At 40.1% G+C, this 71625-nt stretch overlaps 3 protein-coding genes across 6 annotated transcripts in view; 2 read left to right on the forward strand and 1 right to left on the reverse strand.

The window, feature by feature from the left end:
• The window catches only part of LOC111141982 (interleukin 1 receptor associated kinase 3), a 54015-nt gene extending 50358 nt beyond the window's left edge, over positions 1 to 3657 (reverse strand). For both annotated transcript variants that reach the window (XM_022494885.1, XM_022494884.1), the window contains exon 1: positions 3498 to 3657. In XM_022494885.1, coding sequence (XP_022350593.1) covers positions 3498 to 3651 — 154 coding nt within the window. In that variant the 5' untranslated portion in view covers positions 3652 to 3657. The remainder of the gene's footprint in view (positions 1 to 3497) is intronic.
• Positions 3658 to 13975: 10318 nt separating this feature from the next.
• On the forward strand, positions 13976 to 42343 carry LOC111141984 (transmembrane BAX inhibitor motif containing 4). Its single transcript, XM_022494886.1, has 7 exons — positions 13976 to 15165; positions 27889 to 27997; positions 29321 to 29426; positions 32289 to 32322; positions 34207 to 34324; positions 41481 to 41526; positions 42074 to 42343. The coding sequence occupies exons 1-7, from the start codon at positions 15069 to 15071 to the stop codon at positions 42278 to 42280; spliced, it is 717 nt and encodes a 238-aa protein (XP_022350594.1). The 5' UTR covers positions 13976 to 15068; the 3' UTR covers positions 42281 to 42343.
• A 5100-nt stretch (positions 42344 to 47443) lies between these two features.
• On the forward strand, positions 47444 to 53435 carry LOC111142098 (LLP homolog, long-term synaptic facilitation). 3 transcript variants are annotated; one of them, XM_022495050.1, is made up of 3 exons: positions 47444 to 47680; positions 49834 to 50053; positions 52813 to 53435. In XM_022495050.1, the coding sequence occupies exons 2-3, from the start codon at positions 49849 to 49851 to the stop codon at positions 52989 to 52991; spliced, it is 384 nt and encodes a 127-aa protein (XP_022350758.1). In that variant the 5' UTR covers positions 47444 to 47680; positions 49834 to 49848; the 3' UTR covers positions 52992 to 53435. The 3 variants fall into 3 exon arrangements, with proteins under 3 accessions (XP_022350758.1, XP_022350757.1, XP_022350759.1); XM_022495049.1 differs by having other exon boundaries at positions 47445 to 47692; XM_022495051.1 differs by lacking the exon at positions 47444 to 47680 and adding an exon at positions 47808 to 47919.
• The last annotated feature ends 18190 nt before the right edge of the window (positions 53436 to 71625 follow it).

Here is a 71625-nt window from a genome sequence, read left to right on the forward strand (position 1 = left end):
ACTAGAGTAGAGAATTTGGCCAGAGCAATGGCTCCCAAGCCAGGCTGTGCATCAGACTCACCTCTGCAAAAAACAGAAAGGTGCTGGATCCTTAAAGCAAAGGTTGAATCAACAGCTCTGGGGGTGGGGCCTAGGCATTTCTATCTTATTTATTTATTTATTTGAGAGAGAGAGATAGAGAGGGAGCAAGAGAGCGCGCACGATCTGGAGTGGTGGGTGGTGGGAATGAGAAGCAGAGGGAGTGGGAGAGGCAGGCTCCATGCTGAGCAGAGAGCCCGACACAGGGCTCGATCCCAGGACTCTGAGATCATGACCTGAGCTGCAGGCAGATGCTTACCCCACTGAGCCACCCAGGCACTCTGGTATTTGTATCTTTAAAAGATTGCACAGATGATTCCGGTTTGTGAACAATTAGGCTGCCATATGATCTATGGCAGAGCTGCCTTTGTAAATGTCATATACCTTTGTCATATATCTTTGTCAGAGCTGCCTTTGTAAATGTCATCTGATATTTACCATCATCAAGCATCATGATCAGATCAGTCTGAGACAGTCTTAACTATTACATTGCATTATTTTCTACATGGAATTTTGGATACTCTGTATCTTCAGGCTCTCTGCTGTCCTGAGCATAAAAGGGACTGTGTCCCTGATTCAGTCCTCCAGCACCCTCACCCTCACCCTCTAAGGTCAAGTTTTCCCTCCCTCTACCTCTTCCCGTCTTTCTCCTTTCCCCATGCCAATAGGGAAACTCAGCATCTATTTAACATGGGCAGTGCCCTCAACCACCCTGAGCTGAGTCAGGCTTCCCTTCTGGCTGAGCCAATAATTCATGAAGCAGCTGCTCTATACTAGGTCTCCTTTCAGAGCTACATAGTCTAGCTATGTGCACAGTATATTATAGCTAGAGAATCAAGGAATAGGCATTTTAGATTCTTCCCCTATGAAAGAATATACAAAGGAACAATGGCCAGACTCTATACAAAAATAGAATGGTGACTCACAACATGCGTTAACCAGTCCAGAATGCCAATCTACTATACACAGTAACTAGTCTGAGAAGTCATGTTAGCATCTGTAGCAGCTAGTCCAAGAAGCCAAACGATAATCTCTGTAGCAATCAGTCCCAAATAGTTACGACTCAATTAACAACTGTCAGCTTCCCTGATTTTCGCCCCTGCTTCCAATTCAGGACCATCTTGAAAGAGCCAAATATACACCCTAAACAATTCTGCTAGTTAACCTGTCCATAGCTTCTCCATGCCAACTCCTCCAATAGTGGAAGACCTGAACCCTTCTCTTTTTTCTACCATAAAGCTTTTCCACTCCTTGCTTGCCTTTGGGTCTCTGTCAAATGCAAGTTATGGTGGCTAACTCCCTTGTTTTGAATAAATAGCCTTCGCTTGTTCTCATTTGGGTGGTCTTCACTCATTTCCACAACTAGAAAAATGGGGCTGCATGTTTGAAATGGCTCACTGAATTGTTCTTTCACGGCTGAAATGAGTGTACTTTAGAAAGGCTATTTTAGAGAATGTACTTTAGAGCGGAAAGAGCAGAGCAGTCAGTACTTGTGAACTTGAGGAAGTCATGGTCTGGAAGAGTAGTGTGGCTGTGGGTAAGGGCACAGGCAGTGGATCCAAACTGCCATGGTTCAAATCCTGGCTCTGCTACTCCTTAGCTGTGTCAGTTTGGGCAAGTGTCATTTAATGAATGTGTACCACGGTTTCCTCATCTGTTAACACACTGGTGATGATAATAGCACCTGCCTCAAAGGGCGACTGTTAAGCGCTTTATGAGGCAACTCATGTAAAATGTGAATGTCTGGATTTGAATGCAGAGAGAGAGAGAGAGAGAGAGATAGCGTGAATGCAGCAATACTTGGCTGGACTTTCTGAAAAGCATCACTGACGTGGGACTGAGAACTAACCACCCCTCCTAGATGGGACATACACTCTTCCATGTTCAGTCTTCATCCTGCTTTACTCATTTATGATAGCTACCTGGCCCCACTGACTACCTGTGGACTGCAACAAAAACATTCTTCTCTCATGAATGTAGTCATTCTAGGAAACCAGTGGGTCCTAAAACTGTCCATGTCATCCATTTCCAAAAGATCTGGTGTGGGAAGGATCTTATCCCCCAAATGCATACTCTACGTTTTCCAGAAGTCAAAGAGTCAAGTATTATCTTTTCTGATATTTTTACATAAGGGTCATACTTTAAAATTACAGAGCTTATAATATACAAATGGTTTTAGTTTTTTTTTCACTTTTTAATTTAAATTCAATTAATTAAGATAGAATGTATTGTTGGCATCTGAGGTAGAGGTCAGTGATTCATCAGTTTTATATAATACCCAGTGCTCATCACATCACGTTCCCTCCTTAATGTGTTATCACCCAGTTGCCCCATCCCCCCACCTCCCTCATCCCCACAGCAACCCCGTTTATTTCCTATGATTAAGAGCCTCTTATGGTTTGTCTCCCTCCCTGATTCCGTCTTATTTTTTTTCCTTTCCCTATGATCCTGTTTTGCTTCTTAAATATACCTAGAAGCCCACAGCCACATTCCATAAAGTGTGACCATATTGTTCATAAACAACAAAACTTTTTTTCTCATAGGTCTTTTGCTAGTCTTGCTTTTTTTAAAAAAAGAAGGTGTTTCAGAGAATAAAGGCTAAGTTGTTTTGACATGATTGTGCTTATTTTCAACTAACATTAAATGTGTCACCATGGAAGATCAAATCTAACAAAAGTGCCTGTACTTAACAAAACAAAGATTATTTTTTCCTGAATTATTACCAGTGATCACACTCAAGACTTCCCAAAGGCAGTTGCTCAACTTCCCAATGATTGCATAGAATGGTTTTAAAGCCAACTTTCCAGATGGATATAAAAAGACATCGTCTAGCATAAACCTTCATGCCACAGACTAGATAAATAAGCAAGAAATATTAAAAAAACTGGGAGCCACATTGATGACAAATAGTATTTTACGTTACCGTTTCACCTGGAATTTAATTAAGATGGGCACTTGCAAGTGCCCTGAAAACACCAAAGAATAAATTTAAAGGGATAAATATGTTTTAGTATGAAAATTATATTCTAGGGTAATTTTGCCATAAGAAGACATCCCATGGGCGATTTAACTTAAAATATTCTGAACCAAGCAAGGCGGGAACAGTTGATAAACATTGGATGGTTTCAGGAGGGTAGCTGCCGCTTAATCCCGCCAAGGGACCCAAAGCGTCTTTGAAAGAGAAGGGGAAGCTCGTCTTCGGGTCTCAGGGAGTATTGTGTAGTTCCCTGGGCGAGGAACGCGCACTTTGCCCGTGGGAAGCCCTCGCAGACCCGCGGTCTACGCGGTGCGGGACCGGCGGGGTTGGCCGGCCGCAAGCGCGGCAGGTCGGACTGAGCATGCGCGCCGCGACCCAGCGCACCGCCCCCCCCACCCGCCCCCGCCTGCCTTCAGCCGCTGCCTCCGAGGGCCGCCCTCACCGAGGCCGCGCCAGCCAAGCGCGCCGTCGCAGCTGTCCAGCACCGCGCAGAGCTCGCCCAGCAGCGTTGGCGGCAGGTCGAACAGGAGCGTGTGCGCCGTGAGCGCGCCGCGAGCCCCGCAGCTCCTCGCCGCCGCCGCCGCCCTCCAGGCCATGGCTCGGCCGCCGGACACCAGGGGCCGGTCGGAGGACGGATGCGGAGCCCAGGCCTCTCCGCGCCGGGGAGGTGCGATTACACAACCGCGGAAATCCTGCTTCCACGGAGGCGGCCAAGGCGGCAGAACTTGCCGAGCCCCGCAAGGGGCGGGCCCCACATGACGCACAGCGCTGCCCGGCAGCGATGCCCCGAGGGCGGCCGCGGGGTCTCCCTGTCTCGGCGTGGCCCTTGTCACAGGCTGTAAGTTTTGGCCAGCCCTTTCGTTGCTCTGGGTTTGGGGCGCGACGGGAGAGAGAGAGCCGAGAGCGAGAGCTGGGGAAAGATCCGGAGGGCAGAACTCCCGGGGGGGGGGGGGGGCGTCTATTACCCCCTCTGCCGGCCCTGGCATGGGCCGGCTCCTGGCGGGATGGACAGAGACCTGACACGACTTCTTTGAAAAATGCATTTTGATTTACCCTGCCAGGAAGCAACACATGTTTATTGAGGAACAGTTGGAAAACCCAGAAAAACTGAAAGAAGAAAACACTTAGCTGAAGACAACCATTCAAAAGGTTTGGCACATTCTTCCTCCCAACTTTTACTGAAGTTGAACAGATAAATGTGCATATATGAAGTGATTGTTGGGAAAGACAAAACAACAACAGGAAAAAAAAGAGAACAAAGCAGAAGAAAATTGTGTTCATTTTCTTCATGAGGCTGCCCATTGCTGCTTGGTTTTACTACATCCTTTTCTCCCTGGCCTTTCTTTCTTTTTTTCCTTTTTAAGATTTTATTTATTTATTTGACAGAGAGAGAGAGAACACAAGCAGGGGGAGTAGGGGAGGGAGAAGCAGGCACCCTGCTGAGTAGGCAGCCCCAGGACCCCTGGGATCATGATCTGAGCTGAAAGCAGAGGGTTAACGACTGAGCCACCCAGGCGCCCCCTCCCTGGCCTTTCTTGATAAAACATTGTTCCACTACTTTTTCCTTCAAAGTGTTTGACCGAGTCGTTTGCTTCCAACATGGAGTTTAAGTAAAATTGACTATTGTTTTTAAAATATTCTATCGTGTGTGCTGTAATAGCCCATCACAGGCATGATACAAATGTTACTGATGAAAAGAGGAGATGCTTTGAAAGTGGTGAGAAAAAAATCCCAACCTTAATGACTGTAGAGTGGACAATTGTTATCAACTGAGAAATAGCAACCCTATTTGAAAGCTTTCAGATTTGTACTTTTTGGCAATGGTGCCCCCTAGAGACCAACGTTGATGCTACTTTATCATTTCGTACCCCTACCCCTCTCTGAATTCCCAGGTCGTTCTCAGCTACAGTATACCACAAAATACACTTGAAAATTGATAAATACGATACTTTTGGGGCAAAATTTCCTATATCCCTTTGTTTAAATAGCTAAACTTTTATTGTCGATCTGAACACGCTTAAGAAGCCCTATACCTCTCGGGCGCCTGGGTAGCTCAGTGGGTTAAGCTGCTGCCTTTGGCTCAGGTCATGATCTCAGGGTTCTGGGATCGAGTCTCGCATCGGGCTCTCTGCTCAGCAGGGAGCCTGCTTCTCTTCCTCTCTCTCTGCTTGCCTCTCTGCCTACGTCCCTCTGTCAAATAAGTAAATAAAATCTTAAAAAAAAAAAAAAAAAGAAGCCCTATACCTCTCAAAGGGACTACCTGAGTAAACTGAGCAAGAGAGGCGGGTCCAAGTATTTGACAGCTCTTGAGTTGGTGAACTGGTAGAACAGGGGACCCAAACTTAACCTCTCCCACGTAGAGGAACCAGGAATCACGGTCGCTGAGTGAAGCAGTCAACATGGCCTGCTTTTCCAGAACTTCTGACTTAAAGAGAAGCAAGAATTTTAAATCATCAGGTTGTATCACTCACAGCTTCGCTGTTGCTGTCATCCACTGCTCTCCTCCACCTTAGTTCTGCCCTCTCCGTTTTAGGCTATATAGCTCCTGCTCCCTGCAGTCCTCTCCAACACTAATCCTATCTTAATCTTTGGTGATTTGAAATATTTGTTGGGCAAATGATGATCTTTCCAGTACCCCGTCCTCCCAGTTCTTTGACTCTCCTCTCCTCCAGTAATCCTATCTTCCACCCTATTTCAGCCAGTCATTCCCATGATAATTCCCTAGATCTTGTCGTTATCAATGACCACCCCTTCTGTAATTTCTATTTCATGAATCCACTCTCTGACCACACCTCCTGTCCTTCTAGTGCATTCGTTCTAGTACTCTGACCCCAACAATCCTTCCCCCTTACCAGGATACCAAATCCAAAATCTTGCTACCTCTTCTCTGGCTCTACCCTCTTGATGCCCTTGCTTTTCTCTTTACCCATAAAGTCCACACTCGATTTTTATAATCCCTCTCTTGCATATGCTTTCCATTCTCTTGCTCCTCTCTGGCTTTGTTGAGCTCTCTTAAATCTACCATCCTGATTAGATACAAGTTTCTAATTTTGGGCTGCACACCTGTGTACCAGAATGTAGCTGGGAGTGGGGTGGGGAATAAAAACCTGCTGATTGGACTTAATTTAAAATCAAAACCATGACTTTCAAATGGGTCCTTTATGTTGCCGGGCTGTCACACTATGTGCCTTTAGTACATTTACTCTGCTGATCCCCTTGACAACTGTTTTATGCCTTCTCTTTTCTCAATGCCCATTACCCTCTCCTCCATCCTTGTGCTCAGCTGATGATCTTGAGAATATTTATTAAGAGTACTGATGTATCAGGGAAAAAAAAAACCTTCCACAGAATCTCAGCATCACATCTCTCTAGCTACCAGTATCTGAACAGACATACATGCCTTCCTCCTTTTCTATAGGTAGATTATGTAGGTTCCTATGTGAATCTAATCCCTTCACCCGTGCACTAGATCTCCTTCCTGCCTCCTCCTCAAAGACATCAAGGGCAGTGTTTTTCAGTTTCAACTACATCATCAATTTCTCACTCTTTACCGTATCAATTCTATTGGCATACAAATACGATGTTATTTTTTCCACCTTAAACCAAAAAACTATTTTATGCCATTTCCCCTACTTCGATGCCATAATTATTACCCCCCCCATTTCTTTGCTCCTTTCCATAGTAAAGGGTTGAATATTCTCACGGTCTCCCAACTTTTCTTCTGTTATCTTCTCTTAAGCCAACTCTAGAGCCACCCCTCCTACTTTATTCCACTGAAACTGCTCTCCGGGTCATCTATGTCCACATCATTGCTGAATATAACAGTTTTTAGGTCTCATCTTATTTGACCTCTCAGTAGTTTTTGACACAGGTGATCACCCCCCTCCTTCTGTGACACTTTGTCTTCCAAATTGTCTTACATTTTAACTTATTTCACTGGTCACCTTCCCTTGCTGTCCTTTCTCTTCTCCCTTAACTTAATGCTGGAGTGCCTCAGGGTTCAGTTGATAGTTCTCTCTATGTACACCCACTCCCTTGATGATCTCAACCAGTTTCAAGGCTTTAAATACCATCCACCTACCGAGGACTGCCAAATGCATATGGTTAGCTCAGACTTCTCCCTTCAACTTCAGACTCATCTCCAAAAGTGAACATTTGATCATGCCTCCTGAACCTGCTCTTCAACATTCTCCCCCATCCAAGTCACTCTTGCTTCCAGTTGCTTGAACCAAAATCTAGAGTCATTCTAGGCTCCTCTGTTTTTTTTCCCAGCCCATGTTCAATCCACCACCAAACCCTGTTGACTCTTCAAAATATATTTAAAATCATACTTTTCTCCATCTCTGCTACTGCCACCTTGGTTTGAGCCATCATCGTATCTTGCCTGCTTTGCTACAGTTATCTTAGAACTAAAGCAGCTTCCACTGTTTCTTCCTATAGACTTTCCTCAACACTGCAGCCAGATTCATCCTTTTAAATCAAATCTGATTATGTCGCTCATCTGTTTAGAAGCCAACAATGGCTTCTAATTTCAGTCAGAATATAAGTCAAACTCTTTATCCGATCTGCATTCACTCTCCCTCTCCCACTCTGCTGTTACCCTCTGATCTTGTTTCCTTGTTCATCCTGCATAACCACACTGCCTCCTTGCTGGTCCTTGAACGCACCAGGCAGAGTCCCACATTAAAGCCTTTGCACTTGCTGTTCCCTTGCCTGGGATGCTCTTCCCATCTTGCTACAGTCTACCCTGACCTCCATATTTAAAACTGCAGTGGTCCATGCACTGAGAGTCAGGCTGGCATGTGACTGAACTGGCAATAATATATGGCTTGGGGGACCAAATATCACTGAGATTTCTCCTTCTCTCTGAATCTGAATAAGAACGTGCAGCAGCTTTGTTCATCTCTGGAACCACTTTGTAACCACATGGATATAAATACTAGAATGAAGTGAGCCCTGGGGATGGTCTCGTGAGAGAGAAAACCAGATCCTTCATAATGGCATTAAGCAGCTCTTTTGTTCTATGCCTAGAGAATGTCCTGCTTCTGGACTTAAAATTGTATCACACAAATTCCTTAGTAAATCGGTTTTTAAACTGGGAATCTTGTAATTCACAGAAAATTCATCCTAATGGATACACCAAACAGATATGTGGTGATAGTTTGTGGTTTGTTGATGGCCTGTAAGAGAATGGGAGGGAAACTAACCTCTGTCCAAAACTGGAGTTCAGATCTATACAGTTCTATCTCTGGAATGTCAGATGGGTATGGAAACTGCATTGTAGAGACAGCTGGGTCCCTTGGAAAAAATCAGTGTTAGTAGGGAATGGTCCTGGCAGCATGGATGGAAGCAGTATGAAGTTCTAGAGGCGCGTGAGACTGCACTGAAAATCCATGCAGAACCAGACCAGCCCTGCACCCCATGCACCCACTTCCAGCATACATGCTTCTGGCAAGGACGTGGCTGTGGTTAGCCCTCAAACACTTTCACTAGGTTTTATACCCTCCTAACCCCGCCCCAAATTTCAGATGGTAGAAAGAGAGTTTCCATCCCAGCTGGAGGCAAGAGAGTAATGAACTGCAAAGAGTCACAAATGGAGATGCTGAGGGAACCCTGAAGGCCAGGGCACAGATGGCATAATGGCACAGATACACAATATTATCAGAGACAAAGTCCCAGCTAAGCACAGGCATTGAAGCCTAAGAAGTAAAAAATCAGGTGAGTCAGGTAACAGCACTTTGTGTATGAGAAAAACTATCAGCTATTTACCCAGCATCCCTAAGGATGGATGCTCAAAGGACAACCAACTGTGGGACATAAATTTTTTTTTTGTTTGGGAAATAATTTCCAAAATAAAGATCACTAGCCTATGCCATCTTTGAGCCTTATCCCATCCCTGGGCTTTAGAAGGTCCTAGGTGCACTGCGATTCAGGGTGAGGTAAAGATCAGTATGGGGTAAGAATGTTTGTGGGGCATATTACTTGGTAATTTTAAGAAATAAGAGTTGCACGGTTTTAGGCTTTCATTAAAATGACCTAATAAGGGGCGCCTGGGTGGCTCAGTTGGTTAAGCAACTGGCTTTGGCTTGGGTCATGATCCCAAGGTCCTGGGATCGAGCCCCACATTGGGCTCCCTGCTCAGTGCAGAGCCTGCTTCTCCTTCTCCCTCTGTTGCTCTGCCTGCTTGTGCTCTCTCACTCTCTGTCAAATAAATAAATTTTTTGAAAAACAACTTTATCTAAAAAATGACCTAATAATACTGTTGGTGGGAATGCAAACTGGTGCAGTCACTCTGGAAAATGGTGTGGAGCTTCCTCAAAAAGTTAAAAATAGAGCTACCCTATGACCCAGCAATTGCACTACTGGGTATTTATCCAAATGATACAAACACAGTGATTCAAAGGGCACATGTACCCCAATGTTTATAACAGGAATGTCTACAATAACTAAAATATGGAAAGAACCCAGATATCCATCTACAGATGAATGGATAAAGAAGATGTGATATATATATATATATATATATATGCTACTCAGCCATCAAAATATATGAAATCTTGCCATTTGCAATGACGTAGATAGAACTAAAGGGTTTTATGCTAAGCAAAATAAGCCAATCAGAGAAAGAGAAAGAGAAATACCATAGGATTCCACTCATATGTGGACTTTAAGAAGCAAAGCAGATGGACGTAAGGGAAGGGAAGAAAAATAAAATAACACAAAAACAGGGAGGCAAACCATAAGAGGCTCTTAACTCTTGGAAACAAACTGAGGGTTGCTGGAAGGGGGGGTGGGTGGGAGGATGGGATAATTGGGTGATGGGCATTAAGGAGTACACTTGAAGTAATGAGCACGGTGTTGTATGCAACTGCTGAATCACTGAATTCTACCCCTGAACTATTAACAAAGTATATGTTAATTAAATTTAATTTAAATAAAAGATTTAAAAAAGAGAAAAATGACCTAATAATAATAACATGCAATAGTTATTCCTCCAGTTTATTGCGTTTGTATTTTTAAAGATTTATTTGAGCGGGGTAAGGGGCAGAGGGAGAGGGTCATAGACTCTCAGCTGAGCATGGATCCTGATGCTGGGTGATCTTGGGACCCATGAGATCGGGACCCATCAGTTCACAACCTGAGCTAAAACTAGGAGTCAGATGCTTAACGGACTGAACACAGGCACAGGCACCCCTGATGTGTATGTATGTGTGTGTATTTGTAAAGAACATTAGGCTTCCATTGTCTTGTAACTCAACTTTTCCCCATCGAAGATATCAAAAACATTGTTCTAAGAACCTATTATTTTGGGGTGCCTGGGTAGCTCAGTGGGTTAAAGCCTCTGCCTTAGGCTCAGGTCATGATCCCTTGGTCCTGGTATCCAGCCTCACATCGGGCTCTCTGCTCAGCAGGGAGCCTGCTTCCTTCTCTCTCTCTCTCTCTCTCTCTCTCTCTCTCTCTCTGTGCCTGCCTCTCTGCCTACATGTGATCTCTGTCTGTCAAATAAATAAATAAAATCTTAAAAAAAATCCTTTAAAAAACCCTATTATTTTATAACATGATCTATACTATGATTTTAACAATTATCCTTCTAGGGTTGATGGAATGTTTACTGGTGATTTTATTTTCTTACTTTGTGTTTTCCACACTTTCTAAAGTTAACGTGTATTGTCTCAACTAGAAAACCCTCAACTATAGAAAATAATTTCTTTCAACATTTTCATGCCTTATCCTGTTTCACCATTTTCTTTTTAAATCATTTTCAAAGTATTTTTCACCCTAGAGTGTGTTGCTATAATAACTTTTGCCTATTCACCACTAACTTCTAAAATCTGATTTTTATAATTGAAGAGATTTCAGTCAAGGGCTTTTCACGATAATTTCAATATTAGCTAAGGTTCTATTTTTGACACAGTCATTTATTTATCTCTAGAAGTACCCCAAACATGTGACATAAATCTGAGATTAAGGCACAATTTTTTTCTTTTGGAGTCAAGACTCTACTCAGACTATTTGCAATTTGATAATGGAAAATGGCTTAGGGATATTAATCCAACTACTGCATTTTACAGATAGCAAAACTGCTGCGGGCTATGTGAACTCTGGATGCAATGTTTGTTGGAGAAACACACACACAAAATCTCATTCAGGATTTCCAAATTTCCTTGTCAAGTTATCAGCACAAATCGTGTGCCTTTTCCCTCTCAAGGATTTGGCTTTCTTTTCCTTGTTATTTAGTAAATCCCCCAAATAAATCCTGTATTAGTTTGTTCAGGCTGGCATTAAGAATACCACAGATTACATGGTTTCAGTAAGAGAAATTTATTTTTTCACAGTGCTGGAGGCTACAAATCCCAAGATCAAGGTGTCCATAAGGTTCAGTTTCTGGTAAAAGCTCTCCTTCTGGCTTGTAGATGGCCTTTACTGAGTACGTGCGTGCGCGCGCGCGCGCACGCGCGCACACACACACACACACACACACACACACACACACATATCCAAAGAGAGAATGAGCAAGAGAGAGAGAGCACACCAGCATTCTGGTGTCTCTTCTTATAAGGATACTGATTCCATCTGATCAGGGCCTACCTTTATAACCTCACTTAACCTTACTTTACTCCTTACAAGTCCCTTTGCATATTCAGCCACAAGGGGAGTTAGGGCTTCAGCATATAAATGGGGGCACACATTCAGTCCATAACAAACTCTCTGCACAGAAGTTCAAGAAATAATGTCACATCATTGGGTTTCATAGTACACGTTCTAACAACACTTGGTAATTAGTTATCCATATCTTCTGGCCTTTCATAGTGGTCTTAGTTCCTCTTGTTCTGTACTGAATTTGTTTCATTGTTCATTTGTTTTTTTGAAAGAAAAACAAAAGCTTGGATATCCAATCTGGTGCCTTGATAATGAAAGTAATATGTCTGTATATGAAAGTATCCAGGATATTTGGATCTAAAAATATTAGTAACTTCTGATCAAATGGTCTTTCTTTAGGGCTTATTCTGACAGTTTCACAGCATCTTTTGTGAATTTTGGTCTTTTTTTTTTGGTCTCTTCAGACAATACTCAGTATTTTCCACCTACGTTACTGATTGTTTCTTCTGTTTTCCCAACTAACTCTTCCTTTGGCTTGTACTGTGCACGCATAGGCTGAATTCTATTGATCTTTTTATTCCAGGTCTTGAAGATTTCATATAATCTCACTCTTTTTTTTAAATTAATTTATTTTTTTTAATTTATTATTTTTTTTAAATCTCACTCTTCATCTATTATCTCTATGTGGGCCACTCTTGTGTATGTGTCCTTAGCCCTAACCTGCCCTGTAGGTTTCTTCTCTCTCCTGCCTCCAATGTTTACTGCACAATTGCATTTTGATTTCTTTCTTTCATCTCAATTCAGCATGCCCCAATCTGATCATTTCCTAGAAAATCAGCTTCTTTTTGTCTGGTCGCAGGAGCCAAAAGAACTCCGTACTTTTGTTCAACTGATTGATCGATTGATATAGTTGGGATTTACTGAGCACCTGCTATGTCAGACATTATGCTTGCTGATGCTTATATACAATTAATCACCAAATGTTATTCTTCTGTAAAGTCTTTCATGAGTGTCTGGGTCTTTTCCAATTTGAACTAGTTGTTTCATGTTTGGATTTTTTCAGTATCTCCTACCTGATGAGCCCCTAATTATCTTTCAAGATCCTATTGAAAAGTCACCACCTCTGCGATGTAGGTTGACTTGTGGGCTCCCATTAACCACTGATGCCTTTTGACCGTGACCTCAATTGGAAATATAGGCATACATGGAACATATTGCAGATTCAATTCCAGACCACTGCAATAAAGCAAATACTGCAATAAAGTGAGTCAAATAAATTTTTGGTCTCCAAAGCATATAAAAGTTTATACTATATTACACTATACTGTATTACCCTCTACTGTAGTGTATTAAGTGTTCAATAGCATCATTTCTAGAGAAAAAGTATATCTCTTAATTTAAAAATATTGCTAAAAAATGCTAACCATCATATGAGTTTTCACAGGGTAGTACTCACTGTGCAGATCACCATAAAAAACATTATAATAGTGAAAAAGTTTGAAATATTATGAAAATTACCCAAATGTGACAGACACATGAGAAGTGAGCAAATGCTATTGGAAAAATGATGCCAATAGACTTGCTCAATGCAGGGTTGCCATAAACCTTCCATTTGTAAAAAACACGGTATCTTCAAAGCATAGTAAACTGAAGTACAATAATATGAGGTATGCCTGTAAAAATCTCTGCAGATGTAATCGAGTTAAGATGAGGCCACACTGGAATAGGACTGGTGTCCTTATAAGAAGAGGGAAATTTGGACACAGAAACACAGACGAAAGAAGGCCTGGTGAAGATGATGGCAGACATTGGAGTGATGCAACCACAAGCCAAGGAAATCCAAGGACTGCCAACACCAGAAGAGAGGCATGGGACAGATTATCCGTGAGAACCTCCATAAGGAACTAACCCCGCTGACAACTTCATTTCAGACTTGTGCCCTCCAGAACTGTAAATGAAGACATTTCTGTTGTCTTAAGCCACCAGTTTGTGCTAATTTATTACAGCAGTCCTAGCAAACTAAAACACTGTGAAGCCATTTATAATCTTCCCAAAGCTCTCATTTCTTTTGCAGTCTCATTTACCATGATTTTTTTTAACTTGCTATTTAATGTCGCTTAAGTGAAGGAAAAATGTCATCTAAAATTATTAGCACAGGGTGCCTGGGTGGCTCAGTCGTTAAGCGTCTGCCTTTGGCTCAGGTCATGATCCCAGGGTCCTGGGATCAAGCCCCACATGGGGGGGGGTGGGGACCCTGCTCAGCAGGAAGCCTGCGTCTCCCTCTCCCACTCCCCTTGCTGTATTCCCTCTCCCGCTGTGTGTCTCTCTGTCAAATTCATAAATCTTTAAAAAAATTATTAGCACCAATTTTATCATTGACCCTTATATGCTATAATACCAGTTTTAAAGGCAAGCTCATAAGGATCACCAAAATTACAGTTTGTATTTCCTAGCCTGTATATACATAAGCATTTCATTCTTACTAGAACTGTGGAACAGCTATATACAAACTCAAAATATTTTTATCATACTTCTTGAGATGTACACATTCTACTAACACTCTTAACCTTCAGCTTACTAGCAAGGATGTACAGGAAAAGAAATTATGGTTGGCCCTCTTTTCCTTTCCTTCAATAGCTTCATTTTAGTGTTAGTAATTGGCTAATATTGGGAAGAAACACAAGTAAAAAAGGATATGCTAGGATTGCTTGGACATTCATGCTTCTTAGAACACCACCGCCTTATTTTTGCATTCATAGTAAGTTCCGATTGGTAAGGAGAGATTGGTAAAACAGTCCTTCGTACTGTCTGTGCCCTCCCATCCCTTCCTTTACTATCCAGTCTCATTCTTTGTCACCCGTATCTTACCCTAAGCTTCGCACCTCATCTGAACCTACCCGCATCACTTCAGTCTTCTCTGGTTGGCCCTTGTCTTCTGTGCTCATGGGGCATTACCTCATTCGGAAAGCCTGGCTAATAGAAAGTGCTCAAGAAATTTAGGGAATATTATTAATATTAAAAATAATAAAAAGTGTATCTCCCGTGTGATTATTGAAGGACCATGTGAATGAGCTGAGTATTTGTTGAAAGAACAGATGGATGGGACCTCGCTTCTATCACTTTCAGCAACTCTCCAGGTCAGAGGATTTAAAAAAAGCTTGTCGAGGGAAAATCTGAGAAAAGCTGCATTTTAGATGACGCCGAGAACGTAATTCATTTTCTCTCCCGCCCCAAGCTGAAGCAACCTCCTTCCTCTCAGCCTTACCCCAGCGCCGGGGGTGAGCGCATCGATGAGCGCAGGCTGCGCTCGGCTAGTTGGGGCTGGAGCGCTTCATCCCGGAAGTGGCTTGAAGGCCGTTGAGTCCGCGTCGTTTCCCTAGCTCGGCGGGGTCGCTGGGGTGCTGCTGCCGACATGGCCGACCCCGACCTCCGCTACCCCTGCTCCTCCATCGAGGATGATTTCAACTATGGCAGCTGCGTGGCCTCGGCCAGTGTGCACATCCGAATGGGTACGTCCTCCCTCCCCCCTCGTCCCTTCCCGTTCCCCTCCCCCCTCCCCTTCCCCCACCCCGGTCCCTGCGGGCGGCTCCGCGCCGAGCCTGCTGCGCTGTCGGCCTCTAGGGGTGGCTTTAGGCTTCCGCCGGCAGCTCCTCCCGGGGCCGGGCTCGCTGGCTGAGCGCGGCTCCCTTGGGGTTCAGAGGAAAGCCTGGCTTGCGGCTCCCCGCCCCGCGCCCCGGACTCCGCGGAAGAGCGCCCTCCCCCGGGAGTCGGGAGGAAGCGCTCCCAGGGAGGGCGCGGCCCTGAGGAGGCGCCGTGGTCGGGTAGCTGCGCGTTCCCTTCGGGAACCGTAGCTGAAGCCCATCCCGCTTTAATCCTGCCTTCCTCCCCGCACAAAGGGACATGAAAACCTTGGCAGCCTTTATTTGGCATCTTGATATTAAAAGAAATTCAGGGTTGCTTTTTAAGGTGAAAATAAATTTATTAGGTGGTTATTGTGACGTGCACCTGAATGCAGTTATTTGCTTACATGTTTTTGGTTTGGGGGTGTGATCGCGTTTCAAGTTTCTGTATACTCGGGTGTGTCCTTTGCTGGGTTGTAGGATGTGTGGGGACAGGGACCATCTCTGTTCTTCTTCACTATTTAGTGTCTGCAAGACCTGGAACTCAACATAAGTTTGAGATTTAATTGAGGCAGTTGCTGGAAATGGAAGCTTTAGAGGCCAATCAAAATGCAGTATTAGTTTTAAGTTATTATGCAGTATTTACTGAATTTAAAATGCTTAAAAAATATAAAATGCTTAGTTTCACGTAAGTGGAGTTCATTGTCCGTTCTAGTTCAGCCAATTGATTACAGAGGTTGTCCTATATTTTCATTCTGTCCCCGTGGCTGGAACTTATTCTGGAAAAAGAATTAGGACGATCTGATGCGCTAAGAATCTTGATCCCTGATATCTATGATATTTCTGGAATTGAATTTTGGAATGATTTTGGCAAATGAGCATAGTTTTTTCAATTAAATTTTTAATTGTGGTGAAACACATTTCATTAAAAATGCACGTTCTTAACCATATTTAAATGTACAGTTCAGTAGGTATTCACCTTGTTGTATAACCAGTCTCCAGGACTTTTTAATCTTGTAAAACTGAAATTCTGTATCATCAAAGAACTCGCTGTTTCCCCCTCTCCCAGTGCCTGGCAATGATCATTCTACACTCTGCTTTATGAATTTGGCTCCACTAGATACCTCATATAAGTGGAACCATACAGTGTGTATCTTTTTGTGACTGGTTTATTTCAGTTAGCATGTTTTTAGGTTGTATCCATTTTTTTTTTTTTTTTTTTTTTTTTTTTTAAGAGAGGGAGGTGGGGAGGGGCAGAGGGAGAGGGAGAGGGAGAGAGAGAATATTAAGCAGGCTGCATGCCCCGGGCAGAGCCCATCTTGGGGCTGGATTTTACAACTCTTGAGATCTGACCCAGGCCAAACTCAAGAGTCCAACACTTAACAACTGAGCCACCCAGATGTCCCAGGGTGTAATTTTGTAGCATGTGTCACACTTTGCTTTTTTTTTTTTTTTTAAGATTTTATTTATTTATTTGACAGATAGAGATCACAAGTAGGCAGAGAGGCAGGCAGAGAATGAGAGGAGGAGGCAGGTTCCCTGCTGAGCAGAGACACTTTGCTTTTTAAAGCTGAATAATTTTCCATTGTGTGACAAAATCACATTTTGTTTTTCTGTTTAGCCACTTGTAGACCTCTGGATAGCTTCCACCTCACTACGAATCACTGCTATAAACGTGTGCACAATACCCACTTGGGATCCTGCTTTCAGTTGTTTTGTCTGTATACCCAGAAGTGGAATTGCTGGATCATATTTGTTTTAGTGAAAAACCCATTTTTTCCCACCTGAGTAGGGAAAGAACCAGTTCTTCCTCCTGTGTTTCTCCTTTATTACTCACACAGAACACTTCAGTTTTGATACTTGTGGTCACCAAGAGTGTGTCCCCCCCCCCCATATCAGGCAGTTTCTCCATGACACCCGCTCTGTGTCATAAACTCATGACACATGAGTTCATGAGACTCATGAGACATGAGTCTGAACTCAATTCTGATGCTCTCTCTGAGTGGATAGTATCAGATCCCCCAGGTTAAGGTCTCAGTCCCATTTAAGACTGCTCTCACCCCACTTCAGATGCTGGTTGCAAGTAATAGGTCCCAAGGTTACCCATAACTTGTCTGACTTGGCTATACATTGAAGGTTCCCATGACTCCCTTTTTGGTTTTGATGAATTTACCAGAGCAGCTCACAGAACTCAAGGAAACATTTATATTTACCAGTTTATTAAAAGATACAGGTACACAGCCAGATGAAGAGAGATACAGTGGGAGGCACAGGTGCTTCTGTCCCCACAGAGTTGAGTTGTGTCACCCTTCCAGCATGTGGATGCGTTCACCAACCTGGAAGCTCTCCAAACCCCATACTCGTAATGTTTTATGGAGGCTTCCTCACTTAGGGATATCAATTATTAGCTCCATATTCAACCTTTTCTCTTCTCCCCACTTCGGCAGGGCTGAAAATTCTGCACTTGCTTATGGCTTGTTCTTTCTGGTGACCAGCCCTCATCCGAGAGCTCATGTGGGATCACCTCAGTAGAACAAAAGACACACCTATTACACAGAAAATTATCAGGGTTTCAGGAACACTGTGTCAGCAACTGGGGTGAAAGACCAAATGTTAGAACAAAAGATGCTCCTAGTGCTATCACTTAGGAAGTTACAAGGGTTCCAAGAACTCCGTGCCAGGAAGCTGGGGCAGAAACCAAAATACATATTTTATATCATCTCACAGTATGGTAATTGTATTTTTAGTGTTTTAGGGAATCACGATACTGTTTTACATCGCGACAACACCATTTTCTATTCTAACCAACATTGCACGAGTGTTAGAGTTTCTCTACATTCTCACTGACACTTGTTCTTTTCCCTGTTTCTCTGAAGGTAGCCATCCACATGGGTATGAGGTGATATCTCATTGTGGTTTTGCTTTGCATTTCCCTAATACTTAGTAATGTTCAGCATCTTTTCATATACTTATGGGCCATTTGTATCTTCTTTGTAAAAATGTTATTTAAATACTTCGCCCTTTTTAAAGATGGACTTAATTTTTTTAAGCAGTTTAGGTTCACAGCAAACAGAGTGGGAAGTACAGAGTTCCTACATAACCTGTTCCTACTCATACATAACCTTTCCCACTTTGTTATAATCCATGAGCCTAAGCTGACACATTATCACCCAGAGTCCGTAGTTTATATTAGAGTTCACTCTCACTATTGTGCATCCTATGGGTTTGACAAATACGTAAAGACAAAGATCCCCCATTATAGTATTATATGGGATAGTTTCATTGTCTTAAAACCCCTCTATGCTCTGCCTGTTCATCCTTCCCTCCCACCAGCCCCTATAACCACTGATCTTTTTATTGTCTCCATAGTTTTACCTTTTCCAGAATGTTGTATAGTTGGAATCATACAGTATATAGCCTTTTCAGATTGATTTCTTTAACTTAGTAATGTGCATTCAAGATTCCTCCATATCTTTTCATGGCTTGATGGCTTATTTCTCTTTAGCGCTGGATAATAGTTCATTGTCAGCATGTACTTCAGTTTACTCATTCCCCTACTGAAGGACATCTTGGTTGCCTCCAAGTTTTGGCAGTTATGGCTAAAGTTACTATATAAACCTCCATGTGTAGATTTTTTTGTAGTCATAACTTTTCAGCTCATTTGGATAAATGCCAAGGAGTATGATTGCTGGATTGTATGATGAGAGTATGTTTAGTTCTGTAAGACACTGCTAGAGCACAGTTGCTGGATCGTGTTAAGAGTGTGATTAGTTTTGTAAGAAACTGTCAAACCATCCTCCAAAATAGCTATACCACTTTGCATTCCAGCAGCAATGAATGAGAGTTCCTGTTGCTAGACATTCTTGTCAGCATTTGGTGGTGTCAGGTTTTGGATTTCAGCCATTCTAATAGGTGTATAGTGTTTTAATTTGCATTTCCTTGATGACATATGATGTTGAACATCTTTCCATATGTTATTTGCTATCTGTATATTTTGTTCAGTGAGGTGTCTGTTCAGGTCTTTTGCCTGCTTTTTCAGTGAGTTGTTCATTTTCTTATGGTTGAGTTTGAAGAGTTCTTTGTATATTTTGGATAACAGTAGTTTTATCAGATGCATCTTTGCATATGTTTTCTGTTAGTCTGTGGCATCTCATTCTCTTGACTTTGCCCATATTTTAATTGGGTTATTTATTTTTTTGTTGTTGAATTGTAAGAATTCCTTATATATTCTAGATATTAACCTCTTATATATAATGACTTAAAATTCTCTCCCATTCTGTAGGTTACCTTTTTACTATGTTGATTACATCCTTTGATGTAAGGGTTTTAAATTCTGATGTAGGACAATTTATCTATTTTTACTTTTGTTGCCTGTGCTTTTAGTGTCATATTCAAGAAATCATTGCCAAACCCAATGTCATGAAGCTTTTCCCCTGTGTTTTTTTCCTAGGGTTTTTACAGTTTTAGGTCTGATGTTTAGGCCTTGAAGTTATTTTGAGTTAATTTTTGTACGTGACATAAGGTAAGGGTTCAACTTAATTCTTTCACATGTGGCTATCCAGTTTTCCTAGCACTGTTTATTGAAGAGATAGTGCTTTCCTTCATTGAATGGTGTTGGCATTCTTGTTGAAAATCACTTGACCATATATGCACAGGTTTACTTCTGGTCTTCTGTTCCATTGTTCTATATGTCTGTCTTGCTAGTATTTGTTGATAAGTTTCAAGTCAGTATTCACCAAGGATACTGGTTTGTAGTTTTCTTTTTTTCTAGTGTCTTTGGCTTTGATATTGGGGTAAAGCTGGTTTATAGAATGAATTTGGGAGTATTCTTTCCTCTTCAGCTTTTTGGGATAGTTTGTGGAAGATTGGTTTTCAAACTCAGCTTTTTACTATATGTTTGCTTAAACCAGTAAGGCAGTGTCAGATTCCATTCATCTGTAAAGTGGACAGTGATGATGTGACGATGCAATACATTAGAGTAATTAAGAACTGTTACTGCAAGAACACCCAGTGGATTAGAACTCCTGGCTATGGCATAGATAGATACCAGAGGGAAAATGAGGGTCTCTGCTGATCCCAAAGGTGATAAAGAAAGAGAATCAGTTACTTCAGGGAAGGACAGGGATAGACAACGGCAGCTAGTGCGGCAGATTACATTTCTGTGGAGGTGGTATCAGATGTGTGAATGGAAGGCAGTTATTAGAGAAATCTTAGTGAGTTAGGATACTGCCATTTAGGAAAATTTTGAATCATTAATATTCATTTAATAGATACACTACATTTTTTTAAAACTACATTTTATTGAATGTAAAGGAAGTGAGGAAATAAAAGTTTTGGAAGTCTCAGTTGCTGTCCTTAAGGCATTAGTTGGGTTGGCCAGTGGTCAAACTAATCTGTGATAGCAACTTAATGAAATTCTAAAGTGCCAAGTCTGGAGGGAATTTAGGGAAGGAAATGAGAGTGTTTGAACCAGAATAATCTAGGCAAGCTTCAAGGAGGAAGTAGAATCCCAGTGGAGGGCTGGTTTGGATATATAAATGCTGAAAAAATTTTGTAATAACAATATTGTTATTTTCTCTGGAATTACAGTCCCTAACGTAATGTACACATATGTTTTACAGAAAACTAAGTTTCCAAACACTTGTCTAAAATAGCATAGTTCTTTGCAGTGAGGCTGGGGGACTAGAAACCAGGTTTCATAATCCCTAGGTGAATGCTCTTTCCACATGTCTGCATATGTAGATTGTTTTTAAAGAAATAATTAGCCTTATACTTGATTTACCTCCATAGGTCTCAGGTCACTATAACAATGCTGATCAAATACCAGAAACTCAATAATTCATGAATATTTAAATAATGCAAAAGCATTTTACTTAGGAGCTCTGATAATTGAGCTGGTAATTAAGCTGACTACGTCTGTATTAAAAAACTGGTTCTCATCTGTCTCTGGTTTTTTACCATTTATTTAAATGGTAAAACAAAGTGAACCCTCCCCCTGACTTTTAAAGCAAATTAAGTTTTGTTTTTTTAAAGCAGGATAAGTTAGCTGACCTAATGCCTTAAGGAGAACAACTGTGACTTCAAAACTTTTACTTCCTCACTGCCTTTAGATGCAGTAAAAAAAGGTTCCTTTAAAAATGTAATGCGTATGTTTTCTGGGAAATACTTTTGGAACATCATATCTAAAATGTCATTACTCATTGGTGGAAAGCACAAATCGTGAACCTACAGGAAAGTTATGTGAGAATGAATTTCTGAGTAAGTCTCTGTCTTGAGCTCTTTACAGTACCAATTAACCTAGTTGATGTAACTAGTTGTAATATATATGTAACATAGTAGTCTATTAAGCTAGTCTGTTTTAGCTATGTGTATATTTGTGAAACACTAAAACATACTATTTTATAGACTCAGAAGCACAACATTATAATCTTTGGGATGATATTATACGTTACTACAACTTATTTTCATTTACAATTTTTTTTAATTTAAAAAAAGCAGTACATGTAGCTTTATCAGTCTCCAAAGAGATTGTACCTGATTGACTCCTGACAAACAATATATGAGGGTACTTTTTTGCACCCTCACCAACACGGAGTATCATCAGACTCTTCTTATTTGGCAGTCTGTTCGATCAGGGGTTGGCAAACATGTTCTACAAATTGCCAAATGGTGAATATTTTCAGCTTTGTGAGGCCACGAGGCCTCTGTTGCAACTCGTCAGCTCTACCTTTGTAGTGCAGAAGCAGTTGGAGATGATACATACACGATATATACATGGGAGCACTAGTCTTGCCCAAGAAAATTTTACTTACAAAATCCAATGGTGGGCTCCAGTTAGCCCAGGAGCCTTAGTTTGCTGACTCTCCTGGTAGGTAAAAAATATTGCCTTGTTTTAATTTGCATTTCTTTAGCTCTATAAGTAAAGATGAACATTTTCCTTTATTTACAAAACTATTGGGCCTTGTACTGATATTAAGGATATATAGCAGTGACCAGACAACATTTCAGTCTTTATGAATTGTAGTTTGGCAGCAGTTTAAGGAAGGAATGGTCAGGGAACATGCGCTTTTTTTTTTTTTTTTTAAGATTTTATTTATTTGTCAGAGAGAGAGAGCAAGAGTGAGCACAGGCAGATAGAATGGCAGGCAGAGGGAGAAGCAGGCTCCCTGCTGAGCAGGGAGCCTGATGTGGGACTCGATCCCAGGGCGCTGGGATCATGACCTGAGCAGAAGGCAGCCGCTTAACCAACTGAGCCACCCAGGCGTCCCAGGGAACGCGCTCTTAAAGGAGATGGCAGTTGTGATAAGAAGCAGCTAGCTACATTTATTAGTGATCTGTTGCTTTATAAAAAATTACCCTCAAACTTAGTAACGTAGAACAACACATAGTTATTGTCTCACAGTTTCTGAGGGCCAGGATTCTGGGCCAGGATTTGACTTGGTTCTGGCTCAAGGTGTCTCATGAGATTCTAGCCAAGATGGGGACTTTGGCTGTAGTCAGCTGAAGGCATGAGTGGACTGGAGGATCTTCCTGAAAATCTTCCTCATGTGGATGTTGACAGAAGGCCCCTCAGTTCTTTGCCACATGACCTTCTTCATAGGCCCCTGTGTGTCCTTATGGCATGGAACGTAGCTTCCCCCAGAGCATGTGATCCATTAGAGAGCAACGAGGAAGCCACAGTGTCTTTAATGAACTAGTCATGGTACTCACGCACCATCACATCTCCCTTCTTGTATTCATTTGAAGCAAGTTACTAAGTCCAGTCCACACTCCAGGGGAGGGGATTTAGGCCCCACCTTTAGAAGGTAAGTGTCAGATAATTGGTGGGCCTGTTTTAAACTACCACAGCCTTTCCTCTGGTTACAGATTTTTCTGTTTTCCGCTTGAAAGGCTAATACCCTCTAAAAGTCTTATTCCAGTATAGCCTCAATGCAAGATCCAGAATTTTTGTCATCTAAATAAATTTCAGATGTGAATGAGGCCTCTTGGGTGTAGTTTCTTAAGTATATCCTCTGAGTATATTTCCTTTTGAAGACTTCGGAACTAAAGAGACAAATTGATCTGTACCCACACCCCCAGTATCTGGTGATTGGACAGGCATAATGTGGTGGCATTTTTTCCAATAAAATTCCTCAGAACCTTTTTGGGTTTCCTCTGGTTCTTCTTGAGGTTCATTCTGGTAGATAAAAGCCACACCGAGAAATGTCTTGGAGTCAGCTTAGAGGAGTGATGGCTTCCTCAAGCTTCTGAGAAGCCCTGTTGTTTGAATGGTTTTTCTGAGGTGCAAAATTAGATATTTGTGAGTTTTAACAAAGGATTTTACAATCACATCCTCTGTCTCTGCTCTTGTATTTTAGTATAAGCAGCAAAAGGCCAGCAAGTATCTTCAGTACTTTGTCTGGAAATCTTTAGTTTGAACCCACATTTCGTTAGTACATTTTCTACTTTCTGTGTTCCCATAGGTGACAGTGTTGCTAATTTTTTTTTGCCAGTACAAAACAAGGATTCTCTTACTTACCTCCAGTTTCCAATAAGGTTTTCCTCACTTTACTTTAAGCTGTGACTCCCAGCTTCCTCAAAGGTATCATCCTTCTATAAACAGTTTTTTCAAGATTTTTTGAGCTTTTACCTCAAAGACCTGCCATCTTCCATCCACTGCCTGATTTCAGAGCTTCTTCCGTATTTTAGATTTTTGGTGTGGCAGCACCCTACTTTCAGGTACCAAGGTCTAAATGACTTTTCTATTGCTGTGTGACAAATTACCACAAAATATAGTGGCTTGAATAAATATCTTTTTTATCAGTTTTTAAGAGCCAGGCATCTTTACTTATTCTAGATTAGGATTTGTCATAGGTTCTAGTCAAAATGTAGTCTGGGGCTGAAGTCAACTGAAGGATATACTTCCAAGAATTCTCACTCACATCACTATTAGCAACTGACTTTCTTCTCACTGGCTGTTGGCAGGAGACCTCACTTTCCCACTTGGTGGATCTTTCCATAGTACTACTTGAGTTTCCTCACAACATTGGCAGCTGGCTTCTCCTGTAGAATTCATTCTCAGTGGGGCCAATAATGGCTGCCAAGAGGGTGAAAACTGGTTCTTGAGGTGGAGAGCAAAAAACCTTCAGATTTTACAATGGTTTGTAGCCTTCTGAAGAACCATGATACATAAACAGATGTACAGTATGTTTGTGCCATTAAAATTTTATTGGAGGACTATTAGGAAAATAATGTCCAGAAGGCTTCTTAGGTACACAGTGAAAAAGGTTGAGAAACAATGCCATAGAGTAAGTCTTCTAAGAAGACTCTTATAATATGATAGTAATAAAGTAATAAAAAATAATTACTTTTTTCTTTTAACTGAGGTATAAAAATTGCCATTTATGACTTAGTATTAGAACTAATACACATTGTCACTTCTGCCTTATTCTTTTTGTTGGAAGCGAGTCCCTTGAAGGGAGTGTCAAAAACTGTGGATGTTTTAAACTACCATTCCATGTAAAGAAGGACACAGGCATTCCAGGCAGGGGAAACAGCAAGGGCAAAGGCCCAAACAAAGAAGGAGTTGGCATGCTTGCTGAACAGAGAGGTAGTTAGTGTGGGTAAAGCTAGTGAGGAAAGGAAGGAGTGATTGGTGTGAGATGAGGTTGGAAAAGTTGTATATCAGGTAGGGCCTTGTAGACCTCAGTGCTTTTAATTTTATTCTAAGTGTTTAAGCAGGGAGTCACATGACATCGTTCATTTTATAAAAAGATCACTCTGACCACTGTGTGAAGGATGTGGGACAGGAATGGAAGCATGGAGACCAATAAGAGGACCGCTTTGGTAGTAGGTGACAGCTCCTACAGCTTGTGGCTAGAGAGGTAGCAGAGACCAATGAGGAGCACCTGTTGTACTTTATGAGCGAAGGCTCCAGTAGATGTGGATAGTTGGAAGAAGGGAGGCAAATCAGAGATGATGCCCCCACATTTTTGGTGTGGGGGATGTTGGTGCTGGTTACTGATAAGAAGACTGGGAGAAGGATAGATCTGGGTAGAAATGAAGAGTTGCCGTTCTGGCCATGTTAAGTTTGAGTAGAAGAAAAGGGGCAATAAAAGTAGCAGGGGGAGAGATCAGGAGTAAATTGAAAGATAATTGCTGTTTGGTTTATATTCTTTTCCTCTTGGCTTTTTTATTTTGCTCTGTGAGCTAAGTATGTATAGCCTGTGCCACGTTTTGTATTAGTTATTCAAAATGGGTGTCCCATGTTGCTTTTCCTTTGGATCTGATTAAAGGTCCTTTTAAATTTTTATTTTATTTTTTAAAGATTTATTTGTTTTAGAAAGAGAGTGCACATGCCCACGTGCACGTGGGGGAAGGGGCAGAGGGAGAGGGAGAATCTCAAGCGTACTCTTCACTGAGTGCAGAGCCTGATGGGCTCGATCTCACAACGCTGAGATCGTGACCTGAGCTGAAATCAAGAGTCAGAAGCTTAACCAACTGAGCCACTTAGGTGCTGCTAAGGTCCTTTTTAAAAAGTGTCTAGAAATCTAGAATATTGGCATAAGGATTATTTTTATGAATATGAATTTATTGGCTTAGCACAGGTTTCTTTAATTTTTTAATTTTTAAAAATATTCTATTTATTTGACACAGAGAGAGAGTGCGCACAAGCAGGGGGAGTGGCAGGCAGAGGGAGTGGGAATAGCAGGCTCACCACCGAGCACGGAGCCCGATGCAGGACTCAATTCCAGGACTCCAGGACCATGACCTGAACCAAAGGCAGATGCTCAACGTCCGAGCCACCCAGGCACCCTTCTTTAATTAAAAAAAAAAAAAAAAAAAAAAAAATATTTTAAGTAATCTGTATACCCAGTGTAGGGCTTGAAATTACAACCCCAAGATCAAGAGTCACATTCTCTTGACCTACCAGCCAGGTGCCCCAGCTTAGCACAGGTTTCTTTAAAATGTTTTTCTATTGCAAAAGTAATAAATATTTACTGGTGATATATAAAAAACACAGATTAGCAAAGAACTGAACATGCAAATCATCTTCAGTCATGTTGCTCAGAGAAAACCATTATTAATACCTTAGTGTATATTCTTCCACACTTTCAGTACATATGCACTTGTGTGCACACACCCATATCCAAATAAACATTAAATATACTATTTTGAACTATGGAACAGTTCCACGAAATGGTAAAAATTAACATTAATTTTCACTGCTTAATTGAGAAAATATATGGAATAGGTTTGAGTTATGTGAGGTACATAATATGGTACATAATATTTAAAAGCAAATAAAATGTACTGAGTATTGTGTGCCATCCACTTGGCTGGGTGTTTGGGGTACAAAAATGAGTGAGATGTGTTCCTTGTTATTAGGGAGGTTTTTAGTCTTTAGAGTTTAATGAGAGTTAATGGCCAGTAGGCTTATTAATTATAAAATGAAGCAATTAGATGTATGTTCAGGGTCTCCTGGGAACAGAAGGAGCATTTAATTCAAACTGGGGAAATGAGAAAGGCTGAATGTTGAAAGATTAGCAGCTAAGGGGGTGAGGGGAAAAGGATGTTATTATCAGTATGTGTACATAGAGGAGTTGGAAACAATGTCTTTTTTTCTGAAATTGGTGGTGAGTTGGGTGTTCACCGTATTTATGTCATCTGTATGGCAGATGACTTTACTAAGTTTTTCAATCGTTAGGCCTTAGAGTTGATTTACGGATGTTAATAATAAAATACACTGAAAGTAAGAATTCTTTTGTGTAGAAGAAACTAGAGGCACTATATGTGAGAAATAAAAGGAGGTGAGTAAAAGTAAGTTTATATATTATTTGCCTTTTAGGGATAAGTTTTCATTTTGAGGAAGCATTTGTACTGCTTGGAAATTTGGATTTCTTTTTAAAATTTATGTCTAATCATATGTCTTCCTGGTTTTCAGTCTCAAGATAGATTTGTTATTTAGAAATGTTCTATTTTTAATCTTTTTGCTTTGTTGTATGCTGCTGTGTACAAATATTTGTTTTATACTTTTTATTTTGATGAAAACATTTTCTTTTCTTTCTTTCTTTTTTTTTTTTTTTTTTAAAGTAAGCTCTGCATCCAACAGGGGGTTTGAACAACAACCCCAAGTACAAGAGTCATATGCTCTACTGACTGAGTCAGCCAGGTGCCCCATTGCTGAAAACATTTTCATTATGGGCTATTAATTTTTTTTTTTTAAGATTTTACTTATTTATTTGATAGCACAAGCAGGAGGAACAGTAGGCAGAGGGAGTGGGAGAAGCAGGCTTCCTGCTGAGTGGGGAACCTGATGCAGGGCTCTATCTCAGGACCTTGGGATCATGACTTGAGCTGAAGGCAGATGCTTAACCCACTGAGCCACCCAGGGGTCCCAGGGCTATTAATTTTTTTTAAACTCACGCTTATTTACAATTTGTGATTTCTTCGGAAGTGTTTTTCTTGTTTTTTTTTGGGTTGTTGTTTAGTTTAAGTTTTAGACTACATTATTTGGATTAAGATTTAAAGATTATATATAAAAGTTTAATGTTTCTAAGAGGAGATTTGATCTTGCTGTTCTATGATAAATGCTTAAGAAAATAATCATGTATAATTATTTTTCTTTTTCAGCCTTTCTAAGAAAAGTCTACAGCATCCTTTCTCTGCAAGTTCTCTTAACTACAGTGACAGCTGCTTTTTTTTTATACTTTGAGTCTATACGGACAGTTGTACATGAAAGGTAAGCTGATGATTCTGAAACCTTTCCAGCTGCTGCTTATGATCGAAAGGCCATATTATAAGCAAAGTTCTTTTCTTTTTTCTATTAACTCCTGAGGTTAGAATGTAAAAAACATTCATTATTAACTCTTACACAGAAGACTAGTTTTGAGAAAATGTTCTTGCAACATGGTATTTACCTCTGAACTTTTTAGCTTACAGTTTTGTAGGTTTAAACCTTCATCTCCTCAGGTAGTAGTAAGAATTTTTACTGTATGCAACTATTTGAAGTTTTATTTATTTATTTGTTTTTTGCTTTTATTACACCTATGCCTAGTCCCCCAAGCCTAAGACTGCTTGAAAAATAAAGGTACTTAATAAACGTATATGTAATTTTTCTTAATGTTGGCTCATGACTAAGATAATTTCACTGAGAAATTTCACTGAGAAAAAGGAGCTTTGTATGGTTCATCCCTAATTTGTTAAGGATCTGACCTCCAAAATGATGATTTCCATGGCTAAAAGTTGTATAGATTTTGTATATTAAAGGAAAAATAAGGAGTGAATATTTTCCTGGAAGTAGACAATTTCTATCATCCCTCCCCCTACAAAAAAAAATGAGTTTGCTCTTTGGGCTCAAGTTCTTTAATTTAGATTACAGCTATATAGTAAATGTATATAAAATTTACTTACTGTTTAATAGTTATTCTTTATTGTATTTCTGTTAAAAACAGTATGGTAATTGTAAAAATCACTCAAATACGAAAGAAGTTCATGAAGTAAAAAGGAAAAGTCTTCCTTATTCATTGTGGGCTCTTTTCTTTGTCTTGCTTTCCTGCCCAGCTCACAGTCCTCACATTCCCTGAATGGAAAAATCATTTATTTGGACAGTTTGGTGTCATTTCTTCCAGATTTCCTTTTCTTACCTTCACAAACAAATAAAACATTTTATTAAATTGGTTATTACTATTTTATTAAATTGGTCAATTTTATTAAATTGATCAATACTATTTATACTATTTTTAAGGTTATTTATTAATTCTGAATTTATATTTATATTATTTATTTATATTATAATATATAAAATATACTTATTTATATTATCTTATTTATTTATTATTTATTATTTATTTATTTGACACAGAGAGAGAGAGATCACTAGTAGGCAGAGAGACAGGCAGAGAGAGAGAGAAGGGGAAGCAGATTCCCCACTGAGCAGAGAGCCCAATGCGGGGCTTGTTCCCAGAACCCTGAGATCATGACCTGAACTGAAGGCAGAGGCTTAACCCACTGAGCCATTCAGGCTGTTTTTAAACTTAAAAATGTTTTCAATTTTGTCTTTCAGTCCTGCCTTAATTTTGGTGTTTGCCCTTGGATCTTTGAGTTTGATTTTAGTATTGACTGTAAACAGACATAAGCATCCCCTTAACCTGTACCTGCTTTTTGGATTTGTGAGTATTTTGACAATATCTTTTACTTTAACGTTTATTTCTGTTTAAACTTTATTTATTTAATTGAATGCAAATACATACATAATAGCAGAACAAAATTAATGTTTTTAATAAACAAATATTTTAGGAAATTATAATTAATTTTAGAATTTTTAACATTTGTCGGTTTCGGAGTTTTTTTTCTGTGAATAATGGTATAGTAGAAAAAAGTAGTGAAGTGGGATCTCATGACCTGGCTTTGCCACTTTCTGGTTATGTGACGTTTGGCAGGGTGTTTAGCGTTTCTGTACCTAAGTCTGCTTGTATGTACAATGGACGTGTTAAAGTGGATTATCTCTGTGATACTTTGAACCCCTAATATTCTGTGATTTTCTTGGGAAAAAATTGTAACCGTAATTTCATAGACCTTAAAGTAAAATCTTTATGATTAATTCCTCAGTGTTATTTTTTATCTTAGTACTCTGTTCTTTTAAAGAACCTCTTTGCTCAATCGATGTGCTCTACTAGTATGTTTTAAAATCATGAGTGGGGAACTTAACTTTAGGTCATGTCTATTTAGATATTTGTGAAAATGAAAACCCAGACCACTGTGTATAAAAACCCAATCCTGTAATATGACCAGAATAAGTTGGTAAAGCTCAAGTTACATGTTTTTTAAATTATTTTTCTTGTTCTCTTATCCAGTATGACTTTGGGTTCTAACCAAAAATTTACTTCAAAATATTTCAAACTAATATTTATAATATTTATAGTCAAGAGTGAAAATGCTATTTACTAGATTCATTTGCTTTAATCTTAAGAAAGTTTATGAATTCTGGTAACAAGTTTATATTAATATGATGAAAGAAAAGCTCATGATTTCAGAAATTTCAATTATAGGAAAGGTTATTCATTTAAATCTTAGGTTCTTTTGTTTCCTGAGTACTGTTTTGGGGTGGTGGTATGTTTTCCTAGTATTACCTTTTCTCCTGTTCATCCTCTCCTGTTTCTTTTGGATACTTGAGTATGGGGTAGGATTTCTTACCTAAAATCATGTCACAAATGCCAAGAATGAGGTTTAATTTTATTTTTCCAGAAAAAAAAATATTTCTGTCGTCTTTTGCTACCACTTCCTTGACACTGTCAACGACATCATGACAAAATATTGCCTCCACATCCATGTACAATTTCTAATGCCATTTTTGCTCTAGTTCTGATAGGTTTCTTGATTTCAGGTAGGGAAAGTTAGAAGGAGTGCTTCTACCAAGAGTATGAATACATAGCCACTGATGTTACTTCTGGCTTTGCCTTTATGATATGGTCTCTCAGGTAGTTGGTAAAATCTAACTAGAGTAAGCATTTATTAATTTTTTTTTTTTTTTGAGAGAGAGAATGTGTGAGAGCGGGGTGGGGGGCAGAAGGAGAGGGAGAGAATCTCAGCAGACTCCATGCTCAGCATGGAGCCTGAAGTGAGGCTTGATCTCTGGACCCTGAGTTCATGACCTGAGCTGAAATCAAGACTTGGATGCTTAACTGACTTAGCTACCCAGGCGTCCCTAGAATAAACATTTAAAACAAAATAAAGGTATGTAGTTAAGGAGACAGAGAAGCTAGAGGATAAAAATTCAACATTCCTAAATCTTTTATTTGGGATATGAGTTCAGCTACATATGACATGGGTGAAACAAGATGGTTTGCTTCTTTTTCGTGTAAAAATCTGCATGATTGTGTAGTGAAGTTATTAGGGGTTCAGGTACCTGCTATGGTTCAAGGACTCCTGAAGCAGTGTATGGCATAAGATAGCTCACCACCATAGCCATATGCCATCCAGTTATTTTTAAAAATGAGAAGAGAAAAGGGAGAGCAAGCCCCTTTGCTTTTTTTTTTTTTTTTTAAGATTTTATTTATTTATTTGACAGAGATCACAAGTTGGCAGAGAGGCAGGTAGAGAGAGGGAGGGGGAAGCAGGCTCCCTGCGGAGCAGAGAGCCCAAGTTGGGGCTCCATCGCAGGACCCTGGGATCATGACCAGAGCTGATGGCAGAGAATTTAACTCACTGAGCCACCCAGGCGCCCCAGCCACTTTGCTTTTAGTACTTGTACCCCTCCCCACACACATTCTGTTGGCTAGAATAAAGTCCTGTGACCAGAGGTAGCTAAAAGGAAGGCTGAGAAATGTAATGTTTAATCTGAATAGCTATGTGTCCAGGTAAAAGTTCTGTTACTAGGGAAGAAAGAGAATGAACACTGGGAGGCAGTTTCAGGACTGCCACACTAAAGTGCTACATAAATATTTTATTCTTTCTATGTTTATGTGTGAAATTGGAGTTTTATGAACATGCATATCATTTGCAGTTTCATTATTTACTTACACAGAGTGAGAAAAATAGAATTTCCCATACTATTTCTGTATCTTCCTGCTACAAATATAAAAAATCTAGTTAGGGTTTAAAGAGTGATAGGATCACTCTTAGAATCTAAGTCTTCTCACTCCATACACTGAGGTCTCATTTTTATTACGGTAGGCGTATCATGTGTCCCCTATAATTCACAAGGCTGCTTTGAAGCTAAAGAGAGATCATACATATGGAATCACATGGAACTCTTAGAAATTAGAACATCGGGGTGCCTGGGTGGCTCAGTGGGTTAAAGCCTCTGCCTTCGGCTTGGGTCATGATCCCAGGATCCTGCGATGGAGCCCCAACTTGGGCTCTCTGCTCAGCAGGGAGCCTGCTTCCTCCTCTCTCTCTCTCTGCCTGCCTCTCAGCCTACTTGTGATCTCTGTCAAATAAATAAATAAAATCTTAAAAAAAAAATTAGAACATGTATATGACATAGTGTAAACATTTATGTGCATTTATGTAATTTTAGTTTCTTTTTTTAGACGCTATTCGAAGCGCTGACTGTGGCCTTTGTTGGTAAGTCATAATTGTGCTTCTGTATGTTACAATAACGTTTCAGTGTAGATAAATCTTGAGTTGAAAGGTGTTCGGGACTAAAGCTTAATATCATGGGATATTACATTTCAAATACATAGCATAAGATGAAGAATTCATAAAATATATGCAAAATTAAATGTTTATACTTAGTTCAACTAAGCTTAGAGGAAGTGGAAAAGAACTAGGAAAATAATGAGAATAATATTCATGTGTGTTTATCCATTTATGAAAACAAGACAACTGTAGCTAATCTTTTCTCCCTAATTTAGAGGGATCTCAAAGGAACTGATAAAATATATTTTGAGCCATGTATCATCAGTACAGAGTCCAGCCTCTCAAATTGCTGCACTGAACTGTGCTTTATTACATATTCTCGTATTTCATCAGATGGCCCCATAAGAGACTTGGTAATTTCTACTGTATATTTTATGTTAAATTTGTATTTGAAAGGAAGTGTGTGTTACAGTTGTTTGATGTACCATATGTAATGTCTCAAGTAAAAAATTTCATGCTTTATTAACAATAAAGATTCAGATTGTCTCAAATGATTAACCTGGGGTACAAAAAAGGTTAGAATGAACTGTTAACTGTCAATAACAGTAAATTGCATATATTTCAGTTTCATATATTTATCTTTTCCTTTTGTCATTACTGCTTTTAACCTTTCTATGCCAGTTTTATTAAATCTATATATTGTTTGGTAATTCACTTATTCCTTTTGTAAAGGAACTGTAATATAAGTAATAATATCTATTAAATAGAACTGAAATTTTTCAGCATAGAAAGGAAGTGTTATTAATATTTACTTATTAATGTTACTATCTATTAATGTTATCATCAAGTCCATCTCTGTCCTCCTTGGCTCCCACCATTTGTAAAAGATAAAGGAGAGAGATCTATTTCAGAGTTATTGGAATTGGGGGTAGAAATATATAGATGGGGTAATCTGAGAATATTATTTTCCTCATTAATTATAATATCCCTTCCACCTAATCCTACACTTAAATTGGTGACAAGCAAAATAATCTCTTGATTTTTCATTTCTGCATTCACTTTCCTAATCCTGTCCAGGAATATAGTATTTAGGAATAGAAATTAAACCTTGACAGATTAAAAATTATTTAAATGGCTTTGGGTTCAAAGCACTTAACTTCCTTTAAAGGGGTTAGGATGTAGCCTTTTTTTAAAATGCTAAGCAGGTGTATTATAATTAAAATAGACACAGTCAATCTAGATATTCATTCTAAAAATTGAGAAGGGAATTTGTTATGTATTCGAGAAACCCCCAATTATGTATTCATCGTATGCATTTTTGGATGTAAAGCAATTAGTGGTTGGTTCCTGTTCTCTGCAGGGTTGGTGAATGGTAACCTTGCCTAGTTTCTTTGATTGGACTGATGAATTGGGTATGCAATTAACCAGATGATTGCTAAAATTGCTGCTACTGCCCAGAAATTCCCAGCCAGTCACAGGACTGAGAGTCATCCCTATTGATATTTAAGTCATAAAGAACAGTCACCACAAATGGTAATAAAATGAAGCAGGGACAGAGATAGATGAGAGTCATTCTACCATATCCCTCAAACTCCAAACCTGCTGGCTATGTCCTCCCTCTCCAGTCATTTCTTTAGCTTCATAATAATGTGACTACCTTATTTTGTGTGAATGACTGTTTATTGCAGTATGAGTGTAGTTTTTACTGTATCAGTATTAAAGGCTGAATAAGGAATATTTTCATAATTAATTTTATTCACAAGTAGTACAGGAGCAAGTATAGCATTTCTGTTAAACGCCAGGAAAAAAGCCGTTTTAAATAGAGTATGTTTAAATGCATTTTTAATCAGTGTTTTTTTAATTTTACAGTTACTTTCTATGATGTATATATTGTTCTGCAAGCGTTTATACTGACTACTGCTGTATTTCTTGGTTTGACTATGTATACTCTGCAATCTAAGAGAGATTTCAGCAAATTTGGAGCAGGGTAAGTTATATATTCATAGCTATGATAGATAAATATCTTTAACATTATATTATAGGTCATCCTAAGAGAAGGGCTGTACCTTTAGCTTTGGATATTGTCTTTTAAAATGGAAGGTGATGAGGGGCATCTGGGTGGCTTAGTTGGTTAAGTGCACAACTCCTGATTTTTGCTCAGGTCATGATCTCATGGGTTTTGAGATGAATGCCTGGGAGTGGGGCTCTGTGCTCAGTAGGGAGTCTACTTGGGATTCCCTCTCTCCCTCTCCCTTGGCCCCGCCCGCCACTCACATTTCTCTCTCTAGTGCATGTGCACTCTCAAATAAGTAAATCTTTAAAAAAAATAAATAAATAAAAATAAAATGGAGGGTGATGAGAGGACATCTCTCTGAGTACTAACTAAAGCCAGGCTCTATACTTTGAGAACATACAAGGAGATGGAAGGTGGCTTTGAGTCATTTGCTTCCGCTCTATATTGAAAAGGAAGGGAATGCCCAAAAAAATCTCCCCAGTTTTCTAGAGAGGCTAGGCTTGTATGCTCTATGAATGCTATAGAACTTGCCTACATTATGTAGGTCTTTGTCTTAACATAAATATTACCAAGACCATCCACTTCTTTGGCAGAAATAGGGTAAATAACCCAGGTGATGGTGATATCTGCATGATCTTTAAAAACTTCTTGACCTATGTAGATTAACCTGTATTTTTCTTCAAACTAGTAAATATACAGGGTGAAGCTTTTTATGTTAGGATAATGATACAGTGTTGCCCTCACCTGGTAAGAATGTGTATACTCCTTTCTAAGCTCACAATGGCTTCCTGTTGACGTTTAGTCAACATCTTCTGGTTTTTTTTCCTGTTACAACACTAAAAATTTACAAAAGCTCTTGCAAAACATTTTTTCTTCCCCCTTTCCCCCTGGTAATCCAGATTACCAGAAGTCTCTATTGCGATAAAATATAAGTGGTCAGCCAACACTAACAATTGTGCAAGATGCTTAACTAGTTGTATTAGAATGAAGTGTGATGTCAGGAGAGTCAGCAGTTTTTTTACTTCTTGCTTTTCGTGTTTTGGAGGGGATACACATTCATGTGGTATATATGATGGGAGATTTGCTGTTTGCTTCTTCCCATCCATTCTAGTATAGTCTCTAGAAATCCCATTCTAGTAAACAATCTTGCCTATATTTCAATCTCTTAATAATATTCTTTTTTCTTGGGGCACCTGGGTGGCCCAGTGGGTTAAGCCTCTGCCTTCGGCTCAGGTTATGATCTCAGGGTCCTGGGATTGCGCCCTGCATCGGGCTCTCTGCTCAGCAGGGAGCCTGCTTCCCTCTCTCTCTGCCTGCCTCTGTGCCTACTTGTGATCTCTGTCTGTTAAATAAATAAATAAAATCCTAAAAATAATAATATTAATAATATTCTTTCTTCTTATTTCAGCTGAAACTTGATTCCTCCTTGAGAACACTGTTCTCTAGCTGCTCATTCTCCCACACCCTGTGTAGTTTCGAGTGGGGGGTTAGTATTGAAAACTGCGCCAGTCTCCTTGTGCTTTCATTATTTCCTTAGCATGCTGGAAATTCAATGCTTTAAGGCTTATGTTTTAACATTTGAGTATCTGGGTACACATTTCCCAATCTTCCCCATTACTGCCACTGATGCCCTTTGTTCAAGCCTCCCTCTTTTTTTTTTTTTTTTTTTTTAATTTTAATTTTAAGTAACCTCTGCACCCAGTATGGGGTTCGAACTCTCAACCCAAGATCAAGAGTCTCAGGCTTTTCCACTGAGCCAGCCAGGCGCCCTAGCCCATCCTCCTTCTTTAAAGACTTTAGCATTGAACTACATGTGAGGCCCATCTGTCACCTTGGCTTCTCAGTGTGTCTGGAGCTCTTTTTTTTTTTGAACTGGAGCTCTTCTTGAGCAACTATTCATTTCCCTGCCATGGCTGCATCGTGGAGCTTGTTACCACTAGAGATTGTTGTGCTGAAGAAATCTTAAATGCCAGTGACTGACTTTCTTTCTTACGCCTTCTACTAGCTCTCTCATTTCTTTGTGCCCACAATACCTCTCTGTTGTGCTTGTTCATTAAGAGCTGCTATTGCTGTGATCGACTTCTTCCACCGACCCGGTGTTCCTCTATCTTGTGCAGGCATCCAGAGAGTAGGGTAAAACCACAGATACGTTATAGTTCCTAGTACCACCTTCCCCACACTCCTTGGTGCAGTTTAAGTATGAAAAAGTAAGTCCTGTAAGTCAGTCAGTCCAAGTAAGTCCTGAGTCCATTTTAATCCTGAAGGACCTATACTATGTGGTGGCATGATACTTCATTCTAAGTAGGTATTCCACATGTATCCAGAGAAATTCTGTGGCTGTTCCAGCATGAGAATTGACAGCTGGAACCTCACCATGCCCTCAGTTCACCGCGTGCGACTACAATACTATGTATACTTAATTTCTGATTTTATTTTTGTGTTGTTAAATAACATATTTTGCTTGTTATCAGTCCCATAACATTTAGTGTGAGGTTCATTTTGTGGTACTTGGTAAATGTTTTTTGAAGAGAATAATATATTGTGCTGCTGTTGGACGAGTGATGAACGTCAATCACGTCAAGTTGGTTGATAGTATTATTTAAGTATCCTGCACAATTCGTAATCCCTGCACGCTCATTGTGCCAGTTAATGTCAAAGCAATACTGAAATTTCCAACTACAATTACGGATTTAGAGTGTGATTCTCTTAGCATTTCTGTAAGTTTTGCTTCATGTTATTTCGAAGTTCTGTTTTTAGATGCATAAACAGTTAGGATTGTTATGTCCTTTTGATGACTCCTTTGTCATTTTGAAGTAGTTGTCTCTGGTAATATTTTTGCCCTGAAACTTACGTTATTAATATAGCTACTCCAGCTTTCTTTTGATTGCATTAACATGGTATATCATTTTCCACCCTTTTATTTTTAGCTTCTTTGTAGCTTTATAGTTAAAATAGTTTTCTTATAGGGAGCGTATGGTTGGCTCTTGCTTTTTTTTTTCTTATCCAGTCTGATCATCTCTGTTCTTAGAATGTTTTGACCACTGACACTTAATGTTATTATTGATCTGGTTGGATTTAAGCCTCCGATCTTGCCGTTAGGTTTCTTTCTGTATGTCCCATCTGTTCTTTGTACCTCTTTTCCTCTGTTTGGATTATTTGATTTGATTTATCTCCTTTATTAGTTATTAGCTATAGCTCTTTTAAATAAGCACTACTCTAGGTTATACTGTACACTGTAAACAGCATACTGCCTGCCTGCCTGCCTGTCTGCCTGCCTGCCTGCCTTCCTTCCTTTCTTCTTCTTCTTCCTCCAGATTTTTAAAGTTTTTTTATTGAAACGATCTCTACAACATGGGGCTCGAACCTGTGAGTTGCATGCTCAATGGACTGAGCCAGCCAGCTGCCCCTACAGGGTGTGTGTGTGTGTGTGTGTGTGTATTTTTATATATACGTGTGTGTGTGTGTGTGCATTTTTATATATGTGTGTATATATATATATATATATATATATATATATATATATATATATATATAGGGCACCTGAGTGGCTCAGTCATTAAGCATCTGCCTTTGGCTCAGGTCATGGTCACAGGGTCCTGGGATTGAGCCCTGCGTTGGGTTCCCTGCTCAGTGGGAAGACTGCTTCTCCCACTCCCACTCCCCCTGCTTGTGTTCCCTCTCTCTCTGTGTCTGTCTCTCTCAAATAAATAAAATCTTTTTTTTTTTTTTTTTTTTTTTAATTTTTTTTTTTTTTTTTTTACAGAGAGAGATTACAAGTAGACGGAGAGGCAGGCAGAGAGAGAGAGAGAGAGAGAGAGAGAGAGAAGCAGGCTCCTTGCTGAGCAGAGAGCCCAATGCGGGCCTCGATCCCAGGACCCTGAGATCATGACCTGAGCCGAAGGCAGCAGCTTAACCCACTGAGCCACCCAGGCGCCCAATCAAATAAATAAAATCTTAAAAAATACATATATACATGTAAGATTTTATTTATCTGTCAGAGAGAGAGAGCAAGCATAAGTAGAGGGACATGCAGGCAGAGGGAGAAGCAGGCTCCATGCTGAACAGGGAACCAGATGCAGAACTCAATCCCAAGACCTTAGGATCATAACCTGAGCCAAAGGCACATGCTTAATCGACTAAGACACCCAGGCATCCCTATATATCTTTAGATCACCATAGTCTACCTGGAAATAATATATACCATTTCCTGTAGAGCATAGTTACATCTCCTCTCCCCTACCTTTGTGCTATTGTGGCTATGACTTTTAGTTTCACATATACACCTCATAATATTATTTTTGTTCTAAACATTAAATTACCTTTTTTTTATTTTTAAAGATTTTATTTATTTATTTGATAGACAGAGATCACAAGTAGGCAGCGAGACAGGCAGAGAGAGATGGGGGGAGCAGGTTCCCTGCTGAGCAGAGAGCCTGGTGCGGGGCTTGATCCTAGGACCCTGGGATTGTGACCTGAGCCGAAGGCAGAGGCTTTAACCCACTGAGCCACACAGGTGCCCACATTAAATTATCTTTTAAAGAGATTTAAAAATAGTTGAAGTCTTTTATGTTCACCCACTACTTTGTCATTTCTGTTCTCCATTTCTTTGTGTCAATCCACATTTCCATCTTGTATTTCCTTCTGCCCGAACAATTTCCTTTTAATGTTTATTTTATTTTGAAAAGATTTTATTTATGTATTTATTTTAAAGGGGGGGTGGAGTACACATGCACATAAGTTGGGGGGTGGTGGGAGGGGCAGAGGAAGAGGGAAAGAGAGAATCTTAAGCAGACTCCATCCCAGTAAGGAGCCTGATGGGAAGCTTGATTTCATAACCCTGAGGTCATCACAACATCAGCTGAAACCAAGAGTCAGACGCTTAACAACTAAGCCACCCAGGTGCCCCCTTTTAATATTTCTTATAGTGCTGGGTGGTGTCTTGATCTCAGCTTTTGCATGTCCGAAAAAAATATTTATTTCAACTTTGTTTTTGAATTTGTTATTTTTGCTGAGTGTAGGATTCTAGGTCTTTTTTTTTTTTTTTTCTGTTTTCAGTATTTTAAAGATGCCATTCCTTAGTATTCTGGTTTATATATTTTCTGACAAGAAGTCTTTTTTCTTTATCTTTGTTCTTGGTACATTGTGTCTTTTATCCTCCAGCCACCTTTCATATTTTCTAAGTAATTTGATTAACATTTTTAGTAATTTGATTATCATATTCCTCGGTGTGGTTTTTTTCATGTTTCTTCTGGCCCTTGGATTTATCAGTTTAAAGTTTTCACCAAACTTGGAACATTTTTAGGAATTGTTTCTTCAAACATTTTTATGTACCCCTTCATTCTCCTCTCTATTGAGACTTCAGCATATATGTTAGACTTCTTGATTTCTTGATGTTGTCCTGTGGTTCATGGGATGCTCAGTTTATCCCCCCCGCCCCGCCCCGTTTTCTCTCTGGGATTCATTTTGGTCAATGTCTATTGCTCTTTTCAGTTTGATAATCTTTTCTTTTTCAGTGTCTATAAGTCCAACCAGAATATTTTTCATTTGACATATTTTTCATTTGTGGAAATTTAATTTGTGTCTTTTAAAAATATATGTCTTCCATTTTTCTTCTCATGATGATGCTTTCCTCTACCTTCCTGAACATACGGAATATATATTTTTTTAAAGTCATTGTTTACTAATTCTATCATTGTGTCATTTCTGAATTTGTTTCTATTGACTAATTTTTCTCATAGGTCATATTTCCTCATTCTTTTGCATGCCTTACGATTTTTTATTAGATGCTGGTCATTGTAAATTTTATATTGTTGGGTAGTGAGTTTTTTTGTTTTCCTTTAAATATGTTGGTTTTACTCTTCTAGAAATCTGTTACGTTCCTTGGAAACTGTCTGAACCTTTTGACGCTTGCTTTTACACACTTGTTAGGTGGGTCCAGAACAACATTTAGGTGAGGGCGAATCTGGCCACTCTATTGAGACAGTAACTTTCTAAGAATTATTCAAAGCCCCACGTCTTAGGAAGTCTTTCCACTTTGGCTGGGGTGGACATGAACTATTTCTGGCCCTGTATGGGCTTTGAGGATTGTTCTGCCTGCTTCTCCATGGTGTTTCTTCCCGCAGGCTTTGTCACTTCTTCATATGTATGCATTAATCTGTGCTCAGCTAACGACTTGAAGGGAATTCTCTGCATATCACCAGAGCTAGCTAGCTCTCTTTATAGCTTTCCCCTTTCTGGGACTTTGCTCTACAAATTCTAGCCCCCTGTGGCCTCTCTGACCTCTGAATTCTCACCATCTCAATTCAGGGAGACTGTGGGGCTTCATATGGGTTCTCATGGTCTGGAAACACTTTGTAGCTGGGTCAGGTACAGAGCTTACCTTCCTTGCTTCCCTTATCTCAGGAATTACTGTACTGTGCTGCCTGCTGTTCAGTCATATGTTTGGTGTGGTTTTTATGTAAGGAGGGAGGGTAAATTTGACCCCAGTACTTCCTTGTGGTCTGAAGCAGCAGGTGTGTGGGCTTGTAAGACATATTTGATAACAAAGGACTGATTGCTTAGGTGTCCTTTGTCATATATTAATACTTTTTATTATAATAACTATACATTATATATAATATATATGAGTGGTAACTCATTATACCAGTGGCAAATTTATTATTTGTGTCTATTAATTTCTATAATACATTAAAATAAAATAGGGAGTACATGGGGGACTTTAACAGATATGCATGTTCACAGACTAATTTGCTGTTGTTATTTGGTTTAAAAATGCAGTTATCTTTCATTTGTTCATGTATATATTTTCTAGAAGTCTTCTAGGTCCTTGTCTTAAAATGTTTCTAGTGATATTTCTGCTTATATCAATATTTTCTTTGTATTCCAGTCAAAAACTTTAAAAATGGTACTTTCAATTAGTTTTGTTCACCATAAAAACAAATGTTGAGTGGATGGCTGTTTTTTCAGTTTCTGAGTATTTGTAGATTTCATTGTATGTTTATGAACTCTTATATTTTACTTATTCTTTGGCAAATACCAGGATGGATTTATTTCTTCAGTAAATGTTACATCCATTTACATAGCTTGTAAAGAAACAATATTCTAAATTACTAATATTTTGTTTTTATAGACTGTTTGCTGTTTTATGGATTTTGTGCTTGTCAGGAATCTTGAAGGTAAGTTGTTTTAAATTGGTAACTTGAACTATAATTCTGGCCATGTCACTATAAATAATCTCAAAAACTGTAAGAGGTACTCTTATGCTAGGACACTTAGTTATAATTATCTGGAACATTTTTATATAGAGTTGTGAAAAATAATCTTAAAAACATCAAAATCTTATGTTAATATTATTGATTGAGAGAAAGATGAACGTGTGACTTAAATTACAGAGAAAGAGGCCCTTACTTGTAATTACTAACCTCCCAGTGGCACATACAATTCTGAAAAAGAAATATATTTTTAAATAATTTATATTTGGAATGCTGCTGTTCAGAGTTGTGGGTAATGGCATAGAAAGGATGTAATGAATTCATCCATTCATCTTTACATCCAACAGAAATGATGATGAACCTGCCTTGTCTTTTTCTACTTTTAACATTTGCATTTCAAACTGTAAAACATTATTAAATATATATATAGCTATATGTAACTCAAGAGCAAGTAACTTAAGTATTCTTAATAGGATTCTTAAATATAAACTTATTAATTTCTTGCCTATAGTTATTTTTCTATAGTCAAACAATGGAGTTGGTCTTGGCTGCCACGGGAGCCCTTCTTTTCTGTGGATTCATCATCTATGACACACACTCATTGATGCATAGGCTGTCACCTGAAGAGTATGTATTAGCTGCCATCAGCCTCTACTTGGATGTCATCAACCTCTTCATGCATGTGTTGCGGTTTTTGGAAGCAATTAATAAAAAGTGATTGAAAGCAGTATGTGGAAACATTATATGTGGATTCATTAATAAAGGTTGAGATAAAATTAACTATTAAATACTTCTGTGACTTTCTTCGTATGCTATGTACTTCTGAGCTATTATATAGTATAATAGTATCTGTATTACTGTTGTATAAAAGGGATTATAATAATTCTGATTATGTGTAATATATTAAATATGTGATACAATTACTAGATTATATACTAATAATATAAATCTTACTATTCTTTATGGTGTCCCATTTCTAAATCCTTGATTTGGATTCTCAGGAGATACCAAAATTCTGTTTTTCAGTTTTTTCAATCCTAAATTTGCCATATGTAGATTGTTTATCTGCAATTGAAAAATAATTTCCTGGGTAGATTAGAAAGTCAGTTTATCTGTGTCTAGTGATTTTATCTAAATTTTCCCTTAATTAATGTTAGATTTGATTTTGATTTAAAAGTACTGGTGATCTTACCATTAGAAAGTATATGGGGTGCCTGGGTGGCTCAGTGGGTTAAGTCTCTGCCTTCGGCTCAGGTCATGGTCTCAGGGTCCTGGGATCGAGGCCCACATCAGGCTCTATGCTCAGCAGGGAGTCTGCTTCCCCCTTTCTCTCTGCCTGCCTCTCTGCCTTGTTGTGATCTCTCTCTCTGTCAAATAAATAAATAAAATCCTTAAAAAAATTATAAATTTCTTTCTACTAGAAGATTTTGATCTTATTTATTATTTAGAGAGGAAAACGTATAAAAGATAAATTCCATTGATTTATTCAGCATTATATTAAAATGTGATTGACATTTCATTATAAAATGATGTATTAAAAGTGTGACGTCTTCTTGAAAGTCAGATATTTTGACATAAAATTGACTTTATTAGTTTTTTTTTAAACTATAGGTTCTGTATAGAAATTATAGCAGTGTACCTGTGGCCAAGCAAACTTTCACAAATTCCTTCACTGTATTAGTTTGCTAGGCTGCCATTAACAAAGTACTACAGACTGGGTGGCTTCAACAGAAATTTATTTCCTCACAGTTCTGGAAGCTAGAAGCCTGACATCATGGTTTGGTTTCTTCTGATATCTCTTTCTTGGCTGGTAGATGGTCATCTTCTCCACATGTTTTTATATGGTTTTCTCTCTGTACTTGTCTGTGTCCAAATTTCCTCTTAAAAGGACACAAGTCATTTTGGTTTAGACCCTACCATAATGACATCATTTTACCTTAATTACTTATTTAAATACCCTGTCTCCAAAAATGGACACATTCTGAGATACTAGAGGTTAGGACCTTGTAACAGTCTGAATGTTTGTTGTCTCTTCCCCTGCCCCCTCGCCAGTTCACATTTGAAACTTAATGACAGTATAGTAGTATGAGAAGGTGGGTCTTCTGGGTCATGCCTAGGTCTTGAGGAAGGAGCTTTCATGAATGGGATTTGTGCTCTTACAGAAGTGACCCCACAGAGATCCCTCACCCTTTCTGTCACATGAGGTAACAGTGAAAAGACACAGTCTTCAAACCAGGGAAAGGGCTTTTAGTCACTAAATCTGCCAGCATCTTGATCTTGGACTTCCTAGCCTCCAGAACTGTGAGAAATAAATTTCTGCTGTTTATAACTAGCTCTAGTATTTTGTTGTGGCAGCCCAAATGACTAAGACAGACTTCATTGTCTGAATTTTGGGGAGCACAACCTGGCCCATAACACCCACTAAGCATCATTCTCCACCTATTAAGTTGAAGTAAATTAATAATCTAGATTTAGCCTTTGGTGAATTTTAGATGCAAATTTGACTCCATCATTATCAATTAATTGTTGAATCCTCAGTTGCATGGTGTTATACTCAAGTTTAACATAGCATAGTGGGTGAGAGCATTTAAATTGGAATCCTTACTGTGCAACCAACTGGTAATGTGACTTTTGGCAAGTTACTTATCCTTTCTTAGGTCTTTTGCCTCATCTTTATAATGAGAATCATAATACCTACCTTACTGGACTACTCTAAAGAATAATTGAGATTCATGTGTCATATAAACTAAGTGCTTAGTTAATGTCAGCTACTGTTATTTCTTATAGGCAGTCCAAAAGCAGAATGCATTGAATTCTGACTAAAGATAGTAAATAAGCAAATGCATATTTGACATTTAAAAAATGTAAAACAATGCCATTATTTTTCATTAAGGTTTTTTTTTTTTGTTTAGAAAATAGTGGTTTGTTTTAAACAAAAATAATATAAACATGTAATTCAGTTATCTTTTTTAAAGGAGTTAAATTTTAAAAAATTGTTTCAATTTCTGATGCGACAAATGATGAATTTCTAAGATTGTAAAGAGATCACAAGACCAAGAAGTTTGAAAACCACTGATGCAGACTATTATATTCTGCCAGTGAACCATAATTATTTGTACTTTCTCCTGTTGAAGAATTTTATAGGGTTCCTTCTTTTTTACTGTCAAAATCAGTGCTGCTGTGTTTGTCCCTATGTGTCTCAGTGTGCACAGATACTAGTTTGCCTAGACAGGGGGATATACCTGGGAGCGGAATTGCTGAATAAAGGGTACATACAACTTCAATTTCTAATAAAAAGTAAAGGTGAAAATATGCAGACTCCAGAAATATATTTAAAAAGTGGAATTAGCAGGACTCGGACAGAGTGATCAACTCCACACGCAAGGTACAAAGTATAGCCAGAAGTAGGAGGAAAACAGAGAAAGAGCAGTATCTGAGAACTGTTTGTACGGAATGTAATTTTGTGAAAGGCACAGTGGACTCTGCCTGCCTGCTTACATTTTTCCCTGCAGGCCTCCCCACAACCATGCTTTGATCCACTTGATGCACTTTGGGAGATTTGTAGTGTCAGCAGCCAGCTGTGGGCCTTTTTGGAACAGTTGGGAATTTTGCTTATTCTTTTTTTTTTTTTTTTTTTTTTGTATTATAGATTTTATTTATTTTCATTGAAACATATTTACAATATACCTTTTACATTAATTTTTTGAGGGAAAGCAGGACAAAACCTAGGATTTAGAGTAATCAAGATCAATGAGAGCCTGCTTATGAGTATTTCCAGCAGTATCATGAAGTTAGAGGGGTAACTGCTTAAAAGGGCTGTGTATGGAATGACATCAATAGTTTCAAATGTTACACATAGTGAAAATAAGGATATTTTAGTCCATTAAAATTTCCTGGCTGTTTTTGAAGAGCAGTTTCCATGTCATGGTAGAAGATTCCAGATTACAATGAATAAACAACTGGATCCAAAATAAAGGAGAAAATGTGTACATAATATATTCAGTAAAATGAATTATGAAGAAAATGGGGGGGAATATAGGTAATTAGTAAAAAGTGGAATACAGGGAGTACTCTAGAGTTTTTGTTTTCAATTTTTTTTGTTCTGGTTTTTTTTTTTTCTGTTTTGTTTTATTATATAAAGGAATTGAATGTGTTTGGAGAAGAAATCAGTGGAGACAGCTGAAGAAATTGATAGATGCAGAAGGAGCAGTGATGAAATACCCAAAAGAGAAGGAATGGGGTGACATGTAGACCAAAGAGTCATAAACTTCAACCTGGATCCCTGGGTTGTCTTATTAAAATGTTTTCAGTAAGTCTGGAGTGCAACCTGACATTCTGCATTTCTAACAAGCTCCCAAGTGGTGCTGATACCACTATTCTGTAGACCTCAGATTAGCAAGAATCTAGACTGCTGGTTCTCAAACTTCTTGGACACTGGAATCACCTGTAGAACTTTAAAAAATCCCTAAGCTTCACCCACAGATACTTGATTTCATTACTTTGAGTGAGGTCAGACAGTTGGATTTTTTTAAATGGCTCAGGTGATTACAAAGTGAAGCAGAGTCTGAGAACTACTGATCTAGGCCACAGATAATGAGACAGGAAAACACTACTTTCTCTGTGAGAAGAAAAAGGTAAGACCAGTCCAGATACAGGTACCAGTGAGTACAGGAGGGAAGAGCAGGTTGATGACAGAGTGTGTTTTTTATCAAAGTAATAAACATATACAATTAGAAAAAAAAGTGCTATGCCCTCCATAATAAGAAATAGCTGTGTAGGCCCTGACATACCACCCATCCCCAATTCTCTTTTCCCAGAGTTATGTTCATCTTTGTAGAGTTTTGCCTTGAAGTCCCCACCACCTATATGTCCACCACCTAGACATCATGGGGTCACCAGCTGAATCCCAGAAAGCCTTTGTAGTCCTCACTGAGTGATTATTCAGATTGGGCGTTCCATGGGAGAGGCCCTACTGGCTGGTGCTTGTTGTGTAGCAACCAGTATGCTTCCAGTCAGGCTCCCCACTGTGCCTGGGGTCCCAGGGGATTCTTCCCGCTGGATCTCAGAGTGACTCTTAAGCCTCGACCCTCCCTCAGGAGCTAAAGTTTCCTGAAGCCCGTAGTTTAGTTTCAGTCATCTTTGTATAACCAACACAGAGCCTATCACAGAATGCATACTTATGTAGCAATGAGGAAATGAATTAAAGATTTTTAAATATACTAACAGTGTGGTTTTGGAATGTAGGTGAGGTTTGGTGGGGTGGAGTCGGGAGCCGAGGACCAAGAAAGAATTATTGAGACGTCTTTGATACAAAACGGTGGTTTTATTAAAGCACGGGGACAGGACCTGTGTGCAGAAAGAGCTGCTGCAGCACACACTGTCTTGAGGAGCGTATATACTCCCGACCTGGGGGTAGGTAGTAAGGAAAAGGGAGGTTTCAAAGGAACTTTGATATGCTAAAGAGGACGGACCTCCAAAGTACTTACAAGATAACAGAGGTCTTGACATTGTCCAGGTAAGGTTCTCTTCCCTCTAGCAAGGTATTAACACTAATGTTAATGTTAATAACAGTTGGGAAATTCCTGGAAGAATGTCACACGTTTCCCATCTAGAAGTGGAGGGGAGATTGCAGGGTGTCAGCTTATACTTTGTCCCCAGCTTGCCCTCTGTTTCCTGATCAGTTTTGACAAATGGTACATTCCTGAGATCATCACCCCAGATGGGAAAATTTAAGCAAAAAATATTTCAATAACGCTTCTCAAAGAACACGTGATCTGACGCAGGACCTGCGCAGTGAAGGTCGGCTCTGAGCTCACTCTTTGGCAGGCAGGGTCGGTCCGAGCTAACCCGCTCACGCCCAGCCTCCACCACTATTTTACGCATTGTCCAAATCCCTCCTGGAAACCCACGAGGGAGGAGCCAAGCTCCAGAGTCGCCCGCCCATCAAAGGAAGTACGCGGGCGCCGGACTCCGGAGACTCCGCCTCTTGAGGCTTTCCGGGGCATCTTGGCTCCCGGCGTGCCGTGCGCCCGCCCGGGACTCCCTGCGGTTTGTAGACGGGGCTGCCGGAAGGCGGAAGTGCGGAGGCTTCCGGTCAGCGTGCTTCTGAATGTAGTCGGTGAGTTTCCCGGTGAGTTCTCTGCTTTCTCGGTGTAGTGGGCTGTGGAACTTGTCGCTGGATCCCGTCGCCCCTAGAGAATCTCGTCTCAAGCCCGATCCGTCTCTGGGCAAGACTGAGTCCGGGGGAGACGCAGACCTGTTTCAAGGACGAGGGTCTCCCGTGGTCTTGGTAGTGGCCCCCGGCTTCCCTGTGCTCTTTGCGAGGAGGAGCCCTCCTTCTTCGGTGGTCTCGCTTAGGTTAATCTGGGCCCTCAAGGCCGTTTACCGCAACCCTTCTATACCTGCCCCTCGAAGTTTAGGGTTGTTGTGGACGGGAACAGAGTGAGTTTTGATTGCTGACGTCCAAAAACTGGTACTCCATTAGTTAGCCATTCAACAAATGGGCACTGCTTTGGGGGATCCAACGGTGAGCAAGGTCTATTTAGTTAGCCTCTGCCTTCGTGGAGCCCACAGTCCACCGGGAATGACAGAAAATAAAGTATATAACTCCAGATTCCATTTAAAAGGAAAGAAAATGATGATATGGTGGAGAATAAAAGGAGGGGAGTCTATAGGTGTAGGGATCAGAGAAGCTGTCTCTGAGGTACTTAAGTGAAGGTGCAAGCGTTGGGAAGATCACTCCCAGGCATAGGGGCAGCACATTGGAAAGGTGCTAAAGTGGACCTGGTTGGGACTTGTAAATTTTTCTTTCTTTTTTTCCAAAATCATGTCTTAATGTTTTATTTAATTGCTTGATTGTGTATAATAAATTACACATGTTTAAAGTGTGTAATACAAGTTTTCCTATATGTATACAAACATCCATCAGCACAATCAAGATAAAGTCGCAAATCACTCCCAGAAGCCTTCCTCCAAACCCTCTGTGATACCCATAATTCCTTCCTCCCCCACACTGTCCCTAGGTTTTCATTGAGTTAACTCTTCTCAGGTGTAATTGGTACTTGGGGATGGCATGGAGCTTGGATCATGAGGTGAGAAAAGAGTTGAAGGAGGCAGGGCTAGGTCAAAATAATCTTATAGATCATGAATATGAGGTGGGATATTAGTAAAGAATCCCATGAAAGAATGAAAAGCTCAGGGGCATCTGGGTGGCTCAGTGGGTTAAAGCCTCTAACTTCGGCTCAGGTCATGATCCCAGGGTCCTGGGATGGAGCCCCACATGGCTCTCTGCTCAGCAGGGAGTCTGCTTCCTCCTCTCTCTCTGCCTGCCTCTCTGACTACTTGTGATCTCTGTCGTCAAATAAATAAAATCTTTAAAAAAAAAAAAAGAATGAAAAGCTCAAAGTTTAAAGCTTACACTAGGAGCACCTGGGTGCTCAGTTGGGTCAGTGTCCCAACTCTTGATTTCAGCTCAGATCATGATCTCAGGGTTGTGAACTTGGAGCCTGTTAAGATTCTGTATGTCCCTCTCCCTCTGCCCCTACCCCTGCTGGCACTCTTAGTCTCTCTCTTTAAAAAAAAAAAAAAAAAAAAAAAAAGCTCATACTAACTGCTTTGTGGAGGATTCAGGGATGAGGCTGAGGGGTGAAGAACAGCAGGAGTGGAAATAGACAAGCTTGAAATAGCTACATTGAATTGAGGGGAGGATAATGAGGAAGACAGGTGGGATGCCCTACAGGCTTGGAGGAAATCAGGTTTAAAAGTATTTATAAAAACATTTTGGGGGCACCTGGGAGGCTCAGTCAGGTAAGTCAGACTCTTGATCTTAGCTCAGATCTTGATCTCAGGGTGCTGAGTTCAAGCTGCACATGGAGCCTACTTTAAAATTACACAACCCTCCCCCTCCCCCCAAAAAACATTTTGTAATTTGTAAGTTGTATAAATATAAGTTGATGATGCTCTTTGCATTTGGGGGGAAATTAAATTTTTGCATCTTTATGGAAATTCCAGGAGTTTTCAGAAATTGGCTTGACTTAGAGCTTGCCAGCGGCCACAGGGAGTTTAATTTGGTGCTCTTGTTATTTAATGGCTATATATGACATGTTGACCCTCACGTAATTCATTATGCCATCATAAATCATGAACAGAGTGAGGAGTTTTACCTTCCATTTGTTCATGTTCTGTAGAGATACCTTTTGACCTGGTTTTCCAAGGATTTGCCCTTCTTTCTTTAATAGCAAATTTTTGCTTTTGTATTTGTATTTCTGTTAGCTTTCCAGGTAAAGTATGGCTAAAAGCTTACGGAGTAAGTGGAAGAGGAAGATGCGTGCAGAAAAGAGAAAAAAGAATGCCCCAAAGGAACTCAGCCGACTGAAAAGTATTCTTAAAATAGATAGTGATGTTTTAATGAAAGATGTTCAAGAGATAGCAACTGTGGTGGTACCCAAACATTGTCAAGAGAAAACTCAGTGTGTGGTACAAGATGAAAAAGGTGAGTTTATGTGCTTCATTTTACAAATAGTAATTCTATCAATTTTCTTTTGTGACTTTTTCCCTCTTTGCCCTCCGTTCTTTGCTGCACATGCTTCGTACAAGCCTCCTGCCATGCCCGTGTAATTTTTTGAAGACTTATAATGCTGCTAGGTAGTTTATGCTGAACTATTTTAAAGCTGGTCATGTGAATAGGCATGTTTTGGATTATTCATATTGTGCCTCAGGTACTTATCCAGTAGCCCGAGTGTCTCAGTTGTACAAAGTACAACAGGAGTAGACAGACATAGACGCATCCTTGTTGGAAGGGTACACTATTCAGTCAGGGACTAGGCAAGGTGGAAGATCTTTATTCATTTTATCCTTTGCAACATCTGGTTCCCATTCTAAGAATCCTTGTACACCATTATGTCCTTTTCCTGAAAAAAGGGGATTTTTCAAAATCTGTATTCGATTTTGACAGATTCTAGTTACCTCTGTCTTAATCATAGTCTGCAGAGGGACGCTGTGTATATCAGCATATTAGTTTCAGCAAGGGAAAAGACTCATTGGTTTTCGCATCCTGTAACAGTTTGGCAACAAACTGAAATAAGCGTGCATGATAATCAGGCTCTTAAAATAGAATTATTTTATGTGGTGTCCAAGGAGGGGAGCAGCGATCCTCAGCCCTCCAATCAGAGACGTTTTCCCGCTTGCTGATACTCTCTCAAAGGCCAGTTTCTCTATTTGTGTCCTGAATCCTCTCCATTCTCAAAGGCTGTCCGCATGTATCCTGCTTATCAATCTCTCTTCTCCCTTGGGTTGTTTCTTCAACCGTTGTGTTCTGGAATGTTCTTCTGAAAAAAAAAAAAAAAATCCTCCCCTTGATCTCACATTTCTCAGTCTTTTGCTTTATTCAGCTCTCCTTGAAGCTTCTTAACACTCGTGTTTCCTCATATGTACACTGCCTCTACCCATTGGCTCTCTGGTCATTGAGGTAAAAGTCATATAACATTAACCATTTTAAAGTATATAGTAAGTAGTATTTAGTACATTGATGATGTTGGCCAACTATCACCTCTTTCCAAAACATTTTCATCACCTTAAAAGGAAACCCTGTACAGTTTGTGCCTTTTCTTCCTTCCTTCCCGTAGTCTCTGGCAACCACTAATGTGTTTTCTGTATCTATGGATTTACCTGTTCTGGCTATTTCATATAAAAGAAATCATATAACGTGTGACCTTTTGTGTCTGACTTCTTTCACCTACCGTAAGTTATGGATTCCCTTGCTTAAAACATCTCATTGTCTTTCCATGTGCTCATCAGAGCTTACCGGGTCCTATGTAATCTGGTTCTGGTACTTTTTTTTTTTTTTAAATCCACTTAACACAGGCTACAGTTTGCTTTGTTATATTCCCTTCAACAGAACATCGTAAGCTCCATGACAGCACGTTTGGACCATTGTATCCCCAGCACCTAGAGCAGTACGTAAAATAATCATTCAACAACTGGTTATTGAATGGCTGATCTGTAGCAGGCACTATTCTAGGCACTGAGGAAACATGATAAATACAAGGGAACTGGCCTCCATCCTGATGTGATTTACATTATATCGGAGGAGACCAAAAGTGAACCAGATAAATGAATTAATGTTAGGTCAGGCAGTGGAGATCCTGAAAGACCCTGTATACCCTGGTAAGTTCCCAGAGAGGGACATTCCGGGCAAACCATTCACAGCAGATAAGGCTGGTGATAGATGTACCGTAGCGTGGCCGCACCAGGCTTCCTGCCAGGTCTTCTGTTCAGTGGAGCTGGATCTCTGCGTGTTTTCTGGGTAAGAAAGAGGCGCAGCCCAGTGTATATCCAGGTCTTCCTTTCTTTCCTTTCTTTTCTTTCTTTCTCTTTGTCCCTTCCTTCCCTTTCTTTCCTGTCTTTTCTTTCATATAATTTTGTTTTTAAGTAAATTCTACCCCCAGTGTGGGGCTCAGACTCATGACCCCAAGATGAAGAATCACGTGCTCTACCAACTGAGCCAGCCAGGCGCCCGTATATCCAGGTTTTCTTTTTCTTTCTTTCTTTTAAGTTTTTATTTATTTAAGTAACCTCTACACTCAGGATCCTGAGGTCAGGAGTCACATGCTCCTCTGACTGAGCCAGCCAAGCCCCCCCATCCAGATTTTTCTTTGTCATCTGCCCATCTCTGTCATCACAGTCTTGTTGCTTACTACCCCACTCCTTCCAAGTACACTTTTTGGGAAGTGGCCAGCCGTTCCTGATAGTTCATTTGCATCTAAGGCCTGTCCATTAAAAGCATGGTTGCTCTTAATAGGTTCAGCTGTCTTATTTAGCTCAGGAAAGCACTGAGAAATGTTCTTCTAACGCACATATACTCACAGCCATACACTTACCTTTCATGCAGTGACACAAACCTACACAGTCTAAATGCATGTTTCCTGTTTAACTTTTCTATTCCAAAGATGGACACTCATGACACATTCTTCAGAAAGTTTCTTAGTGACTAAATGACATCTCTAGTTCCTTATAAGTACTTTTCATGTCTTTCACAGTTGTAGGAATACATCGGAGGATGTCCGAGTCCATTGAATGTGCTGTGAAAAGTTTTCAGTGTTAGTCAAAGAGTGCTCCACAGAAAAAGGGATTTTTTTTTCTTTTATAGTTTCAGACCACTTTCAAGTCTCATGTTCTTATTGCCTTAACATCCTTTTTCATTAGATTGTTTCTTCATTGATGAGCATTAATAGTTTTCTGTCTCTTATTCAGATGACATGAAAATGGAGACTGAAATTAAGAGAAACAAAAAGAGTCTTCTAGACCAGCATGGACAGTACCCCATATGGATGAACCAGAGACAAAGGAAAAGGCTGAAGGCAAAGCGAGAAAAAGGGAAGGGGAAAAGCAAAGCAAAAGCAGCAAAGGCGGCCAAGGGTTTGGCCTGGTAGACTCTTAAAAACTTGAAAACCCCTACATGGGACAGGTCTTTGATTAGAATGTATACATGGATTTCAACTTCCACCAAGCGAAAACTTTGTTTCCAGATTTAACTTGACCCTGTTCTTCAATTCAAACCCACCTTAACTCCTCAACTTTGTTTTGGGATCTTGAATAAAATATTCTCATTGATAAATGAGAGCTACGCTGGTACTTTAATTGGATGCTGTGCAGTGTGAAGGGATTCTCAGATATCACAGTTCTCTCAAGTGTTACTGTGGCTGTAACTATTTGGTCTCAGTAAAGACGAAGAAAAAAAGACCTACTGACAAATTTGAGGTGATTCAGGTTTAAAGAAAACTTTTATACAATTTAAAATACAATGTGAGTAGAAGCATTTCTTGTTTGGAGTTTTGCTTTTGTTTAATTCAGAGTAAAAGATATTTTGTCAAGATCTTGAAGAGCTTTTCTTTCACCTATCCTTCAAGTTTTCTAGTAGTAGAGAAGACCACCTTCAATTAAATTGTTTAAAAAAAAACTGAAGTTTTTGGGTAGAGTATTAACATCTACAATTTGTATGCTCCATCTGTTCAGGAGATAGAATATCCTGAAAACTAGTTTAATGGTCTTCAGTTTTTATATTATATAGCCTAATATAACACAGCATTCTCCAGAGTATGTTTCTCAGACGCAGTTTTTCTGAATGCATGGTGAGAAACACATTTAATAGTCACATCAGTTTGGGAAATGCTACATACTTGAAGATTCACAGAAAGTATTAGTATAGTATTCTAGAGATCTAACAGTCGAGAGAACTGTTCAACTTTGACTTTCAAGCTAGTGTTCTGAAGGATAGAATATGCTGTCAGAAATGCAGGTAAAATGAGATGACTTCTGTTAAGTCATGTCTTGCTACAGTTTAATAATTTCACCCTTATTTAAATTTATTTTTAGTTAAGGAATTTAAACTTTTTATTCCCTCTGAAATTTTCCTGTAGTCCTTTTAACCATCCTTACATGTTCACTGGAATAACACTGATTGAATGCCTACTATGTGCTAGGGACTTTTCCACATGCTCAGGACACAGGGAAGGAGACCGAGGAGGTTTTGGGCATCTACGTAGAAGAGGCTGTTAGCTTAGAGGATAACCAAGTTATAAGTGAGATTTATTAGAATAAAGTCACTTAGTCATCAAGACACAGATTCATGCCAGGCACACTGCTAGGTTATGACACCGTCATAGAGAGGAATAGGAGGACATGACCAAAGTCTTTGAGGAGATTTAAATTGATAAAATTCAGTGCCAGTAAAATCTTATCTAGTAGATTATATTATATAGATTATCTTATATAATAGACACTTCTCAATTTACTCAGTGACTAGTTCACCAAAAGTTTAGTAGATAGTTTTTAGATATTTAAAATAGGTTTTTCTCAAAGCTAATAGAAAAGAGTTGGGAAGAAAATGTTACCCATGGCCTTTTTTTGCCTTTTGGTATAGTTGTGCACAACAAATAGTTTGTGAGGAAAAAGTAAATACATGTGTATCCATGAAATAAAGTTGCTAACAACATCTAAGCCAATGGCAATATCGGCCTAAATATACTAGCTGAGTTATTTATTTGTTAGGCCATCATAGGAATTGACCGTATTAACCTAGGACCCTTAAGAATAAAGCAACAAAGAAAAGAACACTTGATGCCTACTTAAAATTTAGCAGCGTTGTCCGGTATTTTGTAGCTGGATTTTCTTTTCTTTCTTTTTTTTCTTTTCCTTAAGATTTTATTTATTTATTTGACAGAGAGAGACCAGTGAGCGAGGGAACACAAGCAGGGGGAGTGGGAGAGGGAGAAGCAGGCTTCCTGCAGCGCAGGCTCGATCCCAGGACCCTGTTGTCATGACCTGAGCCGAAGGCAGGCACTTAACCACTGAGCCACCCAGGTGCCCCTGGATTTTCTTGAAGTTGACATCAGAGGCCAATGCCAGGGATATGTTTGTGTGTTCTGTGGTGGGTAACTTCTAATTTGACTCCAGTGGTAACAACTTTGAGCTCTCATCCAGGGCCTCTCAATATTAGGACATTCACTGATGTTTGTCCAATGACGAAATGTGTCTGTTCAGGATTTCACTTAAGATGATAAATCAAAAACGCACTCTTGGAAAACGTACTTGGGAAACATGCTTTCAGATATCCTAGGACTTCTCGACAAGTGGGTCTGAGAGAGAAGTTGTCTTGCACGAGGCTGTGACTGGGGCCTCTGAGGCGTCTTGAACTGGTTGGCCAGCAAGATTCTTCCCACTTCCAAAGCTTGGCAGGAAATTTAGACTGACATTCCAAAATGTCAGTACTGTACAGGGGTACAGTCCACGAAAGTTCTTTTCTTTGTTGCTTTATTCTTAAGGGTCCTATGTTAAGTACAGCATCGTCCTTTCGTCTTTTACACAATTAGCTTAGCTTTTTAAAATTGTTCATTTATTTGACTCCTGTGTTCCAGAGAATTGCTGTAAAACCACCAGATGGAGCTCAATCTAAGCACCAAATCACTTTTTGGAAGTAGAGGGGCCTAAATCACCATAGGACTTGAATAGAACATTTCATTTTTGTTTTTAAGAAATTAAGGGGACTCAACATTGATTTTATTTATTTGTTATCTGTTAAACAAGCCTTGTCTATATTACTTAATCCTAAACTCTTCAGTCAAAGTATTAACTCACTTAATCCTCCCAGCAACACCTCTGTTGGGTTCAATCCATTTTGCAGGCTCACGATTTATAGACCTTTTCTCAAATTTCAGTCTAACCCAGACTGGAGCTCCATAGGTAGTACTCCTGTAGAATGGGCCACCCCAGTTCTTTAAAGGTGTGGGCCCGAGTCAGTGGTGCAGGACCGCCCAGAGAGTCATGTGAGCCGCAGTCGAAGCTCTAGGCCGAGTCAAGGAGTGGCTTTGAGTACATCTTTTTTTTTTCCCTATTGTCACACTGATGTAGATATGTTTGTTCCTCCCCTATGCTGCCTAGAATAAATACACCATGGAATATATTTGTTCATTAGGAAATTTGGGTATTTTCAAAATTCGGATTTCTGTATCTGGGATATGATTTTGGGGAGTTGGAAAATTCAAAATAACTGGCTATAAATACCTTGGTTTAAATACCTGCAATGGATTGTTTGTGACTGTGAGGGTTAGGGGCGTATAGTTTAAATCAGCACAGACCTGGCCACACCATAAATGGGCATCATCCGAAGAGATGTGGAGGAATTCCCAAGTTTATAAATATCGCACTCGAGAAGGAGATGCGGGGCTGTGAAGCAGCCTGCTAGCCAAGTGACCAACTTCTGATGCCACCTGGCAGAGTGACTGAAGTCCGTGCTGGTCACAAGATATGATCCTTTTTCCCGAAATGCCCCTGCAGCACACACTAATTTTACAAGGAAATGCTGGGTAGGGAGGGGTGTGCGTGGAGAACTGTTGGGGACTCAAGCCAGGTCAAAGGCCACTTGACTGTTTCCGGAGCCTCATGAGGCAGCAGGAGAGCCAGGGCCAGATTTGTGTCTGCTTACAGAAAACCCTAAATTTCATGTAGTTGAATGCCAAGAGTCGTCACCTATTTCAGAGCAAGAGAAAAATACGTGATGTCAAATAAGACCTATTTGGCAGAATAATAGTAATGATCACAACCAACATTTAGAGCATGTTGTGTTAAATGCTTTACCTGTATTATTTCATTTAATCCTTAAAATGATGCTGAGGCATCATTGCTGAGGATCAATACTCTTGTCCCGATTTTCGGAAGAGGAAATACCTTTGAAGAGGTCAGTATACGTGCCTCAAGTTATGCACCTATTAAGATGTGAGCAAGGCTGCCCTAGACTGTGGAACGAATGCCCGGATGGTGGGTTCAGAGGGACAGACTTTGATTCAGTCTAAGGAAGAACCTTCTAACTGATATGGAAAATGGAACAGGCAGCTTTCGGGGCCTTATCCTATCAAACTTGGGTGGGGGGTTGGAGAGCCACTTGGCTGGAACACAGCAGAGTGGATTCAAACGTAGTACTTGGAAATTGGGTTGAAACCTGCGAAAGTCCTTTTTGGCTAAGAAATGCCTGGCCGGAAGTTGTCATGTCTGAAACGTGTTGTGCTTATTTTACTCTTTACAATCTGTTGGTGCCCCATGATTACAGGCTTAAGTCTCTTTTGGGTGGAAATAACAAAATCTGAGATCTTAAATTTGTTAATGTTGTTAAGTCTGGATTTATTCCTTTAAGTTCCACTGTAAAGGATGGAAAATCTTTGTAAACATCTGCTTTAAACAATGAATGGGGTAAAGTTGTTTGCATTTCAATTTTGAAAATGGCATAGTTCTATAATACATTGTTTATAATATGCAGAATGTATTTAATTTCCTAAAACAATTACTTGTCTTGGCATTATGCTATCTTATGAAACACTTTCTCACTCTCACATTGTTCCTTTATAAGTTTTCAATATCGGCAAAACCTTTAAAGGGTCTTAGTTTGGTGTTGTGTATCATTGTACAGTAACTGCTAGTACATATGGTATTTCTGATCCGTGTAATAAAGTACATTTGTCATGTGTCTTGTGATCTGCATACCTTTCAGCTGTTACTTCATAAATCTGTTCTATCGGAGAACTGCTTTGCACAGCAACAGTTGAAGCTGCTTTTAATAAACTAATATTTTGTGTCTTTTATATGTAATCAACAGGGAGTATTATAGACTTATGCTTCTGTGGAGAAACATTCCACTCAAGTTCTTTTCTCTTGACAATAATGGAAAAAAATAGCTTGGGAAAAGCCCAGATGTTCAAGAACATGTGTCGTTTGCTCCTAAGGGTAAGCTGAAGATCTTTTGTCTTGCTCCAGGGTTTTTTTTGTTTGTTTGTTTTGTTTGTTAATCCTATAGAGAAGAAATAGTTTGAGATATATGATGGTGGGGTGAGGGGTAGAGTTACAAATTTAAGTGAGAGACCAACATTGGGTGCCATTTGTCAGAATTCTAAAATGCCTTGCCTTACGCAAAGGGGCGATATTCTTGACCAGAGCTGTAGGCAGTTGGCCAAAGATTGGTCATTCCCACATGCTTCCCTACTCAGCCATAAGCATTCTGCCCTAGTTTTAGTCTTTGTTTTGTCCCAAACCTCAAACTGACAGTGTCTTCACAAAAGCAGAAGTATTTAAAATTCAGGTAAACCCTTGAGTAATTGGAGAGCAGCTGTTGTCTTTCTTTAGCTCTAGAAATTCGCTCCATGAGTCAGCTCTTCGCAAACTAAGGAATTGGTCATCAGTAACTGTATAGGAAAATATTCTTGGAAAATGCTAAGGAAAAGGAAGCTCTGTGCCTTAGGTGTAGTTGGTATGGACATTCTGCATAAGCCTATGAATCTTGAAGAAGAGTTGCCATAAAGAGAATGGGAACCAGCTGTTCCGAATCTCCACTGACGGAACGGGTTTTAACCGTAGCAGAAGGGATTTGGGTTAAATGTAAAGAAGAACTTCCTGAATGTGAGTGTGATTGAAAGCCAAGTACGGATTGAAAAGAGGCTGTCTGAGTTGTCTCTGGAGGAGAGAGAGCGTGCTAGAGAAAGAAATGGAAGGGGGCCGAAGGGTGGGAGGTACCCCCCTTAAGATGGTTTAAGTGTAATTCTGCCCAATAGATATGAGGGCTTCAATTCTCTTTCCTCACACTCCCATCTCAGGTTATGAGGCTTAGAAGGTCAGACCTGAAGAACAGACAGAACTTCAGTCATTAGAACTAAAATGCCAGGGGACCCCTAGGTCTGGATGTCCTTTTGGTATATTTTGTAATTGGAAGGAAACACTAAGGTGTGACCAGTTTATGAGGAAGTGGACCCAGGGTTAATTTTCCACCCTTATCATTAAAGACCAGCGAACACACTGAGTTCGTGGTGTGCCAGTGGGGAATTGGACACTGAGCCATTTCTGGAAGGACAAGTGGTTGGTAGGCTGAGACCACTGGGCTCGGGATGGGTTGGGAGGCCCGGGGAGCAGGTACAGCTACCATGTCATGGCGGGGCCTGGTCCAGCAGAATATTTTTCCCAGGAGGTCTCCAGCAAGACCAGAGGTTTCAGATCTAACTTGGCACTTTGAATTCCAGAGAACAAATACCAAGGTCAGGGAAAATTGACCTTTTTTTTCTTCCCTGCTGGTGGTCACCACCCTGCCCCTGTCCCCACTTGGCACTCCCTTCCGTACATCCCTTTTCTTTGCATGTCTTCGCTTTTAGTCTTTCTCCTTCAGTCTGTGTTTATTGCAAATTATTTTTAAAAATTGTTTTATTTAATAAAAGTTTAAAGCTGTAAGTCAGACTTTTTTTTTTTTTTTTAATTTACCTCTTAGGGAAAAAAAGTTCTGCTAAGTTTAGTTCTATGTGTTTCTTGTTTATAAATGATGCAGGGCATTTTTCTCTGTGGCCCAGTGACCACGGTAGAAATAGATTTCCAGCTTCTGTGCTGCTTCTCTTCATCACTTTGTCTTTCTCTCTTCCTCTGTTTTCCCTCTTTTTTTTTCTCCCTATTTCTACACTGTCCTCTTCTGTGTAGGTATTACTTAATTTCCTCTCCAGGCTCAAATCACTACCCTCCTGGCATGCTCTGACTCCCTTCCCCTTGGTTCTTCCCCTTTCACCTGTCTTCCTGCTCCTTACGTTTTTCTTCCTCTTTCTTTTCACCCTTCTTGCCTCACCTTAACTGGATGCATGACTAGGAAATACGCTTTATAACAGGGAAAGACAAACAGGCTAGCCATTTGTTTTTATAAATAAAGTTTTATTGGAACATAGCGACTACACTCACTCATTCATATATTGTCTATGACTGCTTTTGTGTTACAGAGACAGAGTTGAGTAGTCATGAATGAGACCATCTTCTGGCCTGCAAAGCCGTTATTTTTACCATCTAGCTTTTCAAGAGGTTTGCTGAATCTTGCTTTAAGATATTTTTGTATTAAGTGAAAGCTTTGTTCTTTATTTGGAAATTCAGTTGATTTGGATTGGTTTTAGATCTCCCATCCCTACTTAATGAAATTAAGTCGCCTTTTATATTTTCATGTTCCCCTAAATTTCTTACTTGAAGACAATGGTATCTAAAAGAAAAAAGACAAGCTCATCCTATCAAATAAGGTGGGTAACACCAAAGGGTTGTTGTTTGTGGTGTGTTTGTGTTGACATGTGTTTCCCACTTTCCACCTCTGACTGGACTGTTTTTAGTCTTTGGGGAAAGAAATTCCATTGTAAATATTAAAAAAAAAATCTAACAACTAACTTTTCTTTTACATCTACGATCTGTTTTTGGAAATGTTAGAAGCTAGAGAAAGGACTCTGTTTTAATTTAGGATGGCACCCAGAATAGGGACACATAGAAATACATTCCAATTCAGTTTGATTTGGTGGGTGGTCTCATTGAGAATTTTGTATACACATTCACTTATCGGTTGGTTTGTCATGAAGTTAATATGGATTTAAATAGCCATAGGATTTAAGGATGGAAAATGTTTTAGAGATCACTTATTTTAGCACTGTGCTTTTCAAAGGATAAGGAAAACTGAGGTTCTGATTTTCCCAAGATATTAGGAGTTTAGCACAGAGTCCAGGAGCTCAGGTCTCTTTATTCTCAGGCCAGATTTTTCCTAAACCATAACGCAGTGACACCTAGCTGTGCAAGTGTAACATTCTGACTAATGTTACGATTAATTCTGTTCCTTTCCTTTTGCTAAAGAGAGGGGCCACTAAAACAAAACAAAAACAAAAACAAAAACAACAAAAACAAAAACAAAGAGAAGGGATGCCTGGGTGTTTCGTCGGTTAAGCCTCTGCTTTTGGCTCAGGTCATGATCCCAGAGTCCCGGGATCAATCCCCACATCAGGCTCCCTGCTCGGTGGGGAGCCTGCTTCTCCCTCTCCCACTTCCCCTGCTTGTGTTTCCTCTCTTCCTGTGTCTCTCTCTGTCAAATAAGTTAATAAAATCTTTAAAAAAAGAAGAATATACAGGAAAGGGGGCACCTGGGTGGCTCAGCTGGTTAAGCATCTGACTTCAACTCAGGTCCTAATCCCAGGGTCCTGGGAGCGAGTCCCACATCGGGTTCACTGCTCAGCAAGGACCCTGCTTCACCCTCTGCCTGCTGCTCCCTCTGTTTGTGTACTCTCTCTCTCTCTCTCTGACAATAAGTCAAATAAACAAATAAATAAAGTCTTTAAAAAAAAATAAAGACAGGGTGGCTAAATGCAGTGAGGGTGTGTGACTGGTGGTCTTTCCCACAGGTCTGCTTCTGTGGTTGATAACCGAGCCCTTCCCATTGGTGGCCGTGCCCCTTGCTCACATGTGGTGTCACATGTTTTATTTTATTTTATTTTTTATTTTTATTTTATTTTTTTAGAGTTTCTAGAGATTTAAAGATGTTTATTTATTTATTTGATACATATAGAGAGAGAGCGAGAGAGGGAACACAAGCAGGGGGGTTGGGAGAGGGAGAAGCCGGCTTCCCGATGAGCAGGGAGCCTGATGCGAGGCTCGATCCCCAGACCCTGGGATCATGACCTGAGCCAAAGGCAGACACTTAATGACTGAGCCACCCAGGTGCCCCATGTTACACGTTTTAGTTGAAACAGAACAACGACAGACCATCCTCTTCCACGGTGCCCCCCAGAAAAGGCTGTATTTTTTTTTTTTTGGCTTCTATTCTTGTAATTTAACCTGTGTGGTTGTCAATTTTATTTTCTTTTTATGACTTTTATTCTTTTGTATAACTTCTATGGCTTATTGTAATTTTTACTAATTTTTTCATATACATGAAAGTAACATATATCTGTTGTAGAAAATTAGAAAACCCAGGAAAGTCTCGATGAAATACAATCATTCGTAATCCAAACACCCAGAGAATATATGTATGTGTGTATATTTTCATAATTGCCTTAACGCTGTATAAATTTATATTCTGCTTTCTTCAGTTCGTATCAGGAGGATTTTTCCCATGCCACTGAAAATTCTTCAAAACTGTTGTTTGAAAATTTCCCTTATGTTCTATCTTGTGGGGAAATTGAAAATATTCTTGTGTGTCTATTTTGGGGTACTTAAAAATTTTTTCAGAAAAATATTTTTTTGATGAAAATATTTTCCAGTAATATTAATGTTATTACTAATCCTTATCTGATTATATTCTTTTAGGAGTTCTAGAGAACAAACTTTTCTTTTTCTTTCTTTCTTTTTTTTGAGAATGAATTTTCTTACCAAGACTCCCAATCCATATTGCCAAACAACTTTCCCAAAAGGCTGAAACAATGAATAATTCTTCCAGGAGTGTGTGTCCGCTTGTCTGAGGCAGAGCTGTGAATTAAGCCTTCTAAAACATCCCTTTCAATATGTCACTCTCCAGCTAGGAAACTTCCTGTGGCTGCAAGGTCAAATCTAAATTTCTTAGTGAAACTCTTCCTTTTCTTCACTTGCAACTGATTCCTCAACCACCGAGGTCTGGCATCTGCCCTCATCTATCTGCCTGGAGGCCTCAGAGAAACAGTCCTGGACTGGACAAAGTGTCAGGAAATTAGGATTCAAAACCCATCCCCGACACTCTGACCTTGGGCAAGTAAGTTAATTTCTCTGAGTCCTTTTCCTCAGCTTTAAAATAGGAATAATAATATAGACCTTGATTTGTGGGACATGCATGAGATAATATATGCAAGAAATGTTTTTAATCTGTAAATGTTAGGGGGTATATTGTTATGGAGACTACTCTTGGGGGTAATGTGGTAGTTATTAGTGCTATTCACCAAATATTTCTAATTTCATTTAGGTTTATGGTAGAATTTCACTTCCCTGCCCCCCCCCCCTTAATTTGGATGTGGCCCCATGACTGACTTTGGCCAACACAGTAGAAATGGAAGTGACAGGTGCACATATAGGCAAAACGTCGTAAGAGCTAGCCCTTAGGCAGCTGCTCTCCCGTTCTCTCGCCCATGGCAAAGGGCAATTCTGAAGGTTGCCACTCCATGAGCCTGGTTCCTGGACAGAGCTCATCAATGTGAAGAAGCATCCCCAGCCGCCCAGTGATGGATGTGTACCTTGAGCAAGAGTTAGACTTGGCTTTTCTAAAGCCTGAGGGTTTAGAGGGGTTGTTTGCGATTATGTCTGATCTGGCGGTATGAGGCTATGCTTGGTCCTTCTTCCTCTGTAGAATTTGGTATCTCTGAGGTTCTTGAAGCCCTCCTTCCTTTTGTCTTGTGCCATTAACACTCTTGGTGTTTTCCTCCATCTCTAACCTATCCTTAGTCTCCAATGCATTCTCATCCCTCGTTTTCCACCTAAGTGTGGATATGAGATGAGCTTCTGACCTCCTCCTCATTGGCCAACTTTATTTATGCTCCCAGCTTTCAATATCATGTCTCTTTCAACACTGTATGCTTGAAACAGTTTTCCAGTTTGAGAATCGCTCATCTACTCTATTTTAATTTAATTTTTTAATGTTTTGAGGGCTGGGACTCTACCCTGGAACCAGATAGCCAGCTGGCTCTTCCACTTACCTACCTGGGAAAGACTTAACCTCTCTGTGCCCCTGTTTCTGCATTTATCACGTGGGGGATAATTGTAGTTCCTACCTCCTAGGTGGTTGTGTGGATTAAATACAACACTGGTAAAACACTTCCAGTGCTTACCAAGTACACAGTCAGCTTACTACACGTGCTGGTGGTTGTTTTGTCACTGTATCTGATCTCCCTCTGTCACTCCTCAAATTCTCCCTCCGGTTTCTGGTAAGATGTCCTTAGAAGTAGAAGCCCTATAACAAAATATCTATTGTAGGTCTAACATCACATAGATGTCTAACATCCAGAGTGAGAAATTGGTACCCTTGCCCTAAAGACACTTTGATCAGTGTTTACTTGGTTTTTAGTTGAATTATTGCCTTTAGATGGGTCAGACACTTCTAAGTGTTTGTTTTTACTTTTTTTTTTTTTTTTTATTTGACAGACAGAGATCACAAGTAGGCAGAGAGGCAGGCAGAGAGAGAGGAAGGGAAACAGGCTCCTTGCTGAGCAGAGAGCCCGATGCGGGGCTCGATCCCAGGACTCTGGGATCATGACCTGAGCCCAAGGCAGAGGCTTTAACCCACTGAGCCACCCAGGCGCCCCTGTTTTTACTTTTTTAAACGATTTTATTTATTTATTTGAAAAAGAGAGCGTGTGGAGGGGAAGGGGCAGAGGGAGAGGGAGAGACTCTCAAGCAGACTCCCCACTGAGCAGGGAGCCCAACACAGGGCTGGACCTCATGACCCTGAGATCAAGACCTGAGCCGAAACCAAGAGTGAGACACTGAATGGACTGAACCACCCAGGTGCCCCCAGGTACTTGTAAGATCTTGTAGTAGTCCCTACTCCATACTGTTTCGTACACAGCTAATTGACTGACCCTGCGAGGAAGTCTGCCTTCAACAAACCTTCTCTGCTAGTCCTCACTAGTCTTCCCCTTGCACATTTCAGATCTGTCACTGTTAGCGCACCTTGGTTTCTGGCTTTTCTCCTATGTGCTTAAAACTCTTTTTTTAATTTTAATTTTAACTTTTTCTTATAAAGATTTTATTTACTTACTTGAGAGAGAGGGAGAGTGAGTGAGCGAGAGAGCGTGCAAGCATGAGCAGGGTGAGGGGTAGAGGGAGAGGGAGAAGGAGACTCCCTACTGAGCAGGGAGCACGAGGCAGCCCTCGATCCCAGGACCCGCGATCATGACCTGAGCTGGAGGCAGACGCTTAACCAACTAAACCACCCAGGTGCCTAGAAAAACATGTTTGTTATTGTGGTAAAATGCACAAAACATAAAATTTACCATTGTAACCATTGCTAAGTATACAACTCAGTGGTGTTAAGTACACTCACAGTGTTGTGCGACCATCACCCCTATGAGTTTCCAGAACGTTTTCACCATCTCAAAGAGAAACTTTGTCCCATTAAACAATAACTTCCCATCCCATCCTCCCTTCAACCTACAGTAACCATTATTCTGTTTTGTCTCTAAGAATTTAACTCCCCCCACACAAGGGGAATTATACTACATTTGTCCTTTTGCGTCTGGCTTCTTTCATTTGGCATAATGTTCTCAAGGTTCATCCATATTGTGACATGTGTCAGAAGTTCACTCATCTTAATGGCTGAATAATATTCTCTTGTACGGATATACCACTTGTGTTTTTCCATTAAAACATCAGTGGACACTTGGGTTATCTACGGAGAATATCTTGAGTCTCATTATGGTGCTGGCTGAGCCAGGTTCTCCACTCTCAGACAAACTTCCCTTCTTGAAATTCCTTTGTCTGAACTCCTTTGCCTCAAACTCTTTTACTGAGTGACGAAAATAATGGGGAAGACCATCAGGAAGGAGCAGAGGGAGAGTTCACAGATTATATAAATATAAGAGTGATAGATTTTTATTTCTTTTTACAAAAAAAGTGTGATTTAGAAAACTACTTGTGATTAACAATTATAATCATACTGTAAGTTCTACATTTTTGGTAGCTGATTTTATGTTGTTGTTTTTTTTTTTTTTTCCCAATCCTTTTTGACTGCTACAAATAGCTTTTGTTTGTTTGCTTAGAAAGTAGGTGGTGGGAGATACACAGAGCCTCTCAATGCTGTAGTTAATACTGACTTGTGACATTTATTATTTTGTTCACTGATTTAACTCCTGAATTTGGGGGGTTGTATATCTCAGGTTTTTGATGGTATGTTTTAAGTTTCTCCAGGGAGGAGACCATTCTATAGTTTCGCATATCCAGAGAAAGAACATACATCTCTTAAATGACTTGATGCGTATTTGACTCTCCTTAAAACATTTCCTTTTACTTTCTGTTTCTTCCAGCAACATCCAAAACAATAGTATGCTGCTAGTAGGCATGCCATAGTATGCTACTTAACACATTGGTTAATCTATTGATTCCTGCTTTTTGGAATACCTGTTTTTCTTTTTATTTGACACTAGAATATTTGAAATATTCATCTTCTATTACATGCACCGATGTTCTTTTTTTTTTTTTTTTAAGATTTTATTTATTTACTTATTTGTCAGAGAGAGAGGAGAGAGAGAGTGCACACAAGTAGACAGAGAGGCAGGCAGAGGCAGAGAGAGAAGCAGGCTCCCTGCTGAGCAAGGAGCCCGACGCAGGACTTGATTCTAGGACCCTGGGATCATGACCCAAGCCGAAGGCTGCGGCTTAACCCACTGAGCCACCCAGGCGCCCCAGCACTGATGTTCTTGTTAGGATACAATTCAGTACCGGTCCTGAGCTGTAATACAAAGTTATCAGTTTATATCAGCCCTACCAACGGGAAAAAAAACTTCAGGGGCAGAGGATGAAGTTTTTCCTTGCTCAATTTTATCTTTCTCTGTGGGCCTGTGTTAGTTAGCATCCCTGGTTTATGTAGTAAACTATTTTAGTGCTTGTTATAGTATCTTAACTCCCTCAGATTTACCAAGGACAAATGTGACCTTAGTATCATATTGTATTTCATTTCACAGGTTTGTTTCATAACCTCAGTAGTTATTTCTATTTGCAATTTTGTTTCCTTTCTAAATGTGTTAATAAAATGCTTGCATTAAGATTGGCTTGACTCCAGAATCTGATATGGTCATTCTTCAAGTAAGTGATAAAACTTGTGACAGTGTAGGACTTGGAGATCTTTGGATGCATCCTAACTATACAAGTGGGGAAACTCTTAGTTCCTTATAGAGTTAAATTAAGGTCAGACCTGGTTTCCGACATGAAGTTCAGATGTATTGGCAGATCCCCATGCTTGCATTTATTATACTGTAATTTGGGGCTTAAAGAGTTATATCCAGTCCATCCCCAACATCTGGATAGTGTTTATAACGATCACATTTGATCCTAATGTAATTTTGTTGGGGAATTCACTAGAATTCCTCTGTTGGCTACGTTACAACTGAACATGAGATCTGCTAAAATATTACCCAAAACTAGTGAATATCCATAGAGAATACAAAAATAGATAGATTTCACCCCCCATCCCACCCCTTGCCCCTGCATCATGTTCATCTATCTGGGCTTCCTTGGCTCCATTGATAAAAATAGGGGTGATGCTTTAACAGCAGCCAACATTTGTCAAGGGTTTTGAACCTTGAGAAGCAGAGCAGGCACAAAAATCTTTCAAGGATGATTATTGTACACGTGCAACCACAATGGCAGAGTCCTAGTCTCAACAGATACGGATGACATGGGCTTGATGGGGATTTTTCCTTTCATTTTCATTTTGATTTAGATGCTATTCCTCAGGGTTAGGAAAACATCCTTTGGAAAGTATAGCCAAAGGGTTGGTTTTAACCACCCTGCCCCATCCCCCGTCCTCCCATCAATGGAAGCCCCAAATGAATCCAGTTGGGCTTTTAAGGGCTGTAAAGGGAGCCTTCAACTATGTGAGGGGGACGTAAGGGAGGGTACATGGGAAGTTTGGCCCTGCAGCTTCAGGACCTCCCAGCCCCGCCAGCAGGAAGATTATTAGCATATTTCATGTAATTCGTGCATTGCTATGTGCCCTTCCCATGAAATAATTTTAACATTAAAAAAGAGACAGATGGGAAAAGAAAAAGACAGATAGGGAAGGACAGAAACTGTAACAGTCTTTAGAGAGGGAAAATTATTTCATTAAATCTAAACAGCATATGCTTTTCTGATGTATAGCATATGCAAGTCTATGCAAATTATTTAATAGCAGTGGGCTCAGAGTAATTTCCATTTCCTCCCTCGCTTGTGACGGGAATATTCCTTTTAATCAGATTAGATGACATCCTCTGCAAACTTTTGGGGGTTTCAACTTAATTTACCATGCTAAGTAGTTAGGGTAATTTGAAATAAAGCAATCAGTGGGCTGAAAGGAAGCCAAGCCTCATTTGTGTCTTTGAGATGAGGAGCTGGCTGGCTGTGTGCGCCCTGCAGGACTTCTTCCCCCTCCTCTCCTCTCCAACTCCCCAGCACCCGAGACCTCAGCAGAGTTTCCAATGGCCAGTTGCCTTGTTTTGATGACACCTAGTCAGATCTGTTTCCTATCCTCGGAGCCTGCATGCGATGCTGCATTCCATTCGACCTCCCCTGGCTGCCACAATTGATGGTGCTGCCTCGAGCAATGATGGAAAGATGAATTCACGCGCCTTAAAACCTTTTTCACCTGGGGAGGTCATGGACTCCTGAAGGGGTTTTAGAAATGGTCTGGAGGGGACCTACAGATAGTCCATTCGAGAGGTTTTAGGGAGAGGGAGGAGCAGTGCAGTCCAGTACCATGGATGGGCAAGGAGAGTCCTTCCGGGCAAGAATTCCTGCGGGGCACAACTCGGAGGGTGACAGCTATATATCCAAGGTGCCTGTGCAGCTGGAGTAGTGCCAGCCCTTGGGAAAACCGTGAAGCTTGTTTGGGGACATTGTTTCTGATTGTGCACGCTTTCTGTTGCACAATTCCTAGGGGTGCCAAGGTCTCACAGTCGCAGGGGCATCTGTTTAGTTGATACCCACAGTTCTCCAGCAGGTGGCGGTAAAGGGTCTGGGGGAGAAGGTTACTTCTAAAATCTCAGCAAGTTAGTTTGGACCAGACGGGAGGCTGGTTGGTGGGCCTCGCCTTTCATAAGTCCTCTTTTATGGGTAGGTGGTGATGTTTGGAGAAGGGAATGATTTTAATTGCTTAAACTAATTCCTGGGAAAGTGTTAGCAGATGAGGTTTAAATATCATCTATACTAAGGCTGTTAGGGATTTGCTAGCTACCAAGATATAAAAGGGAGACATTTAATGGTGAAGTTTCATGTACCAAGACAGTAGTAAAAAGTTTCTCTCCCTCTTTTTTCTCCAAACGCATCTTCTCCTCAAGGCAATGGGATCTTGGTTTTGAGGCACCGAGAACGGTCCCTGGGGCAGAGTCAGGGGCTTCTTAATAAAGTTTTGTTCCTTTGGATGAGACAGATGGAAAAGAACAGGCGGCAACCAATTAACTCTTTAAAGTTAACAAAGGGGATGCCTGGGTGGCTCAGTCGGTTGGGTGACCGACTCTTGGTTTCAGCTCAGGTTGCGATCCCTTGAGTCATGGGGTTGAGCCCCCACGTGGGACTCTGTCCTCCACGGGGAGTGTGCTCAAAGATTCTCTCCCTCTGTCTGTCTCTCTCCCCCCGCCACTCTCTCTCTCAAATAAATAAATCTTTAAAAAAAAATTAGACTTGTGAAGGACATCATGTAGGCAGAGCCGGCCCCTTCCTACATACAGAGCAGAAATCCAGGCTATGAATTTGAGTGCCTACTGTGTTCTTCCATTCATTGCTTTCCCTCCTGCAGGAGGTAGTCCTTTACAGCAGTTAACATTCTTCAGGCAAGTTCAGCCACAGGCAACAAGTCTCACAGTTAGCAGGTAGATTCCGATCTTAACCTGCCTGCCTGATCCCAAAGCCTAGCTTCATGTCAGTAGAGCGCTCTAACACATTACTCCTAAAAATCAGGCCAATGGAAACTTCTTTCTGCGATTTTGCTTTTTTGTTGAATAGGTAAAATATATGCATGATAAATTCAAGTACACAGACACAAAGAAGTCTCTGTCCTTCCTTTCTCCTCCCCCAGTCACGCTCACACTGGCAGCTACAGTTAATTTTTTCCTGTGTATTCTTTCGGACATATTTTGAGCTTTTAGAAACACGTTCATATGTATTCTTTCCTCCCCTTATGTAAATGGTAGTGCACTCAACACACTGTTGCATCTTTTTTTTTTTTCACTTTCTAATGAATCCTGGAGGTAAGCTAGATAGTTATTTTTAACAGGTGGAGAGTGGGAAATACTTCCTATTGTAGGTAAAAACCATAATTTTTATTTAGTTGAACTGATTTATGTAATTGAGTTTGATGAATCTAATGGAAAGTATATTGTTACATGACTATACTCCTGTCAATGTAGCCAGGCTTTAAGAATTCTTAAGGAACAGGGGCACCTGGGTGACTCAGTGGGTTAAGCCTCTGCCTTCAGCTCGGGTCATGATCTCAGGGGGCTGGGATCGAGCCCCGCATCGGGCTCTCTGCTTGGCAGTGAGCCTGCTTCCTCCTCTCTCTGCCTGCCTCTCTGCCTACTTGTGATATCTCTCTCTCTCTGTCAAAAAAAAAAAAAAAAAAGAATTCTTAAGGAACAAATGAGTCAAGACTAGAAAGAGCATATGAACAGCAGAGTCACTGAACAGCAGGTAAGTTTGTCAAGAAAGGTTTTTTTGTGTCTTAAAAATCTAGTGTCGCCTCTAATAGGTGTGCTCACACACATGCACACACACAGACACACCACTGGAGGTAGAATGGAAGATTCACGAAGAAAGATACTAAAGATGAGCAAGAAAAGTTATCAGGGCTTGTAGGATCCTTATGCTTCTTTCAAAGTAGTTGAACAATGAAACATAGTCTGTGGTCTGTCTAACCTTCGACACTTTCTTCAGGATAGGATGAGATGGATCAGGAAGAAAAACGTAGGAATAGATTAGCCCTCCAGGAAAGAAAGAGAAGGAAATAACAAAAGAAGGAATTATAAAATCTCTAAACATAAAGAAGGAAATCCCTTTAGAATGCGGTAAAATTTCAGTGTCTTTGGGTAGAAAAAAATTCTTTTGGAGCTGATGTAAATACTGGTCTGCTTTCCATGTTGACACCTTATTAAGATGAATAACAACTTTAAAAGTACTTGAGAGTTCCCCCAAAGGTGGACTTTATCTCCCATCAGTTGTGTATGCTCTCTAGAAGTTACAGGGAGCTTATTTAAAGAGAGAGAGAGAGAGAATGAGAGAGAGAGTGAGCACAACAGTTTCTTTCCCCCTCCCCAATATCCACCTACATTTAAGGTCAGGTCCTGTCTGGGAATTTCCACTGTATCAGCAGAACATCTGTGATGATGAGACTTTCAAATACCCCACATAGTTTCATTTTTCCTCCTAGGTTTTCTGTTCCAATGGCAAATCTACTAAGAATCTGTTAAGTGTTAATATTGATCCAATATTGCTACTATGGTACTTTTATTTCCACATTTGTGCTATTAAAGGAATTTTGCCTATTTCCTAGACCCCTCCCAGTCTATTGCAAGCAGTCATTTGATGTCCGGGGATCTGGAAGCTGGTATCCTCGAGACTTACAGGCTCTATGGCTCCCCTCCACACCACGCGGGAGCCACACTGCCTCCTACCCCATCCCCATGCTCATCTCCTCCCTCATCTACAGGCTGTGTATTTGCTGGTTGCAGAGGACCTCAGAAGTAATGGTACTTTTAAAGCCTAGGGGTGGACAGTGACCAACATTTGACTTAAAGCAGAAGCTACCAGAAGAGAGGAGCTACATGTGACACGGTGAAAAAAATGGAATGAGCTGGAACGTAGAATCATGAGGTTTTAGGGGCGCTGAGCCATTTTTAGGATGGCTGAGCCATTGGACGGCTGCCTTTGGCTTGGGTCATGATCCCGGGGTTCTGGGTTCGAGTTCCTTGCTCTGACTCGTTGCTTGGTGGGAAGCCTACTTCTCCCTCTCCCTCTCCCCATGCTTGTGTTCCCTCTCTCGCTGTTCACTGTGTCTCTCTGTCAAATAAATAAAATCTTAAAAAAAAAAAAATCATGAAATTT

Source organism: Enhydra lutris, unplaced genomic scaffold (genome assembly GCF_002288905.1).
Source record: "Enhydra lutris kenyoni isolate GAN:26980312 unplaced genomic scaffold, ASM228890v2 scaffoldscaffold7, whole genome shotgun sequence".
Lineage (NCBI taxonomy): Eukaryota > Metazoa > Chordata > Mammalia > Carnivora > Mustelidae > Enhydra > Enhydra lutris.

Excerpts from the sequence above, each read along its gene's own strand:
- LOC111141984 (XM_022494886.1), top strand. The coding sequence starts at position 15,069 with ATGGCCGACCCCGACCTCCGCTACCCCTGCTCCTCCATCGAGGATGAT. Across the intron at positions 15,166-27,888 it reads CAGTGTGCACATCCGAATGG|CCTTTCTAAGAAAAGTCTAC; the intron begins GTACGTCCTCCC and ends TTTCTTTTTCAG. Across the intron at positions 34,325-41,480 it reads TTCAGCAAATTTGGAGCAGG|ACTGTTTGCTGTTTTATGGA; the intron begins GTAAGTTATATA and ends TTGTTTTTATAG.
- LOC111142098 (XM_022495050.1), top strand. The coding sequence starts at position 49,849 with ATGGCTAAAAGCTTACGGAGTAAGTGGAAGAGGAAGATGCGTGCAGAA. Across the intron at positions 50,054-52,812 it reads TGTGGTACAAGATGAAAAAG|ATGACATGAAAATGGAGACT; the intron begins GTGAGTTTATGT and ends TCTCTTATTCAG.